Genomic DNA, 72,089 nt, shown 5'->3' on the forward strand with positions numbered 1-72,089 from the left:
ATACATTATTTAATAGTTTATAAAGATGGCTATTAAATAATGTATAAATTAATACCTTAGTTAACATGAACACCATTAGTAAATGATTACCAGACACATTAGTTAACTGTTAATTAAGGGTTAGTTAATGCTTATTAAGCTTTAACTAACCCTTAACTTAGTGACCCTATTGTAAAGTGTTATCCATGTCATAATGTAAACCTATTTATCAATAAATGCCCCAAAAACCTTTTTTTTTTTTTTCTTTTTATATCAAAGTACCATTAGCTTTACCTCCTGGAAAACAGCATATTTTTCGGGGTTACTGCATGGTGTACCAGTAGGAATACATTTTCAAAGTGGCACAAGTGGCAACATGGCACAACGGTGAAAAACAGTTTCCTTTTCCTAAAACACCACGATCCCGGTGGTTTTGGAGAATCTGAATTTGCTCAAGATTATGTGGAAAGCATTTCAGAGTGGATTGTTTCACCAAATACACCATATGCCATGTTTGTTCTGGTCTGACCTGCCCGCTTTTGGCCCACAGAAAAATAAAAGTGCGAACTGGAACCGAAAAGTTCTTCCGAGTGATGCCACAGAAGAACCATTTCTGGTTCCACAAAGAACCTTTCAAGAACCTTTTAAGAAATATAGGGTTTCAAAGAACCATATAAGGTTCTTTGGGATAGGCTATTAAAAAGTTCTTAATTCTTAGTTAGGCTATTGGATGGTGGGTGATGGTGTAAATGTGGAAAATAACCAAACCCCTCTATATTGTGCAATTGCAAATGAGGCTATAGAAGGACAGATAAAAACACAATGCAGGAGTCTAGTGCAGAAATGGTTCTTTAAAGTAGTGGTTCTCAACGTGGGGTCCGGGGACCACCACGGGTCCTTGAGGGGGTTCCAGGGGGTCCCCAGCAAATTGATAAATTGTTAAACTTCAGCATTATTTCATTTACAAGAAGTTAACACCATTAGAGAATGTAGAAGAATGACTGTTTTCTCTGTTATCTCTCTACCTACAGTACAGATAGTCATGGAATTCTGGACAAAATCATATCTGACAATAAAGATATTCTCTGATTTGGGTCCAAGAGACAAAATCAGATCATATGGGGGTCCGTGGCCCTAATGTGGACTAAATTAGCAGACCTTGATATGAAAAAGGTTGAGAACCACTGCTTTGAAGAACCTTGGTCTGAAAGGTTCTTTGCGGAACCAGAAACGCTTCTTCTATGGCATCACTCCCAAGAACCATTTTCGGCACCTCCCTGCCCTTGCTTTCTTTCTTCCTTCCTTCACATATCCTCTCTTCCTCTCTCTCTTGTCTCCCTGCCCAGGTGATTCAGACCGTCCGAGCAGCGGATCTGGACAACTTTGCTAACGGAAAGTTCTCCTTCTCTCTGCCTGCCGAGCACACGGTTAATCCCAACTTCACTCTGAAGGACAATGGAGGTAAGACACCGAACGTTCTTCGCAGGTCCTGGAGACAGTGAACTCGGACCAGGGGGTGTAATCGATCCCTTCCATGTATCTTCCATGAAACAAAGTCATTCACAGTAGCTCACTTGGCCTTCGGAGCAGCAGCGTCCCTCCTCTACCTCCTGACAAAACAAGCACTCCATACTTGAGGATTAATATGGTTTCGGTGCCAACTGCTCTCTCTTACAAACAATGCTCGACCCCAACCGCGAATACCACAGCGGCTTTCAAAAAGTAATTGCTCACAAATGACCACTTATCCACTTAAAGTAATAATGAATGACATTTTCATACAAATACAAAGTCCATTTTGCCGCTCTAAATTGATATAACACACATCCGAGGGTGTTTGTATACTGTTTGATTGACGCTGATCTGTGGGAAGTGCAGTGCAAAAACACCACAACAATGGGCGCTTTGCACCAACAACAACAAAACAACAAAATTATTAACAGCAGGATCTTGAGGATTACCACCATAAGATTGCAATCAGTAACTTACTGTATCGGTGCAATCAGTACCGTAATGTAATTACTTTCAGTCTGAGTTTTGAATTGCTTGGCCATTTGAGAGAGAGAGAGAGAGAGAGAGAGAGAGAGAGAGAGAGATTGATTTATGGACAATGGACATAGAGTCTGCAAGCTTATCTCTCCTTAACTTAAATAGACAGGGGCTAATTTTCCTCTTGACTTAGCCCTTGATATATTAAAGTATATTACCTGTGTTTTTTTTTCATCATGCTAACCCCCATATTTGCTAAAGGTTTGCGGTGGCACTTATTCAGCTTATCATAATGACTCCTTCCAATAGATGTACTAAAGCAAAAACTGCTGATTTCACCCCGGATTGCACGTGGAATTTAACACCTAGCGAGTGTCGAGTGTGACGTGAAAAACAGGTATAGGTTGTCCAGTCATGCAATTGCATCTCTCCAGTCATGCCATCCCCACATTGTCCAAATGTCTGGACAATGTGGATAGTGGCAAATATAGCAGGGATATAACAATCATCCATTAGTCTTGCACTGCCTGGTTACTAAAGGCAATGCTACACTGACAGGGACAACATATCATTCTCTCCCAACACCACTGAAGTTGATTTCTTTTCCATAGCAGGATTCCCAAATGTCATTTGAGCAATAGATGGAACACATGGGCCCATAATGTCACCATCTGAAGGTCCGCACCTTACTCCATGAGTGTCCAGGTTGTCTGTAATGCCAGCCACTTAAAAAAAGCATCTGGTCCTGATGGTTTGGACCCTTATATTTTGAAATTGTCTGCTCATTTTATAGCTGAGCCCATAACATATTTATTAAATCTAATGGTAACACTTTACAATAAGGGTCACTAAGTTAAGGGTTAACTAATGTGTCTGGTAATCATTTACTAATGGTGTTCATGTTAACTAAGGTATTAATTTATACATTATTTAATAGTCATCTTTATAAACTATTAAATAATGTATAAATTAATACCTTAGTTCAGTGATTCTCAACCTTTTTCATATCAAGGACCCTAATTAGGCCACATTAGGGCAACGGACCCCCATTTGATGAGATTTTGTCTCTCGGACCCAAATCTGAGAATATTTTTATTGTTCGATATGATTTTGTCCAGAACTCCATGACTATCTGTATTGTAGGTAGATAGATAACAGGGAAACTATGATCAAAACAGTCTTTCTTCTACATTCTCTAACTGTGTTAACTTCTTGTAAATGAAATAATGCTGAAGTTTAACAATTCATCAATTTTCTGGGGACCTCCTGGAACCCCCTCAAGGACTCCTGGTGGTCCCCGGACCCCACGTTGAGAAACACTGCCTTAGTTTAACATGAACACATTAGTAAATTACACATTAGTTAATGCTTAATAAGGGTTAGTTAATGCTTAATAAGCATTAACTAACCCTTAACTGTGTGTACCCTTATTGTAAAGTGTTACCAATCTAACTATCTAATCGAACTATCCACACGCAGGTGCCACCAGGCTCAGCCCTTGGACTTCTTTTCACATTTTACATAAATAATATAAAAATATGATAATATCTTCATTTTCATGCAGATGACACAGTCATTTATTCTTGTGCTGAAACATTAAAAAGGTCACAATGAGGACCTTCAATGTGCTTTTAATCCTGTACAAGTGCAGCTGAAGCTACATGCTGATAAGTCCAAGCTGATGGTATTTACCAGGTCAAAGAAAGAGCCCCAAACCTAACCTCATATTACTACAGTGCAGGATAGAACTGAATGAAAGTGTCAACTTATAAGTGCCTGGGTTTTTTCAATAGACAATGGTCTTACTTTTTAAGTATTTGGTGAAAAAGTTTAGACTCAAGCTGAGTTTTTACTTTAGAAATAAGTCCTGCTTTTCTTTTGAGGTGAGAAAAAGGCTTGTCTCAGCTACTTTTCTACCTGCAATAGATTATGGAGACATTTTATATTTGTATGCACCTGCGGCTTCATTGCGTCTGCTGGACACTGTGTACCATGGGGCCTTGAGGTTCGTTACAAACTACATCTTTAACTCATCATTGTACTCTTATTGTATCGGAAAGTGGGTTGGTAGTCCCTGAGTCATTGGTATATTTCTAAAGCCATACTGAAATAACTCCCATCTTATTTATGTACGTATATTGTCCAGCAGACAACAAATATTACTGGCTACACTCACAAAACTTGCTTTTACTGAATGTAAAAAAAGGCTTGTACAGAGTTTGGTTAGCATGGAACGAGCACCAGAAGGACCTGAAATTACAGGAGCTTGAATGATTTTAAAGCAATGGTTAAAGGTATGGCGGAAAGTGATGCAGTTACATTTTTAAATTGCTGCTATAACGAAACGTTGAATGTTTGTTGTTTGTAAAAAAAAATGTGATGCTGTAATGAAATGTTCGTTGTAGTGTCTGCAAGCTTGTGCAGGTTTTTGGCCAGGTTCCTCTTCAAAAAGATATTCTTAATCTCAATGAGGGAAACCTGGCTAAATAACAAATCCACAATTCATTCATAACTAACAGCAGGCTGCATGATGTCAAGCAGAGACCAAGGCTGTGGGTGGTTGTTAGGTGTTGTTAGTGTAAAGATGTGTAATCCCTACATGCTCCCAGTCTCTCTACATGAGACAAATAGCCACAGACTTTTCAAGCCAACAGAGGCGCTATCCATTTCAGCACCACATATGCCGCTGGTATATTATTATTTTTTTTTTTTTTTTTATTTGCATTTTTGACAGATTTATATACAAATAATGAAACAAGAATAACAAAGCATAATAACTAAGTAAGACATGATTAAAGAATAATAAATACATAATAGTAAATAAAATACATGATCAAAATAAAGAATAATACTAAATCATAACATTGATACATTAGTTATAATAGTAGATAATAGGATATATTACCAACTAGCTAGATTATGTGTATTTGTTCTATACTCCCATTTTCCCCATCTTTCCTCAAAAAGATGGACTTCATTCCTGATTCTCATAGTTATTTTTTCCATTGCATATATTTCATTTACCAGATCTTTCCATTTACAATTAATTAAGTCATCAACCTTAAACCAGTTCTTTGTTTTTTGCTTGATTATGGATACTCTTATTACTAAAAACAAAGCAGATCACTTTTTTTAATCTCATCTGGTATTTTCCCTAATAATAAAATTACTGGGTTTTTGATTAAACTTATGTTAAAAATGTTTGAGATTTCTCTAAAATTTCCCAAAAGCCACTGATTATTTTACATGACCAGAATATATGATTGTGTTGCCATCTCCTTGCCACATTCTCTCCAGCATCTTGGCGTTACGTTTTCTTTGGTATATTAGCTGAAATCACATACACACAGACTTTTCAATGTACTTTTTTGGCTCATTTATAAGCACATATAATTTTAAAAAACAGTTGATATTCATCAACATAGTTTGAAATATTTCAACCTAAGAAAACGTACAACAAACTTTTACATTTTTTTTTTCATTTTTTTCCTAACTATAAGATAACCTTCCGAGCCTGGTCTCCCAAAATTTTGTAAAATACGCACAATGTCTTAAAATGAAAATACATGCCCCATACACAAAAAGTGAGAGCAATATGGATACAATTATCTTCAACTTCGACGACCCAGGTTCTCCAAAGAAGTTTTCTATTTAACCGCAACCAAAACCTAACCCTAACCTTAATCAAATTGTTTTAGTTATCTAACCATAAGCAAAGTTTTATTTGCCTAAACCTAACGTTAACCTGAACCTTAATTAAAGTTGTTTAACTTGCCTAAAGCTAACCGTTAGCTAACCTTTTCACTTGATGAATAGGTGAAAATGGCATGTCTAGTTAGGTAGTAGTAGTCGCTAAAGGAAAGACTGTAGGCAGATTTTTAGTCTTGAATCTACACAAAGTATTATAATATGGCTGCTGGAGCATGTTAACCTCATTCATGATTTGCCAGTTAGGGGCAGCTTTGACAGGGCTGGGGAACTTAGGAAACACACGTGAAACATAGGAAACCTTTATGGTTACAGGAAGGACCAGCTCACCTGGATGGCACTGGGAATGATAGTTATGCATTGTAACTCTAGTTCAATCAGGAGAGACAAGTGAATGGAGTAAAGATAATTGTTTATGATAACAGATGATATAGTGAAAATTAAGACTTGACAAGAAAGTCTTTGGCGCTTAGACTCTACAGGGACATTTGCTGAGCGGCGGCAAGATAAATCCCCCCGTGGAGTCCAGACACTGGTGGTGGTGGTGGCTGATGACTCTGCTGAGACTGATAGGCTGGTGAGGCTGATGAGTGATGAAGCCGATGAATCTGCGAAGACTGGGCGGTGAGGGGGAGGTGGAGGCAGTAGTTGTTGTATGTGGATTGAAAACGCAAGTGCATTTACACTTGTGTTCAATGTGGTCACAATGCGTCCCTGACCACCTCCGGAGGCGGTTTGGCCGATCGGATCACAATCCGTCCTCAATGCGTCTTGGGTGTTTACACCTGTACTTTCATGTGGTCAAGCACTATCCGATTGTAATCCGATCACCCAAAAAGCATTTTAATGCAAGGTGTAAAGGGGGCCAGTGTCTCTGTCCCTCCTCACCTATGCACACCTTCTGTTCTGTTCTTTTAGTTTGTGTTGTTTGTTTTCCCCCCTAGGCTTTAGTTAATAAATCACTGTTTTAACTTCTACTTTGGCTATGTCTCCCTCATTGTTACTTCCTCGAGCCGGGTTGGAACATATGACTAACAATGGAGGTGTGTCGCTGTGCTATTGGATTGATGTGAACAGCTGATATCTCAATTGACGGCCCCGGGAAAAGACAGCAAGGGAATAAAGAGTGAGCATGCGTGAGTGATGTGAAAGGCAGGATGGTATGAGAAGTAAAACTACAGCCTAGGCATGCAAAAGATAGTCTTCAAGGCTGAACCTTCCATTTCTATGATCACAGGTGGAGCCCTCTAACAGGGCTGTCTGATACTTCATTTCTTTTGCATTCACCTGATATCACTGCATCCACATGCATATTGCAGTCACTAACAACATACATATATTGTATTTTTCTTTTCCTGATTCAGAATCAATTCTGTACATCCTGATATCAATAGGCTACTTGTAGCTCCCTTTCTTTTACAAATGAGTAGGTTAGGTTTTTGTTTTTATATAGATTCTGCTCATGACTCTCGTTAATGTCAATCAATAGAAACGATGGCCGCCATTAAACAGCACCAGCAAATGTCAAGGCAGATGTCTGCGTGTACTTCGGATTCAAAAACAAAAAGAAGTGACATGAACTCAATAAAGTAATGTCATCTGTAAGCTTTGCTATTCAGTATTAAACTGCTGTGGTACCATGGCAAATGAACATCTACGTGTCTAGACAACAGTAGGACAGTTTCCAGCAGCTTCCTTCTAGTTACCAATGTGTGTATTTCAGTTAAACTCACAAACAGTTGCGCATTTTCAGTGTGAATATTTTATTTTAGTAATTACAAGTTATTACAATTCACTACACACGGGAGTTTGCATTCTGTTTTTTAATATTATTTTGGGGCATTTGGGACTTTGGGACTTTATTAGACAATTCAAAGTAGAGAGAGACTGGAGTTTGTCCAAGTGAGCCACCAGGACGCCCTCACGAAAGTCTGTTTTTTAATAAAAAAGGAATGGAACTATTAAAATCAGTTTTGCCTCTATTTGTTCCCTAATTCATATTAATAATGCACACGTATCTCAATCATAAAAAGATACACTATTTAGTTTGTGTTGATTCACTACAAATTTCAGTCATATACTGTATATGATATTGTAGTGTATAATAGTGTATATCAGTGTGAGGTATAGCACCACATGGTCCTTCGCAATACAACCTTTTTTTGGCCCTCATCCCATTTAATTCAAATGGAGGGCAACAATTGGAGTACAAACACATCTGCTGGCATCATTACCACAGCAAACAGTTGCTTGTCTGTTTGTTTTTGGTGAAACAGTTAGCCATTTCCTCTTCCTCCTCCCCCTGAGATCTGCTTTAATGTCCAGGAGAAAACCTGCAGTGCTGTTGCCTTGGTTACCCAGCTGCTGGAGTTTCCCTCCGTCTTTTCATTTCCTCTCCTCATTTTGGCTTTGGTTATATCTTTCCCGAGTAAACGGGAAGAGGCGGGCCGTCCTGATTTAGTTATGAGGTGTGTGCTGGAAGTGTGAGACGCTCTCTGAACTTCAATCCTCTCTTCTGTCTTCTGTCTCATCTCGCTCGACTCCTCTCTTCCCGCTCTCCTTTGTCCTCTCCTCTGTGTCCCTTTCTCCCTTCATCGCCGTCTCATTTTATGTCTAATTCTATTTTCTTGTCTCCTCCGTCTCTCTTTGTGTTATTGCAGTGCTTTCTGTATGGGGCCTTAGTTGACCTGAGACAGATAGAGGACTGAGATGACAGAGATGACAGCAATCACAGTAATGAGACACAGAAACAGAGAGATTGGACGGGAGTCTGCAAGCCAAACACTTTAGGCTCTGTTCTTTTCCTCTGTTTCCATTGAACACAGAGAACCTGCCTACCTGCATTGCAGGTGACTTGTTTTTTTCTGGCCCCTAAACAAATTTCGTGATACTTGTGACTTGAGAATATTAAATCTTTTTAGGTAGCTACAAAGACATTGTGTTGGACATGAAATCTTTTTTAGTTTAGATAGCCATAGTGTAAGCTATCAAATTTGATGGGTAGATACAAAACTGGGCAAATTCCTTAAAGGTTAAGGCTGCAAGATTTAATGTTTGACAGTGACATTTCCCACTGAGCAATTTTACGTTGATTAGACGTTTAAAACACGTCTAAATGGCCATAGCCGTCTAGGCTAAATTAAGTTTAAATGGGGTTGAAAAGTGAAAGTTTATTAGATGTCTATACATAGACAAGCTCAGATAATTATCTTGTAGGCTAGTCTACAGGACTTCTCTGGTGCATATTTTTGGTATTTACAGATGTTTATTCATTGTAATAATGTATTTACTGCTTGGTCTAAAATAGGTCTATACATAGCCGTAATGAGCCTGGGCTATATGAGAGCTAAAGCATAGACGCAACGTTGAAATCACATCTTTTGCTCAGTGGGTTGGGTTGCAAGTGAAATCACTCTGTTTTGCGACGCCAAAGGCTTAAAATATTGGGGTTAAATATAAAATATTGGGGTTAAATATTAAATATCGGGGTTCTTATTCGATAGCGACAAAGACTGAAATATTCAGCTCCAGTTATGATGTAAAATCTCTTCGCTATTTGGTTTAATGTGAAATCCTCTAGGACCAATAGAGTTTGACTTAAAATCATTTAAGGTAGATAGTTTGAAATCTTTTGATATAGCTATGGGTTTGATGTGAAACCTTTTCAGATAGCAAGTTGGATGTAACTTCTCTCTTATTAAAGGATGTTACATTTATGTGAATTATTTATTGAAATAACACACGTTAACAGCAACTGCTTAGTGTATAGCAACACATTAAATTTGCATGGGTCTAAATCGCTAAAATGTTTCCTCAGTTCCTGAAGGGTTGGTCCAAGGAGAACCATTGCTCAATGTAAGAAACGGTTCAATGATATTAGGCGAAGAGCCAAACAGACATTGGTGGTGAATTGCAGGGACACTTTGGCTATAGGAGGGGGTCATCCATCAGCCAGTCCCTGACCTCTATAGACCAGTGATTCTCAACCTTTTTCATATCAAGGACCCCTAATTTAGTCCACATTAGAGCTACAGACCCCCATTTGATTAGATTTTGTCTCTCGGACCCAAATCTGAGAATATTTTTATTGTCAGATATGATTTTGTCCAGAATTCAATGGCTGTCTGTATTGTAGTTAGAGAGATAACAGAGAAACTATGATCAAAACAGTCTTTCTTCTACATTCTCTAATTGTGTTAACTTCTTGTAAATTAAATAATGCTGAAGTTTAACAGTTCATCAGTTTGTTGGGGACCCTCTGGAACCCCCTCAAGGACCCCTGGTGGTCCCTGGACCCCACGTTGAGAACCACTGCTGTAGACGATGCGACTGCTTTCACAATCCCCACTGAAAGCCTGGATGGTTTTGGGGAGAAATTCCGTTCAATGTTGTTCTCCAATCATTCACACCACAGCCACTTGTGTATATAGTTAGAAGCAGATGGGCAACACACACGCAAACACCCCAAATTGTACTGTGCTCCTTGATCATTGATCTCCATTGCGCCTCTCCTCCTACTTAAGGGTAAATTATACTTCTGTGTCGAAACGACACCGCTATGCTGTCGGTACATGCGTAGCCCACAGAGGCTGCTGTCGTAGATTACGTGCACCTTGATTGAATTGGTTGATTTAGCGAAGACAATGGGGGGGCTGCAAATATATTGAATTGTAGGACACCTCATCTCCAAATTATAAAGATTACCAGATGTCACCAAATTCGTGGTGAGAAATATCCCAGGACACAAGCTTCAGAGAATATAAACGCTACTTCTTCTGTTATTACTTCCGTCTTAACAAAGCACCCCACTGCCATCTAGTGTTTCGGTGGTCTATGCGCAGAATCACAGGACTCAGGACCATCTGCCATGATGGAAAGAGAGCCCTCAATGTATCAGGGAGTCAGGGTGCTTTCACATCAGGGACCCGGGCCTGGATCCGAGTACACTTGACCCCAAAGTCCAGTTTGTTTGATAAATGTGAACACCGTGTACGGCACGCGGGCACGGATCAATGAACCGTGCCCGGGTCCACTTGAAAAGGTGGTCTCGAGTACGGTTCATGTGTACTCGGGTACGGTTCGCATCAGGCGTGAAAACTACTGTACCAAAACACGGAAGTGGACTGCTATTTACAATGTGACGTAATAACTATTCGACTGTCCCGTTCAAAACATGACCGCAAGTATGACCGCGAAAGGATACAGGCCATAGCTGATAAAGTAGGAAGGCAAGCGAGAGGGTCGTTCTTGACATTGTCTCCAAAATATCAATAATAGTAGGCATAGTGCAAAGGTCGACTCCATTGTATGGGCTTGGGATCTTGCGTTTGGCGCGCTTTTCTACACTGAAGCAACAACATAAACAAATGTTGCGTAGTTGATGACGCAAGTGTACTCTTCTTCGTCTTCTTCTTTGTGTTTATTGGCGGTTCGCAAACCAACTAGGTGCATACCGCCGCCTACTGTATCGGAGTGTGTAGATACGTAAGTGTACTCGGGTATGGAACAACATTACTAATGTGAAAGCTGAGCGGCGGGGGAGTGGAGGGGGGGGGGGGGCAATCGTACTCAGGCACGGTACGAAGCAATCTAGTACCTAATATGAAAATGACATCAGTGTGGTCTCTTCTGTGCTTTGAGGATGCCAACCAGTCGGAGTACCTGGTTGTACACAAGTGTGATGGATGACGGTCAATATTATGGAAGTGGATTGATTGTCCACAGCAACAGATGGAACTGAGTAATTAGCAAATGCATTATAGGTATTATGAAATGCAATAATAGCCTGTTTTCTCTGATAATGGACCCTATTTTTAGCCCCGCGACAGCAGGGGCTCTATGGATGGTATTGTCAGTCGGTCGGTCACCACTTTATGGGTCATGTTATGCCGCTTTTCCACCGCATGGTACCGGCTCAACTCGCCTCGACTTGACTCTACTCGCTTTTGGTAGTACCACTTTGGTTTTCCACTGCAGATAGTACCCCCTCAATGTGTCCCACCCCCCCACAACTGGTCGTCATAGCGACGCCGCGACGCCGCATGAAACGCGACACACACAGCAACAATGGAGGATATGGAAGGGATGGTGTTCTTGATTCTCAGTATGTGGCTGTTAGTCACAGCAAGGAAACAGATTTTATTTCTGAAGAGGCTGAAGGCAGCAAGACAAAAGACTGCTCTCTGGCTGCTCAAAGGTGACGCAAGAGGGTAAGCTAACCTGGTAGCTAACGTTAGCATATAAGTCCCGTGTCGCACAATGATAACGATTCTCTCTGACCAATCAGTAGTCTGCAGTGTTTTCACGTCACCTTTTAGTATTGCCTCAGCATGCTTGGAACCTCGACGGAGGTGCTACCAAAAAAAGTACCAGGTACCAGGTAATATGGTACCTGGTACCTGGTACTTGCCCAATGTAAAACCAAAAAAGGCGAGTCAAGTCGAGCCGGTACCATGCGGTGGAAAAGCAGCATTAGACTGCAGACTCTCAAGCAGGAGACCCAAGTTCGATTCCCAGCAGAGATGCTTCCAAAAAATTCAACACCAAGCCGGGCTGTTAGACTCTTCTTTCATAATTTTCCGTCGTACCGATCGATTCGGACCAAAATTGCTACCATCGATTACGTCTCGCTTGCCTGGGCGCGGCTCTTCAACACAGTCTTAACAGGCCAGTGGTCCAAAATCAACCCCAAAAGCACCCAAAGCATTTTTTCAATACATTGATTGCTTGCTATGACATCCAGGTAGGATTTCCCACCCTGAGTATGATGTAACTCAAATATGGCTGCTGTCTGAATAAGGCAAATGGAATCACGTGGAGGTAGGAACCACATGAGGGTTATGTTTCCTTGCTCAGGAGCACTTTGGAAATGTTCCTAGTCTGGCATCCTTCCTTTCATTTCCATTTTTTTTTCTATTTGGCAATCTCTCCATCACCTCACCTCTCCTCCCTCCCCTCCTTCCATTCTGCTGGTTTTTCCACTCTAGTTACCTCCTACTCCCCCTCTCTCTGCTTACCCTCCTCTCCTTCTCTCCATGTCTTGCTCTTTATTTTTCTCTTTTTATTTTCTTTCTCCCTAATTGTCCTCTCCCACCCCTCTCTTCCCCTCCACCTATTCTCTCAATGCTCTTTTTCTATTGATTATTTCATTCCCTCCATCCCTCTTTCTTTACGATATCTTTCCCCTCCTTCCATCTCTCCTAACCCCTCATCTTTCCACTTCCTCATCTCCTCTCTGCCAAGCCTGCATGCCCTCAGGCAGATTGTAGTGTTGTATCACCGTGGCAGTAGGACTGTCATTAAGCCTATGTTTGCACAACCAAATATATCTCTCTTCTCCCCTCCCTTACCCACCCTGTTTTTTTCTCATCCCCCTCCATTCTCCCTTTCCTTCCTCTACTCTTGCAGCAGTTGTTTGCTGTTGCTTTTTTTTTTATTTACTCATAGTTTGGTGTTTTACCTCTCTTTCATTCTCCTCTCTCATTCCTCATTCATCCTCCTCCTGTAGTGCCTCCTCTACCTCAGTCGATGGAGAATCAATAGTATTGTTGACAGCACACCTCTCCTCTACCCTCTATCTCTCCTTTCTTCTCTCTCTCTCTCCCTCCTCTATCTCTGATAGCAGTGCATATTACATAGTCAGACATACAGAGACACATTAACAGCACATTCTACATGACTATTGCGACAATCCATGTCTCAATAGAATAGTTAACCGAACACAAAAAAAAAAAATGAGACACTGGACAAATGCCTGCATAGTCAATGGACGGAGGCAAACGGACCAAGATGGACGCAACTTTGTTCTTGGCGATGCAAACTCAGGTAGAATAAAAATTTGAATCATAATGGCTGGACTATAGAAAGATGTCAATCAAAACCACTAATCATAATGACTGGACTATAGAAAGATGTCAATCAAAACCAGTAATCATAATAACTGGACTATAGAAAGATGTCAACCAAAACCACTAATCATAATAACTGGACTATAGAAAGATGCCAATCAAAACCACTAATCATAATAACTGGACTATAGAAAGATGTCAACCAAAACCACTAATCATAATAACTGGAATATAGAAAGATGCCAACCAAAACCACTAATCATAATAACTGGACTATAGAAAGATGCCAACCAAAACCACTAATCATAATAACTGGACTATAGAAAGATGTCAACCAAAACCACTAATCATTATGGGACTATAGAAAGATGTCAACCAAAACCACTAATCATAATGGGACTATAGAAAGATGTCAACCAAAACCACTAATCATTATGGGACTATAGAAAGATGTCAACCAAAACCACTAATCATAATGACTGGACTATAGAAAGATGTCCACCAAAACCACTAATCATAATAACTGGACTATAGAAAGATGCCAATCAAAACCACTAATCATAATAACTGGACTATAGAAAGATGTCAACCAAAACCACTAATCATAATGGGACTATAGAAAGATGTCAACCAAAACCACTAATCATTATTGGACTATAGAAAGATGTCAACCACAACCACTAATCATTATGGGACTATAGAAAGATGTCAACCAAAACCACTAATCATTATGGGACTATAGAAAGATGTCAACCAAAACCACTAATCATTATGGGACTATAGAAAGATGTCAACCAAAACCACTAATCATAATGGGACTATAGAAAGATGTCAACCAAAACCACTAATCATAATGGGAATATAAACCACTAATCATAATGACTGGAATATAGAAAGATGTCAACCAAAACCACTAATCATAATGACTGGAATATAGAAAGATGTCAACCAAAACCACTAATCATAATGGCTGGGACTATTGCCCTGATAGTTTCTGTTGCTTGCATGTCGTCACATCAATTTTGCTGCTTATTTTTCAAGTCAAGCCATCAAGCTCTTGTGAGTAAAGCGAGGAGAAATGGTGGCGTTAATAAGAAATCATAGTTTTCACCTGGAATTACCTCGGTTGTTCTATTTCACAGAAAGGAAAGGCAGTCTTAAAGTTTTGTGTGTTCAGTCTACACCCTCCCTACCTTTCTCTCACTCTTTCTCTTTCCACCCCCGTATTTCTGTAGGAGAGATGCATGCCCGTGCCATTCTTTACATCCATCCCTCTCACTAATCTCTCCTTCCCCCACATGTTATCAAATTCACCTCCTCCCTGCTCTTTTCTTCTTTCTCCTCCCACTCCCTATCTCTCATCTCCTTCTCGTCTTCTTCTGGATTTCCTCATCCCTTCCTTGCTCTCCTCTCTTCGCCCGTCGCTCCTCCCTGCTCCTGCTGTTTAAAGGAGAACCTGTTCCTCTTTTTTTTTTCATTCATTCATTATGATGACGAATACACCGTTATCAAAAGTTTCTCTAGTAATGGTTTAGATACTCATTGCAAATAGTAAAAAAAGATATTGAAAATAACCAGAATTGTCCTTTAAAGTCCTTTTCTCTTTCCTTCTCTCTTTACCTCCTAATTCTCTTCTTCTTCCACCTTTGCTTCATGTGGACACGCCCCCCCCCCTTGTCCTCTTTGCAGGAGAATCATTAGAGGTGCGCTTACAGCAAGCCTTTCCGTTCTGATCATCCTTTCTATTACTCCTTCTCTCCCATCCTGCTCTCTTTTCTTCTGTCCTTTTGTGCTGGACGTCTCTCCTGTTGCAGTTTTCTGCAGGGGAATCATTAGACACAGTCAGGTGCATTTACAAAGCAAAAACCAGATATCCCTCCTCCCTTCCTCTCTCTCTCGTCTCTCCTCAGAGTCACTTCCTCCTTTTCTTGTTAAAGCTGCGTTTGAAAAGGGGCCAGATATAGCTGCTCATTATCCAGTCGCTCCTGGATTTCCCCGTTATTACTTAATTTTCCGCAGGTTTCCTCAATAATTGTGATGCAATTTGAGTTCTAGGAGTGTTTTTTTACAGTAAAATTGCGAGAATTGCATCAATAGGGGAGAATAAAACCCATATATAATTAACAACTCATCTGAATCTTCCTCCATCTCCTCCCTCTATAAAGCTCCAGTTGCTGGTTGTAGCAGAAGGCAACCCATAGTGGCCCATATTCATAAAACTCACCAGCAGGGTTAACGATGTGGTAGTAGGTAAGACCGTAGCGGTAGGCATTTCCCCAATTCATAAACAGGGTTTACCTCCTCAGTTTTACAGCCTGTGCTATTTTGACACCACCGCCTCTAATCATTTTGATCATTTCTGATTATTTGGATCATCAATTGGCAATAGAAAGTCACAAAACAGACATTTACTTTTATGGAAATGTGGCAGATTGTTATTTAACCCTCCTGTTATGTTAAAACAAGCAAATAGTAAACATGTTGTCCCCCACCAGTGATGTAGTTCCACCCTTGGGTCAGTCAGTGATTGCTGAGTGTACTTGAAATATTTTGTATGGAACAATAAAAGGACAGATTGACCATATATTTCTGTTGCCTACTCTCGTCAGAATTAGGCTTACAAGTTATATCTTGAAATGTAGTAACTGTAATTGTCCTGTTTTTACTCAATACAGTACAAAATATAAGAACTACAATACGCAATAAATACTATCCGTACATTACACAATGTACACTACAATACAATTTATAATACAATATACAATATAACATACAACACCAGAAGCATGAGTGTTATGAATAATATAAATGCTAAATGATAAGTGATATATGGTATTGCACAGTAGGTAAGAGGTAATATGATATAAGTAGTCAACACTGACAGCACAGTGGTAGTGCAGTGATGATGCAATAACAGTACAACAGTCCAACAACTGTACAATAACTACAGTGTCTTGTGGTTAGAGGTTTGCCCAAAAATTCTCCATTGACTCTCACTTCAACACATCAACCCAGTCTGATGTCTCCAAGTGTGTAGTGTGTGTAGACTATTATGTTACCTATGATAACTTTAACGGTATGACCTGCTTTACCACTGAGTCCCCATTCATTGTCAATGCCGCCCCCTAGCAGCACAAAGTCAACGTTACAGTGTGACGAACGAACGAACGGACGGAGACCGATCCGTAGTCCATAGGGACAATTAACAAAAGTCTTTTATTTGGGGTCAAATTAACCCCAGCAATTTAAACCTATACAAATAGTGATTGTAATTGAAAGTGTTACCCAATTTTACACCTCAGAACATCAGCAAGTAACACATAGCAGTTAGTCAATAATGAAAAAAAAACTTCAATAAAAAGTCAATTAGTGACCAAAATAGTCTTTCAAAGAGCTGTGACAGGACCTCATTGGCAGAAAATCTTCAGGTGAGATAAAACTCAAAGATACATGGTTTAGAGGGCTGTGTGTGTGTGTGTGTGTGTGTGTGTGTGTGTGTGTGTGTGTGTGTGTGTGTGTGTGTGTGTGTGTGTGCGTGCACGTCTTAGGGTCCTAAAGCATGGGAACATTGAAGATCAAAAATGTGCATGGGAAAGTTCCCTCAGTATCAGTCAAAACAAAGAGGAAGAATATCTGTGTAAAACTTTAATATTTTCTCTGGTTTTATAAGGCTTTTAGATTAGTTTAGATTCAACTTTATTGTCATTGCACAGAGTACAAGTACTAAGACAACGAAATGCAGTTTAGCATCTAACCAGAAGTGCAAAAAGAAGCAGTTAAAGTGCAGTGCAATGTAATGCACATATGTATAATATATAAATAGAACAAGCTGTAAGGGTAGTATGAATGTGCTAAGATATATACAGTATGAACAGTATGAACAGTATTAACAGTATCAACAGTATGAACAGTGGATATGAGTATAATATTTTATATTTGGGGTCAAAATGACCCCAAACAACATGGACCTTGAAAACATATCACCATGTTAAATTTTATGTGTCCCAGTTTTCCTCATAAAATCAGGAAAAGTCATGAAGTATCAAGCTGAAAAAAAAAAAAATTAATTATGTTTGTTTTTAGAGACGTTTAATGTTGAATGGGGTCAAATTGACCCCAAACATAAAAGGAGTGTTACATTGTTGTGATTGCAAGTTCACAAATTCCTGGAACTGATTTCCACCTTCTTCATAACATAATATTCCTTTTCATTGTTTTGCTGATGATATACAAATCTATCTGCCTATAAAAACAAAAAGTAAAGATTCAATGCAGCCTTTGCTGAACTGCTTAAAAGATATCAAAACTTGGATGGATTTAAACTTTCTCAATCTCAATGAAAATAAGACTGAGATCGTTATGTTTGGACGACCTGACCTATTGGATGACTCTGTTGGAACTCTTGGCCCTTTAGCTTCATACAACTGATCTTTTGTTAAGAATCTTGGTGTGATTTTTGACAGCTCCTTCAAATTTGATAAGCAGATTAGTTCAGTTGTCAAAATTAGCTTTTTTCAGTTAAGACTTTTAGCCAAGGTGAAGGCCTATCTCTCTCCCAAGGATTTCAAGAGAGTTATTCATGCTTTTAATACCTCTAGGTTAGACTATTATAATTCTTTGTATGTGGGTGTAGATCAGTCGTCTCTTCGTCGTCTGCAGTTAGTACAAAATGCAGCCGCTCGTCTTCTAACTGGAAAAAGAAAGCGTGATCACATAACACCAATGTTGGCCTCCCTCCACTGGCTTCCTGTCTGTTTCAGGATTGATTTTAAGATTTTATTGCTTGTTTTGTAAGGTTTTAAATGGGCTGGCGCCACCTTATCTAGCAGAACTCTTGCATCATCATACTCCAGTTAGAGCACTGAGGTCGACCAACCAGATGTTTTTGGATGTTCCGAGATCTAGGCACAAAAACAGAGGCAGCCGAGCCTTTGCGGCAGCTGCCCCTAATCTCTGGAACAGCTTACCTCTTCATATAAGAACTGCTCAGACCCTAGAAACCTTTAAGTCGCTGCTTAAGACCCACATCTTCTCGTTGGCTTTTAATTCAAGTTGAGCTTGACACCTTGACTTCATCTTCTATTGTGCCGCAATTCTTTTATTATTATTATGTTTATTGTTTTCTTTTATTCTTATATGTTATTTACTTTTATATTTGTTTATTTTGGTGTTTTAAACCTGTTCAGCACTTTGGTCAACTGTGGTTGTTTTAAATGTGCTATACAAATAAATCTTGACTTGACTTTGACTTGTCATCTTTGTACGAAATTCAATCTTTACCACAGTCAGCCGAACCCTGTCTGCCACTCGCTTCTTTCTTCTTCTCATGGTTTTCAATGGGGGAGCATGTGCTGTTGTGAGTTCCCTACAGCACTGAGAGCCTAATATGTTTTAAGTGTGAGATAAAAGCATCTCCAGTTCAAGCAAGCGTGCGGTGCTTCAAACAGGTTCTCAATAGTTTAATAGCAACTGCAGCAGTCATGAATAGTGTTCTGCTATGCACTGCTGGCTAAAACCTTTAGCTATTCATGTGCTGCGTTTTGGCATTATCCAGATAGCCTGCTAGTGGAATTTAAAAATCAATTGCATAAATGATGTGTCTATTGACCAAGTCCAGGAGACCAAGCTCCTGGGAATTATCTTAGATAGTAAATTGTCATGGACAAAACACATAAACAAGATAGTTGCTAAGATGAGAAATGGTATTTCTGTTATTAAAACATGACAAAAAAAGACAAAACTCAACTAAACAGGTGATTCAGGCTTTAATATTGTCCAATCAGAACAGAACGAATGTTGTCGCAATGCATAATTGTCTAGCTTGGTTATTTGTTAAAAACAGATTACTCTATTCATTACTTGTATTTATCAGAAATATCTCTGTTACAAAAACTCTGTTTATTTTGTATAAGAATTTATCTCTCAGTTTAAATAGACATGACTACTCTACCAGACATGCTAGAGGAGGAAATTTTTCATTACTGAAAGCAAGGACAAACACAATCAAACGAACGGTCATGTACCGAGCTATGCATGAATGGAATTTACTCCCTAGACATATCACACAAGAAAACAGTAAAATTCAATTTAAAATGTTAGTAAAACAGTATCTTTTGACTAGAGACATTGAAAAGATGTAGAAACTAGTTTGGCTAAGTTTTGAATAAAATACAAATATGAGTTTGATTGTGTTGATGTGTCTTGTGGCTGTGGAGGGTCTGAGTTTGTGGACCGGGAAACTGGAATGAAACAGACTAATTCCATGTATTTTGATTATTGTATTGAATACTAGTGTGAAATGGACCGCATTATGATTTGAAATGTGTTGGGACACTGGAGTGAAATTGATTATTTCATATATTCTGATTATTGAATTGTCAGGAGCTTGTCTTGTCTGTCTGTGTGTTCTAGTCTTTGTCCTGTTTATTTTGTAATGTTATGTGTTATGATGTAAGTGTAATGGCTGCATTGTCACCATGTAAAGTCTGTTTTGTGGACCCCAGGAAGAATAGCTGCTGCAATGCTGTAGCTAATGGGGATCCGAATAAACTAAACTAAACTAATTGGTGCTTCAGTGCAATTGTAATCACTCCAATGTTGAAATACCCTATTTTGGCCATTGGATATGGATTATTTTCAAGTAGAAGCTCAGATATGATAGCAGGTATTCAAATATATTGGTGCTCATGAGTGGAGCATTGGTGGTTTGGGCCAGGCCCGAAGGACAGTGCTGAACGGCAAGTGCCTACCAATGTCCAGTCACCATCTGTTACATAATCTTGCATCATATATTTCATCATTGGTTATAGATAATATAATCTTTCATCTCTCACCTGGTGTGTTTCCAGCCCTTCATTCATGCAGACATAGACAGGACAAAAAAAAAAGAAAAAAAGATGCAGTTTCTCTCGCAGTAGAGAATCCGTGAGTAGAGGAGAAGGTGGCAAAGGTGAAAGGCCAAAGAAAGAAAGAAACAAAGAAAGAAAGCCAAACAATAGAGAGAGAGGTGTTTTTTCTGGAGCTGTTGTTTACCTGTTTACCTCCCTCCGTAGGTGAGGAAAGAGTAATGAATTTTAACTTGTAATTCTGCATATCTATGTGTGTGTGTGTGTGTGTGTGTGTGTGCCTGGAAGCTCTGTGCATGTCAATAGGAAACATATGTAAATGAAGATATCCTTCTGTGCCGAGTCCCATGGGCAGTGCCGGAATACAGTCAGTGAAAATCTATACACACACACACAAATACACACATATACAGACATGCACACACACACACACACACACACACGCCACTGTCTGCTAGCATCCTACTTGGCGCGTTTTATCATTGGCCCCGACTGGCTCCCCGGGCCAGTCGGGATGCACACTGTGAAGATGGAGGCACTGTTTGCACATACCAATAGCTGTCTCTCCGCCAGTTTGTCTTTCTCTTCAACTGGCCCCACTCTCTCTTCTCCCTTCTTTCCCACACATTTTCACACTGGCTTAGTCTCTGTAATCAAAATCTCAATACCACTTCACTGCAAAAGATTGAATTCAATATTGAGTATTATAAAGATTTGATACTTTGAACCAAATATCTTCTGGAAGCAGAAATTTGATTTCAGCGCAACTCCACAGGGTGTATGCGTGCAGAATGGAATAGCTAAACGGACATTAAACCTGCAATAAGCGCTATCAGACCTAATAACCAATCCCTATGTGGAGATTTCATTGAGATATAATGATACAAACCAATATCCACATACGCGGGCAGTGGTGGAAGAAGTACTGAGATCTTTCACTTAAGTAAAAGTAGCAATACAACAATAAAAAGATACTCCATTGCAAGTAAAAGTCTTGCATTCAAAATCTTACTTAAGTAAAAGTACATAAGTATTGGCAGCAAAATGTACTTAGAGTATCAAAGTAAACATACTCATTATGCAAACTGTCCCTATTTAGAGAGTTATATTTTTCATAAATTATTGGAATATTAATACTGATTTATTGACATACATGTACATGTAAGCAGCATTTTAATGTTGCCAATGTGAAGCTAATCTTAACAATTTAGCTATACTTTTGGGTAGTCTAATCTATAACAATGCTATTTTATAGTTATTTTATAAAGATGATCAAATGTTTTAAATATAAAATATTGATCTGAAAAGTAACTAGTAACTATAGCTGTGAAATAAATGTAATGGAGTATAAGTACAAAGTAGCATAAAATGGAAATCCTACTGTTCTGAAATTGTACTTCAGTACAGTACTTGAGTAAATGTACTTAATTACTTTCCACCACTGCACGCGGGCCAGCTATGTTGCTGTTTTCACCTCTTTTCTAAAGCTTGTTGTCAAATTCCGCACTGGAATGAAGCTCCTCCTGACCCATTCAGTAGCTTTTCATTTTTTAAAACTACCTTGGCTCCTCCCTCGCTATTTAAAAGCGCCGCTCACCCCCTCCCATTCCTGAAAAAAATTCTCATAATGTCCGAATCGATGAAGCTTAACTAGTAAACTTGCTACTTACCTCTTCACTTGTCATTGTGGGACCTTCAGCTGGAGAAAGTTCTGGCAAAGAGAGACTGGTAGAGAGAGACTTCTCCGTAGGTACGTTTAGCTAAGCTATTAGCCTTTATGCACGGTCCTTCGCTAGGTTTGTACTTTGGGGCTTCCGTAGTCCAGTAGCTTTGCTGTGCTTTATTTACAAATGTGTTGCGGTTTCTGTCACCCTCTAGTGGTCGGAAAATTGCTTATTGCAGTTTTAAAGGCCCAATATGTAACTTTTCTGCATTAAAATGTCTAAAAACGACTAGACCTATGTTATATATTTTGTTGAGTTGTGTACTTACATTATCCCAAATGTTTTCAACAATTTTCAAACCTAGAGAAACCCTTAAATTTAATCAAGGTAACGGTCCATTTCATTTGGTCGCCTGTCAATGGCGTCATATCCCCTTTACCCCCTCTATCATCTTGTGCTCATGCGTCGGCGTTGTGGTTGTCCGCCAGAAGCTCTGTCATAAATTGACTTTTTATCCCGTTTTAAGCCACATTTTTACGATACACTTCTTAGATCTTGGTCGTTTTTAACTATATCTTTTAACCGGATGAAGGATTTTAGTCATCGGACATCTGGATCTTAAGTTCTCAGAGAAACAAGCTGAGCTAACGTTAGCGGCAGCTCGGCTCGCAGCCCCTCCGGACGTCCTCTGTCCGCCGAACAGCGTCAGAGAAACACTGATTTTTAAGCCGGTTGTAATCACCGGGTCCGTTTGTTTTGGAGAGGAGGAGGCCTCTGCGGATAATTCGGCTCCCGGTAATGAACCTCCTGAACGATGAACACTGAAGGAATCCTAACCGGGAGAAGCTGACTGCAGAGCACCGTCTGTCTGAGAGAAACCGTACGGCAATGGTGGTTGTTTAACAGTGAAGACTACAACTCCCATGATCCCACGCTACTTCATGACATCATCAAACTCCGTCTTTTGTTACTGTTTTGATTGAGAAACCCCTAGCAGCAGAAAATTACATATTGTGCGTTACTTCTTAAAAGAAGAAGTAAAAGAAATGTCCGAATAGGCAGAGCTAGCAGCAGTCGGAGTCAAACAGCTGGTGCTACAAACTGGTGCCACACTTACAGAGTTGACAAAGACATGGCATGGGCATTGAAATAAAAAATTCTGGTATAATGACAACGTGACTGCACAGACACAAAAATATCACACCTGTTTCATTCAAACACACACACACACACACACACACATATCACCTAGCTGTGGAAAGAAGCTGACTAGAACCTCGCCACTGGTGGTGTTGATGTTTCTGAAGGCTATGCTAATGAAGCTTCTGGTCACAGTTCCCTCTCTAATAGATGACACAGCGGGAGGAGTGGAGGAGAGAGGACGGGAAGAGGAGAGGAGGAGAGAAGAGAGAGATGGGGAGGAGAGGAGGAGGAGGAGAGGAGTTAAAGGATGTTGACAGAAATGGAGTTCCAGTCATAGTTATCTCGGCGTCATGCTGTGCAACCATCTACTCTCACAGTGGAACCTGAATTGAAATAGTGTGTGGATGTGTGTGTGGATGTGTGTGAGTGTGTGTGTGCTTGCATGAATAGCTTCCTGCGTGGTTCCAATACACACACACACAAACATTCGCAACATGTCAGGCTCAGTAAGCATCGCTTGTGTGATTTTGCCAGACAAGGCACTATTTTTTTGGAGAATGGATCTCGCTAGGAGGTCTGGGAACGAAACCTATGGGAGTCAAATCAAATAAACTTGAATATGAAAGGACTTTTCAATGAACTTGAAACACAGATCTCTCTCATGTTTCACAATTTTAAAGAGATAATTGTGTTAGTTATTTGACAAACTGCTCAGATAGTTTTTGGACTCAGTAGAGATGTATGCCTTCTCTGCTAATAGCCTAGCTGTTTACTTATCAACTGCTCTCTCACTCTAAAAAAAATGTTTGGTCAAAAATGATTAAATTAAAGTAACCCAGTGCAGCACCAAGACAACACTACACAATTTGTAGTTCTTATATGTACTTCTTGTGTAAAAAAATAATAATTATAATATAAAGTAATTTAAAGTAGCAAAATATGTAAACAGCTTCAGTCTCACACAACAAAAAATCATAGCTAGCTAGCTGAAAGTAGCTAGCTATGAATAAGGAAATCAAAGGACAAAAAGTAGAACATCTAAGGAGACAGAAATATACTTGTAATAGCTTGTAGCATGTACTCAGTAGGTTTACAGCTGTTGCAACTTCTCATTGCCTTGAATTTTTAAATGACTCAACTTCACTTTTAAAAACTAAGGAGGGTTTGAAGAATGTGGCTAGAATCCAAATATTAAGTAATACGGCTTACATTCATTACACCTAACATCATTGCAGTCTAATACACTTATTACAATATTTTTAGAAGCCACATATTTCTTCTTCACAGTAATGTGGGAACAACAAAATATGTTCTGTGGTTTTTATATAAAAGTCACAAAAATGGCAGTTCTCATAAATATTAAATATAATTCTTACAATTTGTAAGAAGGGTAGATGTCATTATGAACCTTAAAATTAAGCTCATTAGCTTTGGGTGGAAGAGGAAAAGGGATATAATTGGTTATTTCACAGATACAGGCCCATATTCATAAAACCCACTGGCAGGGTTCATTTTGAGCAAGTGTAACACCGAAATTCTTCCGACACACTTGTTACACTTGTTGGTTTAATAACATAAAGAACGCGATTCACTTAAAATCATTTCAGCATTTTTGAGTGGAGAGTGAAAAAAACAATTCTCCAATCGCCTCTATAGGAGCCCCGGAGCAGCAGATAACAGAGAATCACCGATTTTGGGATTATCATGTCCAGGAAGCTACACAACCCAAGCTACTACCAAAGTTCACCATCCCTTATAGTAATTTATAGTATACTCAAAAGTTTGATTTTGACCACTCCACGTCAAAGTCCACCAAATGTCCTATTGCACAAGCACCATTCTCCAGTCTCTAGCACACCAAGACCTACTTTCAACCCAGATAGCATCCGGATGCGGCCCGCTTCAGGCAATGATGTGGCACTGCTGGCCTTCTTCTGGTGCAGACAAAATGAATGTGAGCCTGAAGTGGCCCACATGTAAAATAGCAAATATGGCCCAAATACCCCAAATCACATGTGGGCCTTTTTTTTTTGGCAAAGATGCGGTGCTCTCGGCAATGTGTAATCCGGATGTGACCCTAAAGTGGCTCATGTGGTAAATGGTAAATATGGCCCAAATATCACAAAACAAATGTGGGCCACCTTTGGCAAAGATGTGGCACAATCGATAAAAGCTAATCTGGGTGTAAACCAAAAGTGGGTCACATATGATGCAGCAAATGTGGCCTGGTTATCTTAAAACATATCTGGGCCAGTTTTTGGCAAAGATATGGCACAGTAGCACTGGCTAATCTGGATGTGAACCTAAAGTGGCCCACATATGACATGGAAAATATGGCCCAAATATTGTTGAACAGTATGGGGCCACTTTAGGTAAAGATGCGGCACAATTGGTACTGGTTAATCTGGATGTGAGCCTGAAGTGGCCCACATATGATGCAGCAAATGTGGCCCGGTTATCTTAAAACATATCTGGGCCAGTTTTGACAAATATATGGCACAGTCAGCAATGTACTGTAAGTGTGGTAGGTGGACCAGACATACAAGACCATAATGCTGTATCATACAAAGCTATTCGCTGGGTTTGTTTGGTCCATGTATCAGACCCAGCAATTGGGTCATTCATATAACTCGGCATAAATTATTGTGCTTGCATACAGTATTTTGTTCAGTTTTTCCCCCCTCCTGTGTCTTTCTCACTCTTTACCCCTGCTTTCTTTAATTTATTTGTCTTTCTTCCTTTCTTTCCTCACCTTTTCTCTCTCTCCCTTCATCCATCCACCCCCTTTGCATCATCTGACCTTTCTCCTATCATCCTTCTCCATGTCTCCCTTCATCCACCTCTCTGTGTTCATTCGTTCTCTTTCCCATCATCCGTCTACGTCTCTCGCATCATCCATCGTCTATACCCTCTCCTTTCTTCTCATCACCAGACAACACTGCCAGTATTGTATCTCGCCGGCGTGGCAGCTTCAGCCAGGACAGGGACCAGGAGTTCTTCAGCCTGGTGTTGGTGGTGGCCGACGGCGGGGAGCCTCCTCTGAGCAGCACCGCCACACTGACCCTCAGGGTGTGCGTCTGTCAGAAGAACAGCAGGGGGCGCAACAGCAACAATGTCTGTCAAGCCCAGGCCTTCCTGTCTTCAGCCGGCCTCAGCACTGGAGCCTTTGTGGCCATACTGCTCTGTATTGTCATATTATTAGGTAAGTGTATGGGTGCACATAGGTGTATCAAGGCTATATGACTGTTTCACTTACCAAGGTCACATGCAATGTTCTGTGGAAGAGTCTCAAGGTTTTCATCCCAACCAAACACTACAGCAGCTGATTTGTTTCAGGGACTTTCACTTGTTTCAGTTGAGAGTTTTAGTGTCTAAATGTCTCAAAGGCTTTTCCACTCTCAACACACTCAACATAACATATCTGTGGAAAACACTGGTATATATAGGCTTTCAGGTGATGTAACACTCCCCATGTTGGAGGTCTACAGCTCTTGGCAACAACGAATGACAACACCCAATTACATTTCTAAACTTAGGATTTGCACAGTGGTTAGGTAGCTAGTGGTGGTTAGTAGTTACATATTAAGGTTTAGCATACCTATATAGCTAACAAGGCAAAAGGTAATTGATCTTTGTTTAGGTGGCTTAACTGAGCTGACTCTTCTAAAGCTTGGAGTGCTTTTGAGTTGGAGATAGGGCTAAAGGAGCTAGAGCTAAAGGGACTAAGAATAGTTGGGAATAGGGCTAAAAGGAGGGCTAAAGGAGGTAGAACTAAAGCAGCTTGGGCAAAAAGAGGTAGAGCTGAAGAGACTAGCGCTATTGGAGCTAGAACTAAAGGAGCTTGGGCTAAAGGAGCTAGGGCTAAAGGGAGCCAGGACTAAAGGTGCTAGGGCTAAAGGAGCTAGGGCTAAAGGGAGCCAGGACTAAAGGAGCTAGGGCTAAAGGAGCTAGGGCTAAAAGGAGCCAGGACTAAAGTGACTAGGGCTAAAGGAGCTAGGGCTAAAAGGAGCCAGTACTAAAATGAGCTAGAGTTAAAAGAACTAGGGCTTAAGGAGCTAGGGCTGAAGGAGAAAGGGCATTATCAGACCATAGCCTTTCTTAGCAAAGGCTCAGCCTTCATATGAATACATATAGTGTTTCATACATTACATTGTCTGTCATTTATGAGCAGGGTCATTTGGTAGGATTAGCGTTCATTTTAACAAGGTTGACAGTTAAACAGTCATTTAACCATTCATTCTACTAAAAATGTAAAGTTAAATGGATTTCATGATTTGCTCTAACATAGAAATGTCACCCGCATCATATTACCATCTGATTATTAGTGTGTCTGTGTGTTTGTGTGTGTCTGTATGTGTATGTGTGTTTTGAGAGTATGATTGCCGGCGTGTTTGTGCGTATACATTCATGCATGTGTGTGTTGGTGTGTGTGCATGCAAGTGTGTGTATGTGGGAAAAGGTAAATATTTCAGGCAGGGTCACCTCATTGCATCAGCCACATCACAGTGGTTTTGTATCTTACAATTTATTGCTACCACCACAAAACCTAAACAGATAGGTAGGTAGTGTCACAACTACACCTGGGCTTGTACTAAAGAATTCATGGCTTCATTGCTTGGCATTGTCAAACTGTGTGCAGTGTTTAGCAGGAAAAACAGCAGTTTGTTACCCAGGCAGTTGCCTCACACAGAGGAGAACTTATTCATTATTTTTTTCCCCTTTTGTCTGTTGGTGTTGCCTTGGCAGGAATATATGAGCCAGAATAAAGGTGTGAGGAAACAGGAAAGCAGTGAATAAAAAGAAACAGATACAGGAAGAGACTTAAGCAGGCAGAATGGAGAAATCCACTGCATTGTTCATTGTGGGATAGACAGCTCCATAAATACATGTACTGACATAAAATACGCTGCAATGTTGAAAGTTCTAGAAAATCTGTATTTTAGCCTAACAAATACACCATGCTCGCCAAGACAGTGTCCCTATCAGCTTACCCACACATTTTTGCTAAACTCCCATGATGTTTCCATTACTATTCCATGCGATAATTGAAATTTCCAAGAGCAATATGAATGTTTTTGAATAGGTGATTTCAATAGGCATGATTTTGTACTACTACAGCTATCAGTTGTGAATCAGGAAATATGATACATGTTATTTTTTCAACTGTAACCACAACAGCAACCAAGCTTGATATTTAACACATATTTTCCAATATATGTTGGGGTTTTTTTTTTATTTCCTTGAGCAGGCTTTAAAGATCATCCATGACCAAGGGAATGCTTTATTATAAAGGCAACTACTGCATTTGCCATTGCAACGCAATATGCTTGTGTACTGATAGCAAGCACTCTTTTAACAGACTGCTAAGAGACAAGCAAACAAGACAGATAGCCTGACAGAAAAGTGGACGGAAAATGAGAAAGAGAGAAAGCTAGAGAGAAAAGCAGACAGGCTGACAGCATCTCAGAGAGATAAAGGGAGAGCAAGAGACAGGCAGACTAGGAAAGAACATGGAGTGCCAGCACACTGTACTGGCTACGGTCAGTGAGAGACCTGTATGAGTTACAAGATCATGAGTTACAAGATCATTCTACTCTACTATTAAAATATGAAATATGAATCACTTCTCATAGCCTGGTTTAGACTGCGCAAAGTTGGGTGGGTCCTCTGCAGACTGATATCTGCATGTTCGAGCTTTTCCTATCCAGACTTGGACAACAGAATTGGTTCAATGTTTGCAATAGACCTTTTTCACAAACATGGCTGCCGTATTTCTGCAGGGTATAGATCAGTCCTCACCATGGCCAGCAATGTTAAAAAGCCAACATTCTGTCGCCCATAACTCTGTGATTACTTATTTTGTGTTTCGACATAATGTAGAACACAATACAGGTGTTGTCATAGACATATCTTTCTGTTTCTGTTGTCAGACAACTGCACAACTATAAAAAATGTGATTTGATCGAGGGTCACAAAATGCTAACAGTGCAGAAATTACCGTTAGCCTTGGTTAGCCACTTAGCATTTTGTGACCATCGATCACAGTTACGTCAGAAACAGAACAGAAACAGAACCGAAACCGAAATGGAAAAATATGTCAATGAACACCTATATTGTGTTATACACTATGTTGAAACACAAAATAGGTGATCACAGACAGAGTTATGGGTGACAGAAAGTTGGCTTTTTAACATTGCTTCCAATGGAGAGAACTGAACTATATCAGAGATGCTCTATACACACAAGATGACGCATTACAAGCTGCGCCAATGGTATGAAATGGTATACACTTCCTGTCTCCTAAGTGGGCGTGGTCGCCTCTCCCCCCCATCCCCCTTGCTAAAATTAGATATTTACACAGCTAACAGCCATATTTAGCATTACGAAAATTAGCTAGCTAGGGCGTTTGCGAACGTTAGTTGACGTTAGCTTAAAATTTTATGAACGTTATCTCACGAGATAACCAGATCTCAGATCCCAGATCTCGCGAGAGTGTGTTGCTGAGACAGAGACAGGTCTCGAACAAAGTTAATTTTCTCCTGATTTGTCTGTCTGAAAAATGCCATTTTATTGTCAGAATGTTCGGAGGATGTGTGGCTTGTGAAAAATGGGTCCAATATTTACTTCGGTGACTATGGGGCGAAAGAATTGGTCATAATCTGTGCTCACGTTCACTTCTCCCATTGGAGTGAATAGACTCAGGACCTGCCGCTAGTCTCCTAAAGGGGCGGGGCAGTGGAGAAACCCACGTGACACAGATACAGGAAATGACTCATAGTTGTCTTGTTTCTAAACCGTCTCTGACTATATCCTGTGGAAGTACGGCAGCCATGTTTGTGAAGAGGGCCTATGTTCGCAATGTGTTCATTAGTACATTTCTTGTGTTACATCAGGAGAACATATTTACACTTTTGATTGTATATTGAAAAAAACTGATTTAAATTAGAGGCAGAATCCATGTATTGTAATGCGAAGGTGGACACGCCTCGATTTACATATTCATCATCTCAAGGTATAATCTTGTAGGAGGAGGAGCTCGTCACTGTGACTCCAGGGTTATAATCAGAGGAGCATAAAAACTGACTTAAGCACCACTGCATGGTGCTTAATTCAAGGTCTGGAAGGGGCCCATAAATACTGCATTGCTTACCAATTGCTACACATACAGGTAGAATGATTTTTTATTTTTTTTAACTTGTTCCTTCAAAGATGGGTGTAGACATGGAGCAGTGAGCAGATGGGCTATGACACATTCTTTTTTTTAATCCGCTTGATAGTTTCTTGGGCAAAAAACACATAGAGTCGTTTATGTTTCCCCAGAATTACCCAAACATGGTACCTTGATTTTTTCATTTTTGTCATTTTATTGAAAAAAGAAAGTATTTTTCCCTGTTCCTCTCCCTCTTTTTATATACCCCTCTGACCCCTTTCTCACCGTTTCTCTCTCCCCCACCTCTTCCCTATCTCCCCTCTCCTCTCAATCTCCCTGTCTACCCCCCTCCCCAACTCTCTCCGTCTCTTTTCCCTCCAGCCATAGTGATGCTGTTTGCCCAGCTACGCAGCAAGAAGGCCAGCAAGGAGCCCTTGATTCTCTCTGAAGAGGACGTCAGGGAGAATGTGGTCACTTACGACGACGAGGGCGGCGGGGAGGAGGACACCGAGGCCTTCGACATCGCCGCGCTCCGCAATCCCACCGTCTCGGAGCCTCTCAGGAAGTTCCACACCTACCACGGCCACGGACGACGCCGCTACAGGGAGGAGGACGACGTCGAGGAGGACGAGGAGGAGATGGTTGCGGCGAGGAGGAGAAAAGCGAGGCAGGGGGACTACCGGAACTACAGCCCAGAGTCCGAGCCTGCGTGGTTTGTGATCGACTGCGTCCCTCGGGAGATCAGCCAGTCGGCGCCCTCGCTCCTGCTGGACGGTCACGAGATCATTCACCAGGTGATCCGACGGAAGGTGGCCGAGGCGGACTGTGACACGCGGGGCCCGCCGTACGACTCGCTTCAGACGTACGCCTACGAAGGCCGCGGGTCCTTGGCTGGGTCGGTAAGCTCTCTGGGGCTGACCGCCACCTTGCCAGAGCTAAACCATGCCGACCTAGAAGACTGGGAGCCAGAGAGCCAAACTCTGGAACGACTTATTGGAGAGCACATGGCCACCAGCCAACTTAACCCGGACTCGTAAAGCTTATCATCAAAAAGACGTTTTTTTGCTCGAGACAGACGGGTTAAATGGATTGCTTTTACTTGTGCCAAACTACGCTGAATACTTTTTAATTTGGAATCGTGCAAAAATTACTGCCACAGAATGCTGGCGGTTGCGAACTGTGACATCAAGTGAAATCAGAGGATAAGAAAAAGCCATTTATGTGTAACGGGAAAAGCACACACACACTGGCTGAAAGGCAACTGAAAAGAAACGTGAGTTTTAGCAGGTTGAGAAAAGCTTTTGCAGAAGTGAGGGACAAAAAATGCAGGCTGACACGAGACCAGCACTGTGAAATGCTAGGTCAATTTGTATTGGGTTTCCTCTTTACTTGCTTGTGAAGATGTCTTAGTGAAAAAAGGTTCAGTGAGTTCTGGCCAAATGGATTCGGGTCCTTGCTCGGTTCTCAAAATCTGTCCGATGATGCTGTTGTCTAGCTGGACTGCTAGCCATTAACGAAAACACTCACATAGCAGTTTGGGAAATGAATAACAAATGGGCTTGGACCATGATGACCCTGAGTTTGAGGCTCAAAAAAAGGAAACAATTTATGGTTTGCAAAGAAAAAAAGATTTGGACCAGAGACCAGGGAGAAATGACAGAAGCAGACAATTTTATCAGTCTCAGAAAACTAGTGGGGTTATCAAGGCCAAAGAAAGCTGTAGGCTTTTTTCCTGGAAGATGATTTATCCCTGTTATTTACTAATTCTGTAAGGCTAAGGAACCCTAAATATGTTTGCATGCTCACAGGGACTGCAGAACCCTGAAGCCTCACCTTCCCAGGTGTGGATTAGTGAAGGTTAGCTAGGGAGTCATTCCTATGTTCCCAGGGTCCTAGGTTCCCCAGTTCTACATATGTGCTCTCCCAGGGTCCTATGTTCCCAGGGTCCTATGTTCCTCAGTTCTACATATGTGCTCTCCTAGGGTCCTATGTTACCAGGGTCCTATGTTCCCAGGGTCCTATGTTGCCAGGGTCCTATGTTCCCCAGCTCTATATAGCACATAATTGGAACCTGAAAAAGATGTTCCCCAGCTCTGTATTCGCTTAATATGGTTAGTTAGGGTTAGGGTTAGGGTTAAACATGGACCTGGGAGAGCACATATGAAGAATTGGGGAACATAGGACCCTGGGAACATAGGACCCTTTGTCACGTTCCCATTATGTGCCATATAAATCTGGGGAACATAGGACCCTGGGAACATAAATACGCTCCCCTAGCTCGTCTCTAAAGGACTCCTAGGGCCAGCTTCATGAACATGCACTCAGCCTAACAGTAGACAAAACTGCCAACAATATCAGCATCCATTAAAAGGACGCTTGATCTCAATTGAAAGTTATCTCTTGATATATGGCACTAGGCTCAGTCCGCGTCTGTGAAACCGGCGCCATCGTTTAGTGTTGGCAGGTATTCACTCTGACCAGTGACAAGGCTGCAGTGGACAGCCAGTGATAGACAGTGATGCAAGGGGACACTTGGCAACGGCGCCACGACAATAATTGAGATCGTTCAAGCTCCTCGCCAACCGCGAAGCCCCGACAGTGAAAAAAACATGACATCTCTTTTTTTCCCCCTCTTTCTGTCTCTCTCCTTTTTAACCTTGCTGACAAAGAGTTCCTGTGAGTCTGCGTCGTTTCGGGAGTTTGAATTTTCGGTATGCCTTTTTCCCCACTGGGCTCGACTCGGCGGGAGCGCGGCGTGAACAGATCTTTTCCGAGCCAAAATGAACAAACAAGCGAACTGAAAGAGAATCGGGAAGACGGACGAAATGAAGCTATTTTCCCTGGTGTATATTTTTATTGATGAATAAAAACGACGATTGATGACGTTTGATGTGTGTGCTTTCATGAGTTTTGTGTCCATATGTGCAATCCTTGAAAAGTGCCCCAAAGTTTGGAGTTATTTCCTACTATTAGGCCTGTTCCTATTTTGGATTCTCATTATCTGAAAGTGTTGTCATGAGAAGTATGTGTTTACTTTACACGCCCACCTGACCCCGCGCTGTCTGGAAAAACAAAATGCAAGGTCTTTTAACTTCTTTTGACTCGTTTCTGGCTTTTGTGTTTTTTTTAGTATCTTATTTTCCGGCGCGCTCGCTGAAATAAACAAGGAAATAAATACCTCACAGAAGAGCAAGAGGGGTTTTTAATTGGGGCTACGGCAGTATTCTATGCGTAATAATTGGCTTCAAACACCTTGGAGTGCAGCTTTTACAGCCATCCTGGGATTTGTAAATCTGCTGTGGAAACGCTCTGCCTCTTGGTATACCTTCATAGCCCATCCCTGGGGGCCTAATAAGGGACATAAATAAAAGACCATTAAAGTCTTCTGTAAAGCCTTTCTAATGATTAATACAATCTGTATTATAGGGGCTGTTATTTTGAATTACCCAGCTATATTTACAAGGGGAAAGTAATCTTTTATACATATATTTTACGGTATATGAAACATGAAAAATGGCCACGTCGGCACTTAATTTGATTTTACACATCGTGTTCTTACATTTTACATTCGGATGAAAATGCTTACGTTATTTCATAGTGTATAATGTCTTAGACAAAGGGAAGATGGTGCTGGAGATGGAGGAAAAGCTTCAAAATACACATTACAAGATCATTTAGAAAAAAAAAAAAAAAAGCTCCAGCATCATGCAACAAATCATCGAAACCCTGTCCCTGCTTGTGCTGCTTATTCATTCAAGAAGTAATTAGGGAGGGTTGGTGTACTTACTGTCTTTGAAAACAACACTGACCCCAGCAGATACTCATTCTGCCTCCTGTAATAGCAGGGCTGAAAATATGAATTATTCATAGCAAATGTAATTGGGTTTCTGACTGAAGACGGTGTTTAGAGGGCTTCACAGTGTAAACTGCGAATACCGGCGCTGTAACCACCACACCGACATTTGATTTCCAGGCCACTGTTCCTTTGCCAACCACGCAGAAATAAACCCACTAACGATTTCCATGACCGTTTCTCTTTTTTTTTTCTTTAACCTTCAGGTCTGCTTTCAAGTTTTATATCGACGGGTTTTCACCATTTGAGAGTGAGGAAACTAAACTAAACTTACAAATGACTGTGGTGTGTGTGTGTGTGTCTGTATGTGTCTTAAAGGAATAGTTCACCCAAAAATGAAAATTCTGTCATCATCTACTCACCCTCATGCCAAGTGAAACACAGGTGAAATGTGTTAGTCCATATAACACACAGGGAGGTTGCCAGCACAACTTGGTAGCAGCCTTCTCCAAAACAACTGAAGTCAATGGAGACCTGTTCTTTAGAGCAGTGGTTCTCAAAGTGGGGTCCGAGGGACCCCCAGGGGTCCTTGAGGGGGTTCCAGGGGGTCCCTAGCAAAAAGGGGAATAATTTATTTTCACTATAATTCCATCCATAAGTAACACAATGACAGAATGTATGACTATTTTGGTCATGGATTTAATACACATTCTGTAATAAAACATCTAAAAGCAAAACTCTTATCAGATGGGGGACCCTGGGACAAAATCTTATCAAATGGGGGTCCGTGGTCTAATTTGTGTCAGTTTAGGGGTCCTTGACGTGAAAAATTTTGAGAACCACTGCTTTAGAGTTCCAAAACAAAAACAGCCAAACAATCACACTGTGAATAGAAAGACCTATACACCATTATTTGTTGCAAATCAATCAGCTGTAGTTAAGATTTGCACTAAATGATGGTGTAAATATACTGTAGGTCTTTTTGGAACTCTGAAGAACTGGTCCCCACTGACTTCAGTTGTTTTGGAGAAGGCTGCTATGGAGTTGTGCTGGCAACCTCCCTGTGTGTTATATGGACAAACTTCACCTGTGTTTCAACTGGTATGAGGGTGAGTAGATGATGACAGAATTTTCATTTTTGAGTGAACTATTCCTTTAAGCTGGAACTGTCATTCCACTGTGACCGGAGTAAATTGAAAACATGCAAACAGTACATGATAAAACGACAGCAAATGCTTTCCACCGTTTTCTAGCCGGTCCTCCTTAATGGAAGATAAGGAAAGCTCCAAACAACAACACAGTTGACAAACTCCTGTCGAAAAGCTTAGCTGAATCTAGTGTTATCTTAATTGGCATTCTGTAGAGTGGCGTTTAATTAGTACGCATCATTGTTATAGCGAGGATTGTACCCCATGCTCTTTTCATTTCTCACAATTCAGTTAACGCTGGTTAAATCCAGTCTGTGTTCCATTGTCAGCTCTTTGGCCTGTTTTCAAGATTTGTAAACAGATTTAATCAGCTCAGGTATTTTTTTTTTTGCTGCACAATATTTGACCAAATTAAAGGATTTATGTTATTAACTGGAAACAAAACAGTTTAAATGCCAATGTCCTCACATTTACGTGGCAAGCAAATATTGTCTCTTTCCCCACTGTCTCCGCTGTGAGCTTTGAAATCCCTCTCATTTCATTGTGTTTGCTTAGGGGATTTCATTTTCTCTTTCATATTTATTTACTTTCTGTTCCTTTTCTTTGCTTCGGGGGTCTGCGCTTCGGTGGAAATAAAATACGTTTTATCTGCTTACTCCTCTTTCTCTCCGCTGTTCCTCCCTGGGTTTTGTCTGGAGTGTCGGTGTCCAAAAAGCATTAAAGGTTCGACTTTCTCTCTTCGGCTCCCTGTTGTCTAACTGGATTAGAAGTGACTCCTACAGAGAGGAAGGCGGAATTGCGTTAGAGAGAAAGTTGCCAGTGTTTTATCCGTGTTGTGAAGACTCCAGGAAATCAAACAGTGATCAGCAAGCTTTACAGAGGACTGCTGCTGGTTTACAGAGCAGTGGTGGCGCGTGGGCGGGGCAGACCACTAGGGGTGCCATGCCACTAGGGGGTGCCAAATTTGCCCACACTTGTCTTAATTTGATTTTTACTAGGGTGACACAGCATAAATACATTTATCGCAATCTACAAAGGAAGAAAAAACAGAAATAAACCTACTATGCTTTAGGAACATTGTGCTCCTTGTTTTACTGAGACTGAGTTACAGCAACAGGTTGAATTCTACTCCCAGTCTATCTCCCGACCTGCTCCCAGTGAGTAGCTTTAAGTCTCTTTCAGTAAAGTAATAATAAATATTGCACTACGTGAGTTGATTTAAGGGACATGAGACACAACTGGGGAGGATTTACTAAATTGTTTTGAATGTAGCGTAATGTATTAACCAATCAAGGGCGATGTGTGTGTGTGTGCGTCGGGTGAAGGTAAGATGCCTTTGCCGTTTATTTTCATGACTTTTTGCCGGGCTGTGCTTTTTACATATTTGCTGTGTTGTTTTTCTTGGTTGTAAGTTGCGTATTTAGCAATTGGCAATGTGTGATGATGGTTAACGGGACATTTGGCATTGCGTAATGGTGACAGCATATGGCAATTTGGCAACAAAATACATGTCAGGAAAGAAGTGCAAATTTTCATAGATGATCTTATTTTTCTATTTTGCATGGTAACGTTGTGTGTGTGTGTTTGAGAGAGAGAGAGAGAGAGAGAGAGAATGAGAGGGAGAGAGAACTAATTGATGCTGTGGGTCATTGTATAACCCCCCCCCCCAATAACATTGAGTTGGCAACCCTACGTGAAATAGTTGATAAAACATGAAAACGTGTGGATTGGTGGCATTTATAGTTTTGGGCAGGGCGCCTGATTGGCACTGTTATAGAGTAAGGCCTTTTGTTAACAATTGATGTTAATTATTTGAACCTTGTTGAAAAACAGTTATGGGGAACTGGCAGCCCACAGACCACATACTGCCACTGTGGGCTCGAAACATTCTTTTCCCTGCTTAGTTCAATACAAAAGCATACCACTAACCATACCAGGGCTAGGGGTTTGATTCCTGCTGAAGCTTGCCATGCAAATGGGGGAAAAATAGGAAAAATCCACCTAAAACAATTATTGGTGATGTACCTTATTTCTCTCTGTCTTTAGAGTTCCAAAAATAACAAAAAATACGCATAAAATTACTCCATACAGCACGTGAAGCATAATCAAAGTCTTCGGACGCCATACAATCGCTCTGTGAGTGGAAAAAAACAAAATTCTATCCATTAATTAATGAAAATCGAGTCTTCATCCATTGTATTTTGCTTCCGCATCATCAAACCTCACAAGGCCACTGTGGCCGCGCAAGGTTTGTGGGAGTGTTATATGGACTAACAAACTTCACCAGAGTTTCAACTGACATGGGGGTGAATAGATAATGACTGAATTTTCATTTTTGGCTGAACTATTCCTTTAAGCTAAAGAAAACACTAAGGAATCGATTTAAGGTTCCAGTAAGTAAAAATGTGTTGCATGAAAACACCTAAGGGTATCTCAAACAATCACTTAAGTGTTTGCCCTCAAACTTAAGTATTCCCTTAAGTTCTGTTAAGCGTTGCAACAAAGTCCTTAGCAACCACTTTACTCAGAAAACATTAAGGTAATTCTATATGAGCCTTATCTAGCAGGCTATTTTTGGAAAAGGCACAATGGCTGAGGAACAGGAAATACCGAGACACATTATTCGTGAATAATCCCTTGGTATTCTCCCTGGTATACTTTGACGAAGAGGAAGATGACCATGATGCACCAGGGGAGACAGAAGTTGAAGATGATGCAGCATATCAGGGCCATACGGTACGGGACATGATTGCACAAGTTTGTTTGTTTTGTTTTTTTACCTAAATCTGAACATAAGACATATTCAGCTGCTAAGTAGTTTTGAATGTAGAAATCTGAGCAGGTGCAAGGGTTGTGTAGTTATATGACTCACTGTCCATATACTTACTGGTATACATACTGGTCATTTAGCAGTCAGAGGTGTTACTTCATTATATCAGTAATGTATAAATCAATTGTTACTGTTAGATGTGTGTCTATACAATACGCAATTTATATTTAAATGAGCCATTTAAGACATTAAGAAATTAAAATGCAAGCTGTTTTTGTTGATTCTTATTTTTAATAATTAGTCTACATATAAATAGGTAACACTTTACAATAAGGGTCACTAAGTTAAGGGTTAGTTAATGCTTAATAAGCATTAACTAACCCTTAATTAACAGTTAACTAATGTGTAATTTACTAATGGTGTTCATGTTAAGTAAGGTATTCATTTATACATTATTTAATAGTTTATAAAGATGACTATTAAATAATGTATAAATTAATACCTTAGTTAACATGAACACCATTAGTAAATGATTACCAGACACATTAGTTAACTGTTAATTAATTAACTTAGTGACCCTTACTGTAAAGTGTTACCTATAAATAAATATAAATCGATTAACATCAATTTCATAAAAAAAAATGAATAAATAAAAACAAATTAAAAAAACATTCCATTGGCAACATTTCAGAAGTATCAGTGAATTATTTAATTGAATTAGTGAATTATTCAATGTCTAAGTATTGGATCTTTAGCCTACTGTAAATTATTGAATCTTGCATGTGTGATCATTAAACTTGTCATTGTTCAACATTTGCCGGTTCCAGAGAAATCAGTCTCTCATTGGCCAGCCGGTTAACTTCATACTGAAGGAGGATGTTTTGTAAATTTAAGCTGTCTTTTTCCATCTCTATTTTGGAAATCTCCAGTTCTGCCTGCCGCTTCTGGAGCAGCAGTTGAAGCTCTAAGAGGTCAGTAGAAGTTTTGGAGGTTTTGGTCAGTTGAGGCTTGTGCTTCTCCATGTTCACATCCCTATAAACATCAGACAATGAAATGGAGCTATAATATAATAAGTCACGAGAGAGAAGGCCTATTCTTCTATGCGACATAGGATCTTTTCAACTATGGAGCCCATTGGTAGCATCTAAACGAGGTATGACTGGCAAGGCAAGGCAAGGCAAACTTTATTTATATAGCACATTTCATACACAAGACAAATACAATGTGCTTCACATAACACAGAAAAAATACATAAAATGACATTAAAAATGAAAGAAAGAAATTGAGCAGTCACTCTCACACTGGTGACACCTCTGGTCAGCCAGTATAACTTCTCTGAGAGTGACTCCCTCAATTTTTCCTCTCAAAAGGAAATCAAAATAGATGAGATCTTGAAGGATTCTTCGAAGGAGCCTAGAGTCTTTCCAGTGGTCTCACCCCCCCTTTTGGCAGGCTCCCAGCCCCTATAGGACTTGTAAATGTTCCTGTAGAACAATACACAGATCATCTAAACAATTACAATTATAAACTTCAAAATCCTTCAATTTTCAATACAGGTTTGAGGATCCCGTCATAGCGGATAAACTACTCACCAGAGTTCCTCTAGACTCCTGTTGGGATCCTGTTTGTGACGCCAATTGATGGGTGTATAAAGCAAACACCATAGCCTCCCACTTTTGGACGGGATTAGAGGAGAGGATAGTTCAAATTAGAGAATCGACGAGTACCCTAGACTTGCATTTTTCTTTTTCTGACATCAGCTAATTTCGATCCCAACCTGTTAGCCTAGCCTACCTGCTTCCACAGCTGCTCTGTGGGACACCATTGATGCCAATGAGGGTGGGGGAATCATTTCGCTCTCCAATATTTCTTGTGGCGGTGGTTGTCTGATAAGATCACAGAGGGAGGGATTTTTTAAAGATTCCTAGCTATATTTTGACTTGTGTCCTCATACTTAATAACTTGACCATAAATGAGAAGGGGTCCAACTTATTATACAGCAGAAGGTTATGGAGGGTTTTAAGGGCCGAAACTAAATATATAAATACATAAATAATTATATAATTAAATGTTTAAATAAATGAATAAATATATAATTATATAATAAAATGCTTAAATAAATGAATAAATAAATAATGAAGGTGAAAAGAATGAAGTTGACAGATTTATTTATTTTGCTGCAGCAAGTTACACTATGGATAAATTGAAAGTATATATAAATCAATAAATAAAATTATAAATAGATAAATAAATGTGTGAATAAATGAATAAGTAAATAAATAAATGAATATACAAATGAATAAATAAATATACAAATGTGTAAATATATAAATATATATAAATAAATAAATAAATAAATACACAAATAAATTTAACATTTATATATTTAATGTCTCATTTAATTTGTGATTTATTTATTTATGGTGACAAGCATTAAATCACAATTATTTATTCATTTATTTAAGCATTTTATGATATAATTATATATTTATTAAGCATTAAATTATATAATTATTTATTTATTCATTTATTTAAGCATTTTATGATATAATTATATATTTATTCATTTATTCAAGCATTTTATTATATAATTATGTATTTATATATTTAGTTTCGGCCCTTAAAACCCTCCATACAGGTATCTGCAGGATGTGAATATTGATGTGGCTGCAATGTGGGCCTCCATCACAGTCTGTTTTCTAGAGTCACACCAAGATTTTTGGCAGTCTGGGCAGGAGTCACCGTGGTTTTGTCTCGGTGATGGAGTGGTCTTGTAGAGGGCAGGATTTTGCCAGGGATGAAGAGCAGCTCAGTCTTGTTGAGAATGAGTTTGAGATGGTGGGCAGACGTCCAGCTGGAGATGTCAGCAAGACAAGCAGCCTGTCAGAGAACGGGAAAGAAACGTAGAGTCGAGTGTCATCAGCGTAGCAACGGTCGGAAAATTTGTAGGATGTGATGACAGAGGCAGGCAGGAGCAGAGAGAAAAGAGGATGGAGCCCAGGACTGAGCTGTAAACAAGTTTGCAGTAGAGACAGATCCATTCTCTCTGCCAATTACTGATCTCTGTACCACACTTCCCAATTACTTCCATTAGGCTCTCACTGCAGGTAGCCCATGATTAAGATCAAAGGATTTAAGCATTCATTTACACCAGCCATTCCCAAACTTAAGAATGCCGCGGCCCAGTTTGAAATCTGAAAATCCACCCAACCCTTTAATCACAACTCTGATCGACACACGAGACTAAGATGAAGTATTTCCCTATATATTTTTTATTTCATAAACAGAACATGTGAACGTGGGCATACGACAATGCAGTGCAATGAATAATCCATCCACATACACGTAACAATTTGTAAAGCAACAAATGTAAGAAATTAAGTGCAAATAGTGAATTGTATCCTGGCTGTTTGACACTGGATAATAAAACACTTAAATTTCACAATATCCAACCCAATATCAACATGAAGAAAAAACAGACGCACACTTGTAAATCCCAGCGATAGGTACTCACTTGAGTCCTTCTTTTTGTTTTCACGGATTCATTTTTCTGATTACTTTTTTTAATGCAAATATTTAATCATAATCATTTTATGGTCATTTCAAACTTAATTACAAAATTGAAAATTAAACTTTTTGTTTATTTATTGTAAATGACCTCTCGCGGTCCACCTGCAGTACCTTTGCGGCCCACACTTTGGGAATCACTGATTTACACAATTTGCACTCGCTCTGGTTAATAGCTGGTTTTGGGTATTTTAAACCATTCTTAATATTTTTACCAAAAGCAAGAGTCAAGTCAAGTTTACTTATATAGTCCTTTATCATAAGCATGTCTCAAAAGGCTTTACAAATACATACCATATCATATACTACATCATATACATGTCATATACCAAAGTACATACTATACACCATACATATACTAACTACATCATATACCATACTACATCAAACACACTCGCTCACCTTCACGCCTACGGCAATTCAGAATCTCCAGTTCACCTGGCCTGCATGTCTTTGGGCTGTGGAAGGAAAGATGCCTGGATACACAACAATTCTGTACGTGGAGAAAATAAAGACGATCTTGATCTTGAGCTGGCTGTGACAATGTCTGCTCTTGCTTCTGTCGCATTTGGATATTAGTCTCACTTTTTAATGCAGACATGTGACTCCAACATGTTATACCAACAAATTAAAGTGAGAAGGAAAAGGAAAGGGAAGACAAAAATGAAAGATTTTTTTGCCCCCTTGCCACAAAGTTGTTTTTTTTAGCACAAATAATCTTCTAGCTTTCAGTGCAACTGCTCTGTTCTGTATTACACAATGTACCATTTAAACCATGCACACGTTAAGTGTGACATGGGTGAAAATGGAATGAAAACCCCTCTGACAACCACGTGCCATTTCCATCTGCTCCAGTATGCAGAGTGCCCATTTTGTTGCAAGTGAGACCACTTCAACCCACTGTGAGCTACAAGAGTCAGAGTAAAGACTGCCTCTTTTTCTGTGTTCAACAAGAACAAGGTGTCCTATAAATAATGAACTGCATAATGGCTGGTGATTATGCCAGGGCAGAGGATGAGGCACTCCTGGCTCAACAGCAGACAGGAAGGTAATTACATCTACCAGAGGAGACATGGGATAGGGAGAGGAGTAGTGAGGCTCTGGGGGGGAATTCTGGTCAAAAACTATTACAGTAGCTCTAATGAAACAACATCCTTGGTAGTGTTGGTTGTGATTGGGGATGTTCGGTTTGCAATGGGCTACAGGCGCAAAGGTATTGTCACGGAAACAATGTGTGCTCTAGGGTAAATTTGAGTAGAAAGTTAACATAAAATCCTTGATGAAACAACAAACATTAACGCATGCTATTAGGGTGGTGGTCAACTCAACTCTCCGCTGACAGCCACAGTCGGAATGTGCTCAAAGGGAAAGGAGAAAGGATGCAGTGTAGCATGAGATTATACAAGAGCTTGTGTCTCACTTTGTGCACTGCAGTGAGCTTCAGAGAGCATCAATCTGGATTTACTGCTCCTTACAGATACTGTTTACTCACACAACAGCATTCTATTATTGTCTGTACTAAAGTATTCCCTCATATAGTTGGCTCATGTCCACAAACTCTAATATACTCTTTCTAATATACTGGATTTCCAATAATGAGAAGCCTGTAACAACACATTATGTAATAACATGACAAAATGTAATACATTTTCACTTCATTATGTAATAACACCCGCATTTTGTAATAATCTGCCACATTTTGTAATACATATCTTGAACGCAATATGTAATAAATTTCCCCACATTTTGTAAAAAAATATTACATATCACGGTGTGTGTGTGTGTGTGTCTCCTGACAGTATAACACTCAGCGCCGTGCAGTTTCTATGTCTCTATGAACCCTCAAGCACAGTTTCTATTAAGATAAGGAATACAGTGACACAATGTAGTTTTGACCAATGAAAGATACTACTAATCTACTGATCTAATCTAATCTCTTTTTAAAATTAATTTTGAGTCAGTATGATTCATGCTAGAATGCATAAAATAAACATTGTTGTTATAACATTATAACGAATTTTATGAATGAAGACATCCATTTTGGTTGGTTATTACATAATGCACCATATTATTACATTTTCATCAAAAAAAAAGTGCAACTCCCGTATTTTGTAATAACAACCGCAGTATGTAATAATTTATTACAAAATGCGGGGAAATGTATTACATATTGCATTCAGGCTGTGTATTACAAAATGCGGCAGATTATTACAAAATGCGGGTGTTATTACATAATGAAGTGAAAATGTATTACATTTTGTCGAGTTATTACATAATGCGTTGTTACACATCCTAAAAGAGATAGCTATGATATCTGACTTTTAGCTTGGATAATAGCTTGTATGTAGGCATGTATACACTTTATCCAGTTTATATTTGGTTTTGTGGCATACATAAGTGAATAGCAAGTTTCTTAAAAATCTATTTATTCTTGAATACAAGTATATATTTGTGTATTCCTGTGCAAGGTTTTTGAAAAAAAAAAACAGTAACCAACCAAATTGGTTATTTTTATGAGCAATAATGGTCTGTTCAGTATGGAAGAGGATTAGGGCCACGTGAAAATTTTTTAAAGTCAGAAATCTGAGATTAAAGTCAGAATTCTGAGTTTAATGTCAGAATTCTGAGTTTATTCTCAGAATTCTGCCTTTATAGTCAGGACAAGGAGTGTGACTTAAAAGTCAGAATTCTGAGAAAAAACTTACTGTACTTTATTCTCAGAATTCTGACTTTAAACTCAGAACTCAAATATATTTTCACATGTGGCCCTAATCCTCTTCCATAGTTCAGAATAATGGTCAGTTGAAATCTGGTTTTAGAGCTCTTCACAGCACCGCAACAGCTCTTCACACAGTGATAGGGTTTCACACCAGTGGACGCAAGGGAATGCACTGCTCCCCAATATTGACTGCTTGATGGATGTGCCACTGAAATAAAGTAGCCGGTGTCCTGAGAGATGATTGACAAGTCCTTCCCTAAAGCATAAACACAAATTCTTCCCAAATATTAAAACCCAATGGAATGTCCTCCGAGGTTCATTTCAAACATTGGAGGGACAGTAGTTGTGTAGAAATACAGGATGGTTTGCATAGCCTACAGTACTTTTATCTGCCATGGAAACATAGACGGATTATGAGACAAAGGGCCCCTGGGCACAGATACCCCCCCCCCCCACAATATCACCTGAATCTCAACTCAGGATTTACAGCTCAGAATTTATGCTCAAAGCCAACAGCACATTAGAAAAACACTTCTCTGAATATCAATTTGGAATACATTTAAGTCACCTCTAACAACTGAATGCAAGTCATGTTGCAAATTAAATAGCAGGTAGACCTCTGAAGGCTAAACAAATCATGAAATAGTCTTACGTAACACTCCCTATTCTCTAATCTAGTGAGAATGTACATGAAAGTGGAAGCCTTTTTTGAAAGATGATGATAACATATGTATGATAACATATGTATGATACTAGGCTATTAAAGACCAATTCATATTCAAAACAGTTTTTCAAATACAAAAGTGAAATGAACATAAAAAACTATTGTATGCTCTCATTGCGTATATAATATTGCTAGGCCTATTATCTTTTTTTGTTATTGTACTTATGGGAGAGGAAACTGAATAAACAATTACAAAAGGAATTACAAGGTGCAAACACATATTATTCTAGGCCTAAAAAACATATTTTAAAGTGCAAAATGCCCCAAAATCTATTGTATGGCCACACAGTAGCTGCATGGTATGAATCAGTGGGCCCTATTCTGACAGATCAGGAGTGGAAAATCATGACTTTACAGTACAAGGCCTTTTTCAACAAAAATGCACACTTTACTGCTAAAGCGCAATAGATAAACTGAGGGGAACACTCACTGTGACAGTGCCATGTTGACACCTTCAAAACAAATGTTTAGGTTATTATAGTGGGAATTTTGGGGCTTTGGTGTTGATATAAATGACTAAAGTTAGTGACAGCATCATCATGTATCAGCCTCTGGTTTAGGGGCCCCCCTGAGCTCTTGGGCCCCCGGGCCTGTGCCCGGTTGGCCCGTTCAGTAATCCACCCATGCATGGAAACATTATGACTCTGCTTTATGATGCCTAAGAGGCAGAACAGGCAAGAGGACATGCCTCCTTCAGTCAGTTCCCACCAGGAGGAGCACCATTTGTGGGGGACCCCATGCAGCTCAGGTAATGTATGGCCATTACACACCTAAATGCCAATGCCAGTGATAGTCAGTCATTTGTTTACATGTATTGGAATGTTAAAATTCTCCACTTTGTGAGTGCTTATGTTTATGTTTCTATTGCTGTTTCTGATATTTTTGTACTTGACTGCTCAAATGGGTGATTTGTTTATGTGGTTATGTGGTGTTAATGCTCTGAAGTCATTATTCTGTACACTATAAAAAAAAGGCAACTTTTTTATTTTATGACAATGTCAAGCACATTACAATTTCCTCTTTACCAATAACAATTCAAATATAGACCATTTGTCATTATTGAATAGAGAAAGAGTTAAGCATAAGGCACATGATTTGTATAACATTCAAAATACTTAGTAATAGTTTGTTTGATGCGAATCAGTATGGCAACCCAAAAAATACTTGTCATTTTCAAATCATAGCAAAAGAACAACACTTTGTTTCGGCAATGAGAGGACAGTCAAGTGCCCTGTTCATTATTTAGAGTGGAAAAAACACCTTCAGGTAGACAACAGCCTCTGTGCAAGAAGAAAATGCTGTTTCTGTTGCTGATATGGTCATACAAAACAACACCATCCATCTGAAAGAAATAAAACAGGAAAATCAGGGGTAATCCATCATGTCGTCTACATCATTCAACACTGCAGTTTGGACACACTGATCGTGTCCAGAAAAAGGAAAGCAATCCACATGAAGCAGATATAGAGAGTGGCCTTTGCTAATTTAAACATTGATCAGGGACTTTAAACTTTAAACTGACAGTTGGGCTAGTTTAACTGTCAAAATGTTTTAGGTGGCTGGAGCAAAATGAGAGAGTTACCCATCTGAAAATAAGGGACAGACTCAACCCAGTTGAATTTTATGATGGAGAATTTTTAAGAAGCTACCACTTCAGCAAGGAGTCTGTCATGGGGCTGAACAGTTATTGTACAGTTGTTGGACTGTTGTACTGTTATTGCATCATCACTGCACTACCACTGTGCCGTCAATGTTGACTACTTACAGTATATCATATTACCACTTACCTACTTTGCAATACCATATATCACTTATCATTTAACATTTATATTATTCATAACACTCACGCTCCTGGTGTTGTATGTTATATTGTATATTGTATTATAAATTGTATTGTAGTGTACATTGTGTAATGTACGGATTGTATTTATTGCGTATTGTAGTTCTTATATTTTGTACTGTACTGAGTAAAAACAGGACAATTACAGTTACTACATTTCAAGATATAACTTGTAAGCCTAATTCTGAGGAGAGTAGGCAACAGAAATATATGGTCAATATGTCCTTTCATTGTCCCATACGAAAATGCTTATACAATTTCACTCATATTTCAAGTTCACTCAGCAATCACTGACTGACCCAAGGGTGGAACTAAACATCGAACAAAAAGTTCTGAACTTTGTGTTTGGTAGATTATTTCTCTGTTGTAACAATGCTTCTTGGCAATACATTTTATACCGTTGGAAAGCCTGTTTATTTCCCTTTTAAATGGTGCCCCATTTGTAAGGAACATGCATTTGTGGGATGAGCAGCACAGCTGAGTGTGTGGGTTGCGCTCATGTAAAATTTGCCAAATCTTCTCTGCCAATGCCAAACAGCTTATTCTGCTGTTGCTATTGACTCTTGTTTTGAGCTTCCTGTACCCCCAGGTGCTGACAATCAGGTACCTGATTGGCACCTGCACTGGAACCTGAACATGTGGAGGAACGTTATGTTCAGCGATGAGTCCAGATTCTGCCTACGGAAGTTGGATCGTAGGGTCAAAGTGTGGAGAAGACGGGGAGAACGCTATGCTGATTGCTGCACCGATAGAGTAACACCTTTTGGTGGAGGCAGTGTGATGGTGTGGGGCGGCATCTCCATCACTGGAAAAACGAGGCTTGTCATCATTGGAGGCGATCTCAATGCAGAGAGATATCGAGATGAGATTCTGCAACCGGTGGCGATCCCATATCTCCACAGTCTGGGACCGAACTCCATCCTCCAAGATGACAACGCTCGCCCCCACAGAGCGGGGTTTATCAGAGACTACCTCCAGAATTTGGGAGTAGAGAGAATGGAATGGCCTGCCAACAGTCCTGACCTCAACCCAATTGAACACTTATGGGATCAGCTTGGGCGTGCTGTTTGTGCTAGAGTGACCAACACAACCACGTTGGCTGACTTGCGACAAATCCTGGTTGAGGAGTGGAATGCCATCCCATAGCAGTGTGTGACCAGGCTGGTGACCAGCATGAGGAGGAGGTGCCAGGCTGTTGTGGCTGTGTATGGTTCTTCCACACGCTAATGAGGCTCCTGACTGTTTGTTAAATGAATAAATTCTAAAATTGCCAATATGTCTTGTTTCTTCCTTGTTACTGATAGACTTCAATCATCCAATCCACCAAACAACATCAAACAAGAGTCAATAGCAACAGCAGAATAAGCTGTTTGGCATTGGCAGAGAAGATTTGGCAAATTTTACATGAGCGCAGCCCACATACTCAGCTGTGCTGCTCATCCCACAAATGCATGTTCCTTACAAAGGAGGCACCATTTAAAAGGGAAATAAACAGGCTTTCCAACGGTATAAAATGTATTGCCAAGAAGCATTGTTACAACAGAGAAATAATCTACCAAACACAAAGTTCCGAACTTTTTGTTTGATGTTTATATCACTGGTGGGGGACAACATGTTTACTATTTGCTTGTTTTGTATGAATATTGTGTGGTGGTTATATACATGTATGTGAGGCTTTGTACAAGGGTGGAACCACATTTCCTCTTGTAGGACAATAAAGTATCTATCTAACACAATTTTTTGAGAGAAAATTGTAAAGGTAGCTCATCTTCGCCAAACTCCCTATCAGTCCTACCCAATCTGAGGTCGGTGGGTCTTCAGTGAAACAGCCTCAGCAGGGAATACCTCATTCGGTATTAAAGAGCCAACTCTTTAGCCCCAATTGGCAGCCTCAATCCCCAATGGGATTTCCTTTAGCCTTGATGGGCTTTTCAGCTCAGTGGATAGGCTGAGAGGATGTTCAGTGACAGGCTCTGCAGGCTGAGTGGCTGCACAACGTCTTGTTGAAGTTGATTCTTGATGAAGTTGAATATAAAAAGGTTTTCTCAGTTTTTTCAGCTTTAGATAAGTGGAGTCTTTTCTTGAGATGAGCCAAAGAGACTTTATGGCCATCTTCTACAAAGCAGTTGTCATGAAATCCTCTATGCAGTTTGGTGCTACTTTGTTTTATCTGCTCTAAAACACTTCCCTAAAATTCTCTCCACCCATCTTATTATTTAATTAGTGTAACAGTTTTTATGGGACACATTTATACCTTGAATAATCCATCAGTACCACCTTTCTCCAGATTACCTCACTCTTTCTGTACTTTCCTAGGACAGCTATCCTGGTACACTGGTTCTTACTGCACTTTCCAACCTCCCTCTTAAAAGCAGAAGTGATTAAAAATATAACTGTCTATCCAAGGGACAAAACCTACATGAATCATAATAATTTTGCAACACTTAGAGTTCTTCATGCATTGAAATCATCAATTCAAATTATGACATGCTATGTAGAAATATTCCACATTTCCTCCCCTTTTCATTCATAAGAACAAACTATACATATGTATCAAACATCCTACCAGCTGTCTGAGAGTATGAGACCAACAATATCTGAGGAAAGCGTAGAACAGTGATTCTCAACCTTTTTCATATCAAGGACGCTAATTTAGTCCTCATTAGGACCACAGACCCCCATTTGATGAGATTTTGTCTCTCGGACCCAAATCTGAGAATATTTTTATTGCCAGATATGATTTTGTCCAGAATTCCAAGGCTATCTGTATTGTAGGTAGAGAGGTAACAGAGAAACTATGATCAAAACAGTCATTCTTCTGCATTCTCTAATTGTGTTAACTTGTGAATTAAATAATGGTGAAGTTTAACAATTCATCAATTTGCTGGGGACCCTCTGGAACCCCCTCAAGGACCCCTGGTGGTCCCCGGACCCCACGTTGAGAACCACTGGCATAGAAGACCTAACAGTCTAACATGCATTGGTACCATCATGATTAAACTATCCATAATCATTGTTTCTTAAGTTCCATTCATTATAAGTGATTCATTATGATTGACATGACCATTTGTAACATACTCATATTTCCCTTGTTTATTATTATGCAGCAAATATCTTTTCTGAAAGCAGTTTTTATGATAGCTGACCTGTCTCTGACCCCTATCTTCCTATGTCTTCCCTTGAGTTTCCCTGCTGTGTGTTACCTTACTCCGAAGATCCCCCTTATCCTGTTCTGGCTTAGTTCAGCTTCTGGGAATGATCAGCTTCTTTTTGTGGAATTTATTCCCATTCCTATACTGGGCATTGGGAGCATATATATTTGTAATGGGAATCAGGAGCATCTCTTACTGAGTAGGTTTTATTATTCTGGTAACGCTTTATTTTCCGGGTCCACAATTTCCTAATCATTTCCAAGAAAGGAACTGTGAATTTGTTAGGAAGTTTCCTGGAAAGAACCATGAAATGAACCAGATTTTTTCTCTGTGATATTGGGTGATGTTACAGAGACAAGCAGTTATACTATTAATCTGATTATTTTGTTAGGGAAAATATTTATTTTTAAAGCTGCTGATGTGGATTCCTTGAATATCAATACATTTAGAATGTTTTAGTATGACTTAGTGTGTTAAGTTTGATTTGTGTTTATTGTTTGTTTGTCTTTGTTTGTCAATTTCTAAAATAATTTATTAGAAAGAACTGCAAAATTGTAAACTATTTATTGGAAAAATAATCGGCAGAGGTCAATTATCAGAAGTCATTATTCATATAATTATATAATATAGTTATTTGTTGAATTCTTAATAAATTTGAGTTATTTTCTAATTTTCTATATAACTACTACATCATTTCATGGTTCTGTCTTGGAAACGACAGAAGAAATTGGTACCTTTGAACTCTTTCTCCATTTTCCCTATAATTAGTACATAATGTAATGGTTCTTTCCAGGAAACCTCCTAAGAAATTAACAGTTCCTTTCTAGGAAATTATTAGGAAATTGGTAGCCCAGAAAATAAAGTGTTACCAATATCCTGTCTATGCTTCTCCTGACCCTTGCAACCATTTCCCTTTGCTGATCTCATATGGCCTTTTCCATTTATAATCATAAGCTCCTGTCATTTCCTGCCTTTGGTTAGACCTGGCTACAGAAGGCCCCAACTGAGCTGCTACTCCACCCTGGTGACCACTCTTGTTATACATTGCCCTTCTGCCTCCTCTTGAACAAACTTCAGTTAGCACAAAATTGAGCCACCACAGTAGTTCTTCAATGCTCAAAAAGAACAAACATTATTTTGATGCATAAACGTTTAGCGCATTTATTTCTTGCTCATCGCTCGCTCGTCAACATATAATATTACAAAAGTAGGAAATGCTACAAACAACTAAACTAAAATAAATAGTCTAGGCCAGTGGTTCTCATCTCAACGTGGGGTCCAGGGGTTCACCAGGGGTCCTTGAGGGGGTTCCAGGGGGTCCCCAGCAAACTGATGAACTGTTAAACTTCACTATTATTTCATTTACAACAAGTTAATATAATTAGAGAATGTAGAAGAACGACTGTTTTGATCATAGTTTCTCTGTTATCTCTCTACCTACAATATAGAAAGTCATGGAATTCTGAACAAAATAATATCTAACAATAAAAATATTCTCAGATTTGGGTCCGAGAGTCAAAATCTCATCAAATGGGGGTCTGTGGCTCTAATGTGGACTAAATTAGGGTCCTTGATATGAAAAAGGTTGAGAATCCCTGGGCTAAGCCAAACAAAAACTATGAATAAAAAACAACACAAAAGTGAAACAGGAAATATTAGAGGCTTCAAGGTCATGTGGATCCCATGCTGCAAATATGCCAGAGACTTTAAATTTTGGAATGTTACACTTTTTTTCACTTTTGTTTTCACACCGAGAGACTCTGTGGATTGAGTTCAATGCTGCTGGTCTGCTGTCTGTACATCTCCAAATTACAGACATGACATGATGCACGTCAGGCTTATTAGAGATCGATTTAGATCCATTGCTATATGTTGACCAACTTTAGTTACCTGACTGACTGACTGACTGCCTGACTGCCTGACTGCCTGACCTGAATTTGCCTTGTGATGCCCTCGGCTGCACCGTGGGAAAAACAATAAATGGGATAACATGTTTACATGCCTCAGTATCCTGGATAATATCGGAGTACTCCAGGTACCTTATCTGGGTTTATATAACCGGGATACAAGCTTATCCAGGCTACTATAAACATGATATGGTGTGCTAACCCAAAGACGGGATACTTGAGTATTTTTGTATGAATGTAAATGCAGTCAATGATATCCTTATACCCCAAGAAAAATGGAAGGAAGGAAAAAGATCTAATGAAGTTTGTGGCTGTTTGGGTCAATGTTTAGTCAATGTCATGTTTAGTCAACATGTCCAGTAAGATTGCTGGACAACAGCAAAACTGTATGACATTGATCTGTGAGTCCCGAGTAGAAACAAAAATGCCAAACAAAAATGACTGAACTTCTGTGTGTGGGGATGATGCACCTTATAATATGTAGAGCACTCTAATGATATGTTGTGTGTAGGTCTATAATAATTTCGGGGTGTCTATCTACAACCTTTAAAGCAGAAATATATTTTAAAATATAATGTCGATATCTCCTTCTGGAATGAACCTCCCCATACGAAGATTTTATATTTATTTTATATATAGCCTATATTATATATATACATTTTTATATCATTTTTAATGGAAAAGTCATCTGATCTATGATTAAAACATTTGCCACAGTGGGCCTATGCAACTTTTACTAAGACAAAAGCAAGATTATCAAGGTACTCACTCAAGGTAAAGCTAATCCAGTCATGAAAATTAATAACATCAAGCAAAGGCTCACCAGCCTATTTCCCCAACAGTATCATAACATTATCTTTTCTTCATTTTCATCATGTCGCTCAGCAGCAGGCTATTTAATGCTTACTGGGATATAACACAACATGACATCACGCAATCACTCTTAAACCAAATTAATTGGTGCAAGACGGTTTACACTTTTGGGATGTGTGACTGCAGGCATAATAGCTCAGATCAACTATTTGTGGTGGAGTGGTACTTTAATAATTTATTTAGGAATTCAGCTAGCCCTACACGGTGTTTTAGTCTGTTTATTTTTTGGCAACTGAATTACTGATGAAAATAAAGACGATAACGTTGGCTAATTAGCATGGCTATACTGTATATTAAATACATTCAATGTACATTCAACAATGACACTTTGAAATGCACCTCAGGTCATTGAGGAGGCCTGTGGTGATGGAGAAACAGATGGATGCCTTGGATGATACAATAATCATGCTGTTTTATTTCCCTCGGTGCATGGTTAGAGAGAACATCTACTGTGATGTTGATAAAATACTGTTGATAAATAAAGTAATGTGTAGACAAATGAACTCAATAGTTAATTAATTCATAGTAAATTGTGATTTATTCTGTAAATAACTCTTCTACTCTCTCACTGTGCTGAACACAGGCAAATATAAAGATGTTTGATATCACCAAAGGTGATACTTTCCAAATGTAAAATTCTCAAATATTATGTGTCATCTGTTACTCAGATCATATATTCATCTATATCCACACTGGAATACCAAGGGTAAAACATATTTATGAGATAGTTCCTTCTCTTTTTTCATGAACTGATCTATATGATATTTTATCCATAATCTGTTGATTAAATTTTTCTTTACACAAAACATGCCCATTATCACAATTTCGGGGATGCTATCACGCTTGTAGTTGTGATGTTAATACTTGGGTTTTATAAAGATACTACCTGAAACAAAAACAATTTGATGGAATTTGGGATGTTGCCTCCTCAACACATGGTCTACCCTATAGGGGGCTGAGGTTTACAAATCGGACACCAGAGGTAGAAAGTAACAAAATACATTTAGTCAAGTGCTGTACTTAAGTACAATTTGGGGGTATTTGCACTTTATTTGAGTATTTCCATTTTGTGAGACTTTATACGCCAAATGTAGCTCCACTACATTTCAGAGGGAAATGTTGCAGTTTATTATTATTAAACCTTTATTTAGACAGGTAATCTCATTGAGACACGGGGTCTCATTCTCAAGAGAGACCTGGTCGGGCAACAGCAGCAGTACAACACAAAGTTACAGACAGACAGGACATTCAATACAGAGACAAGACAGATCACAAATCATAAAAGTGAGAAGTGCAAAAGTGCCAAAGTGGTAGCCAGATTTTAAGCACTATGTACAAGAGCAAACCCCCACAGACGCTCTCTCCATATTTCATAGAAGTAGTTTAAAATCCCCTAGGGGAATCAAGCTGGACAGCTTCAGTTCCTGTTGAAGGGGCAGAGTAGGAGAAGTTCTGTAGGGACTGAGGGGATGGAGAGAGTGATGAAGCCCTGGGAGCGTAGGCTATAGCAGCACTGTTTACGTGACATATAAGTGGATAAATAAATGGGCAGCAGTCCAAGAATGGATTTATAAATTAAGTTATACCAATGCAAAGCTCTGTGCATGGATAATGAAAGACCAGCTTTTACTTCACTACACTTATCTGACTGCAGTTACTAGTTACTTTGCAGAATAAGGTTTCACATGCAAAAGATACGATAAGCTCATAAAATATGATGCAGGGGAGTCATTCCTATGTTCTCCAGTTCTCGGGTTAGGGTTAGGTTAGGGTTAGGGTTTTACGGTTAGGGTTAGAGACCTTCAAAATCAAATAAAATGATGTTCCAATGTTGTTCCAATAAAAAAAACTGGATAATATTTATGAAATATTTTAACTTGAAACGGGTCAAATTTGATCTGAACACAATAGGAGGGTTAATGTGTGTTAACAGAATATTGAACTGGGGAACTTAGGACCCTGGGAACATAGGACCCTGGGAACATAGATACGCTCCCCTATGTTCCCAGGGTCCTATGTTCCCAAGGTCCTATGTTCCCAGGGTCCTATATTCCCAGGGTCCTATGTTCCCAGGGTCCTATGTTCCAAGGTCCTATGTTCCCAGGGTCCTATGTTCCCAAGGTTCTATGTTCCCAGGGTCCTATGTTCCCATGGTCCTAAGTTCCCATGGTCCTATGTTCCCAGGGTCCTATGTAACCAGGGTCCTATGTTCCCCAGTTCTATATAGCACATAATGGGAACCTGAAAAAGATGTTCCCCAGCTCTGTATTCGCTTAATATGGTTAGTTAGGGTTAGGGTTAGGTTGGTTGGTTGTAGATTTTTACCCAGAGCCCTGACCACAACTGTTTCAAAGAACAGACGGGCTTTTTATCAGAGCTATCAAGGTTTAGGGTTAGGGTTAGTGTTAAACATAGGACCCTGGGAACATAGATATGCTCCCATATTTTTCCATTATGGTATTGATACTTTTATTTAAGGAAGGATGAAGGATTTGAACACACCCCATGTGATCTGAGTTTGACAAGTCAGTAGACCTGAACCTCTTTCACTAAGGTGTGTGGCAAGAGGAGAACTAATATCCAAAGATGGAACAGTATGGCAATAATAACATGGCTTTGTTTTAACTACTAAGCTGTATGTGTCAAATAAGAACAGGCAGTGTGTCTGTAATGGTAAAGTTTTGAGTGTAGATTTTTCCCTTCACACAGACCAAATATAAATGCAGGGAGCCAGGAAAGAGACTGTTTTTTTTTTTGCTAAAACCAGAAACAAAATGTCAGAGATCTCCAGACTGTGAACGCCTTTTAAAAAATAAGGAAAAACTTGGGGAAGCAGCGAACCAACAAACAATCTTTAAAAAAATAAAATGAGCATTCCTGTTTTGAGGTTCGAAAAATATTTTAGCTGCCTTCAAAGGCAGCTGGAAATTCTTTTGCATAACCATCCCCTCGGGTTTGTGTTTTAGTTTGATGCTGGTGCGTTTGTCTACCTCTTCAGCGAGTCAAGGACATCCAACAGAGTGGTGTACACTAGGAAGAGGGAACTTCAAAGCCTGAGTGTCAGAGGAATCAATTGGGAACAGAGATGGAACTCAACCACGCTAAAAGAATGTAACTGATCTCATTAGTGAGGGAAAAGTTCTGGGTTTTTCGTCGCTTTATAAAAGCAGCAGTTTTTGTTTTGCTCCATATTTTTGATTCCACTTCTTAACTTTCTGTGTATATCTCACCAGAACTCCATTCCACTTTGACACCAAACTACCAGCGTTCAAGTGAACAGTACATACAAACAAATTCTGATCTGATAAACTCAACATGAACCGAAATTCTCAAAATTTTCATGCTGAGATAAGTATTTCCAGGACGTCCGGTGTCAGTGGGTTTAGAGAAATACATAGCAACTTTCTGGTAATTGGGGGCAATAGGAAGAAAGACCCTGGCATTTCAGTAAGGACTCGCTATTTTTATAAACGACTATAATTTCTGCCTCTGTGGAGAGGTTGGAGGAAAAGGAGATAGGAAAGAGAGCGAGGGAGAGAGGTTAAAAGAGAGAAAAAGCTTCCATTAGCATGAGCAATTTCATCCTTGACTGTATGGAACGCTCTCCAGGAGACCTTTGAAATGGCAGTTGTTCCGTCCCTGCTTATTCTGACCACACGTCGGGTCCCACCATGAAATCTGTTCAACTCTGGAATAACATAAAAATGCATTCTCTCCTCGCAGCAAGCCTCAGACATTTTGCTTTTCTCGCCATTCTCATATTGCTGTCATGGGTTTTCCTTAGGGCATTTTCACACCTGCGCTTTTAGTCCGGTTAAATCGGACTCTGGTTCATTTTCCCCCTTGGTGCGATTCGTTTGGGCAGGTGCGAACACAGTAACCGCACTCGGGTGCGGACCAAAACAACTGCACCGAGACCCTTTAGAGGAGGTGGTCTCGGTCCGGTCCCAAACGAACTCTGGAGCAGTTTGTTGTGGTGGGAACTTGATCCGACCTCGATCCAAGCCAACTACCAGGTGTACTCAATTTACTCCGCAAGTTTGAGCTAAACGGCTCCTGTAGCCAGGTATAGCAGGTATAGCAGGTATAGCCAGTACAGCATTTTCAAGACATTTCCTCGAAGTGCATTCGGCATTCTGCTGGTACAGTGTTGCCTGGTATATTGCCCAGATAATTACAACAGTTATGAGCAAATGCCAACTCTGCCATTGCTCCATGTTGCATAGCAATGTGCACTAGTCCAGAACACAGGACCGTCTTCCTGTATTTACTTTCTTGCTCCCGCCCCAGACACATCTGACCAATAAGCGGAGTGAACGTTCTCACATGGTTTGTAGTGATGCACTTTGGTTCGCTTGGATTTTTCTCCGTGTGAAAAGAAACCGAACCAAGGGGAAAACGCTCCAAGTTTACAAACTCATCAACTGAACTTAATTCAATAGTGCCACAAATGCAAGATGATGATATCTCAGAATCTGGTCAATGTGTCTAACTCAATTTCCTGTGAGATTCTGTATGCTGCAGACCCAAAGCTTTGCTCATGAATCACTAATGATATGATGAATTGGTGTCCCAGCAAATATGACAGTAATGGGACACATGGTGGCGCTGTAGTGTTCAAATTTTTTCAAAAGCGATAATTCTTGCAGAATTTTCAATCAGGTCATCGTCTTCAATGTTCTTCATCATTCCTTCCTTGTGTTTTCAGTTAATTGGTGTATATTTGTTTACGTGTGTGTGTTTGTGTGTGTGTGTGTGTGTGTGTGTGTGTGTGTGTGATTTTACACATAAGCATGTGTTTCAGTTTGTATGTATGTATGTATAGTTAGGTGATCGTATGTGTAGATTTGGATTTACATATATGGATGTTTGTATTTACTGATGCAACAATTCAGTGTGTGTGTGTGTGTGCGTGTGTGTGGTGGGGTGGGGGTGTGTATGGGGGGGTGGGGGGTAAAGGTGTGTGCATGTACCGGATGGCCTATGCACATGAATATGCATCCTCTGGCATGCATATTCACACGGATGCACACATGCCTGCTACTATTTGAAAATGCATAGCGCATTCTCTCTCTTGCATGCCCACTTTGTCATTGTAATGCCACATAATCTTTCTTCAATTAGACCATAAGGTCCCTCTTGTGCTGTGGGGGGAAAAGTAGGATAATGCCAATTAGCCGTGTCTAATTCTCCAGATTTCAACTGTAAGCAACATCCACTGGAATCCATTTAAATGTACTTACAGTCAATGTGTGAGTAAGCAACTTACATCGGTACCCTTTGAAATGTACTCGCAACGAATGTGCGTACATGCCTGTGTACACATGCATGCATATGTGTGTGTGCGTGTTCTTAGCAGGAAATCTTTATTTGGGAGGTATGATGGATGTGCGTGGAGAGGATATTGGATTGTCCAACTTCACTGATGACTGGTCCATTTCATCTTCTAATTCAGGCTTCATCCATCCTTATCTCCCCTCCCCTCCTCCTCCTCAGTTCACCCCTTTCTCTACTTCTCCTTGGTTTCCTCCCTCATTATATATTCCACGACTCAACCCCAGTCCCTCTTTTCTCGCCTCCATCCATACCCAGTGGCCTTGCCAAGGGCTGTCTTTCAGGGTTTAAGCCCTGAATGTTTTGAGATTAGCCCAGACTATTTTTTAATCAGGAAATATATATGTCAAGTTTTATATTGTTTACAATTTCTGTCACCTCTCATAATACACGCTCCATTATGAGCACTGTCTGCAGAGATCTGCCCTGCACAAGAGTGTGGGGTAAACTTGATTTAGTGGTTCGATTATTTTACACGAGTCAGCTTTAAAATCGGGCTTTGGGTGAATCAAGGTAAAGCCAGCGCACAAATCAAACTCACCTGTTTACGCTTGGTATATCTATCATATTTCCTCTAATAGTGGCCGGTAGTCAATTAAAAGCCGGGTCTCCGATAATGGCCGGGGCCGTGGTCGACACGAACAAATAAAGGCCGGCCCCAAATACAGGCCGGGGAAAAAAACAAAGGAAAAAAGAACGGTGGATACCGGTAAACTCCTGGTGCCTGTTATATAATGTAACTGTAGTTTGTAGTAACATACAAGTGCCACAAGATGGCAGTATGCCACAAGACGGCTCAGCCAGTGGAAGTCTCTGGAGCATTCCGTCGTCGATTACCGCAATTATCGGTAATGCATTGCAGTAACAAAAAAACGGCTACCTAACGTACCCCAACAGAAGCAGATCAGAAAACAAGGAGGCTTCGTACTAAAATGTGAGCAAATATACTTATCAAACAGAGGGAATTAGAAATAAAGGCCTGTCTCTAATATAAGCCTGCTTCCAATAAAGGCCTGGTACCCTCTGCAGTTGAGGTAAATATAGGCCCGGGCAAATATTAGAGGAAATACGGTATGTGCGTGTGCGGAACACATTATGGATTGTTTTAATTGGTCATTCCTGGGTCGAAGTCAGGTGAGGCAAGGTAGCGCCCGAAAACACAATGTCAGGAAAAGACGACGCAGGATATGTGGATCTTAACTTTTTAAGAAGAAGAAGAAAGGAAGGATATGTGATAGGTTTGGTTAAATGAGTGATTAATTACCCAAATATGGAAAGACAGGCAAAGTCAGGCAGCTGTGAGCCGACTACCACTAGAGGCCAGATGGACACTGGAGTGCTTGCCCGGACTGAAACTTGACTTGGCTGATAGCTTCATGGTTGATGCCTCCAAGCTACAGCTAAAAACTTCATATTTCCAAAAGCAAAATGGCTTTTCAAGTCCAGTCTTGTCAGGATCATCCTCCCATTCAGCTCTATTTGTGGGCTGCTGAACATTTAATGCATAGAAACTGTTTACCTTAACATGAAACGTCTATATTATTTTCAAATTGAGACAATGTTTCCCTTAATTCTCTTTTTAATTAATTTCAGTCAGGTTTCCGGTCCCTGAAACCACTTTAGCTAGGGTAGTGAATGACTTATTAATTGCTGCCGACTCTGATTTGCCATCTGTATTAGTATAGCTTGATCTCACTGCAGCTTTCAACGCTGTTGTTTCATTCTGCCCTGTCTCTACACTATACAGAATGGACGATTAAAGCATTTCCAGCTGCTTACACTATTTATTAAATCCGTCACAGCTTTACATAAATGGCATGACGAACATCCTAGCCAGCTACTCCTCACAAGTGTCTCACTCGAAATGGTCTGTGTGGAAACAAACACCACATAACAATAATATTGTTACATCCTTTTCCTTTTCCTTTGAAGTGTGATCCCTTATTCAACAGTATAACCTCCATAACATCACATAACTGTATACAATGTCACTTCCTTTGTATCCTCTGTTAACAATAAACAATATTATCAACTAAAAGTTTGTTCCTTATCAATGTTGAAAATAAAATCTTCTCCCAGTGACATTTCAAAACAATACTGTAAAAAATACCAAAGATTTCTCTTTTTCAGTGTCCCTGTTTCACATCTTTTACCACAGTTCAGCCTGCATAGTCCTTCAGGTACCCTGTACTCACAGCTCCTCGCCCAGATTTGGTAGTTACACTCTGTTGTGTGTCACTCACGACGTCAGGGGTTGCGACAGTCTCTGGTGTTGTGTGAGTTTCAACAGTCACTGTTCTGTTTGACACACTGGGTACTGTGCCCTGGTCCCGTCTAAGGTGACGTCGATTCCTCCGAAGAACACCTCCAGTGTCCAGCTGTACCGCGTAGGACCTGTGGTCCACAGGATTCACCACTGTAGCCTTTCTCCAGACCATGTGGTGTTCAAAAGGTTGTATTCTAACACGGTCTCCCCATTTCAGTATGTCCATGTCCTTGGCTGTCCTGTTGAAGTATTTGGCTTGTCTCATTTGCCTGTCAATCTGTTCTTGTGTTGTATGTTTCACCTCTGGCTGCAGAAGACTATCCCCCGTTGGTAGTAGGGTTCTGGTTCTCCTACTCAGCAACCTCTGAGCTGGGCTTGTCTTTAGTCCCTGAGTTGGTGTGTTGCGGTGTATGGTTCCTCTCCTGCTGCCTTGGCTTTCAGCATCAGTTGTTTTGCCATTTTCACAGCCGACTCTGCCATCCCGTTGCTTTGTGGGTATCTGGGAGATTAAGTTCTGTGTTGGAACTCCCACAGCTGACAGAAACGCTGGAACTCTTGGGAAGTGTACTGTGGCCCATTATCTGAAATAACTATATCTGGGATACCTTGACGGGCAAAGTGAGCCTTCAGCTTCCTTATCACAGTACTTGACTTTGTATCTGGTAAGTAGTCGATTTCCCAAAAGTTGGAATAGTAATCGACTGTAATGAGGTAGTCTTTGTTGTCATAAGTAAGCAAATCTGTACCAACCTTGGCCCACGGTCTATTTGGTACCTCGTGTGGATGTAATGTCTCTTTTTGTTGTTTTGTATCAACTGATCTGCAAATGTCACATTTTTCTATGAATGTCTTAATATGTTTGTTCATTCCCTGCCAGTGGACACATTCTCTCGCACGCCGGAGGCATCCCTCCACCCCCAGGTGAGTGGAGTGAATATGGCGGGTGATCTCACGTCAGAGTGTGTCTGGGATAACAGCTCTCTCTCCTCTGAAGATGATTCCATCCTGAACGCTCAATTCCTCTTGGAACAAGTAGTAGTGCATGATATCCATCGGTGTGTCTTTCTTATTTTGTGGCCATCCCTTTTGAATGGTCTTAATTAGTGTATGTAGTATTTTGTCTTCTCGGGTAGCAGAGCGGATTGTGCTTAGTCTCTCTTCTGAGATAGGTAGGTAGTCCACCATGTTGACCGTCTCGATCTCAGCTTCCACTGACCCTGTAGTTGAGCTCTCTGTCAAGTATGCTCTGCTCAAGGTATCTGCCAGCAACATGTCACGTCCAGGGAGATAGGTCACATCTATGTCATATCTCTGAAGCCTGAGCAACATTCTTTGGAGTCTCTTTGGCGCGCTCAACAGTGGCTTCTTGACAATGTTCTCTAAAAGCTTATGGTCACTCTGTACACTTTCTGGCCATAAGTATATTGATGGAATTTTTCCATGCCAAAGACAAATGCCAAACTTTCTTTTTCGATTTGGGCATAGCCCCTTTCCGTCTGTGTCAGTGCTCTGCTCCCAAATGCTACAGGTTCCCCTTTTTGTGTCAGTGCTGCTCCTAGTCCCGTGTCTGATGCGTCGCACTGCAATGTCAGTTCCTCTTTTGGGTTGTAGTACTTCAGTACTGGTGCTTTGGCTATATTGTCCTTAAGTCTGCAAAATGCTTCCTCATGCATTTCCGTTCAATCCCACATATTTTCTCTGTGTGTGAGCTGTCTCAGTATCTTGCAGTCGTCCGATAAGTGTTGGTAGAATTTAGAGAGATAATTCACCATGCCAACAAGTCTCTGTACGCCTTTCATGTCCGTTGGTCTCGGCATGTCTCTCACTGCTCGAACCTTATCGGGGTCGATTTTCAGTCCATCGGCTGTCAGCAGGTGTCCGATGTATGGCACTTCCTGTCGTCTCAGTCTGAACTTGTCCGCATTCAGTTTGATGTTCTTTTCCCTGCATCTGTTTAGGAACTGTCTCACTTTCTCATCGTGGTCTTTGTTGGCCATCTCTTGTGTATCACCCTCTCCTGTGATCAATACATCATTGGCTATGATGTAGATGCCCGGCAGCCCCTCCAGTGCTTGTGTCAACTTCTGCTGGAAAATCTCAGGAGCTGGGCTGATTCCCATAGGCATCCTGAGCCACCGAAACCTGCCAAACGGTGTAGAGAATGTAGTCAGATAGCTCCTATAGTTTGACGTGCCAAAATCCATGTTTGACATCGCAGACTGTAAACACCTTTGCTCTAGAGAGGTTTGGGAGGATGTTGTCGATGGTGGGAAGGGGGAAATGACTGCGCTTCAGTGCCTTGTGCAGTGGTCTTGGGTCAATACATATCCTTGGCTTCCCATTAGGTTTCTGCAACATGACCAGACTACTGATCCACTCCGTGCTTTTCTCCACAGGTGTGATGATCTCTGTCCTAACCCTAACCCTCCTTTGGGAAGTTTCACTGGCTCCACCCTCTCATCTATCTCGATCCTGTACTCTCCTTATGTTCCATGATTAATTCACACTGAGATGGTTCCTCTTCAGTTATGATACTGTCGATAGCTAGTATGTTCTCATACTGTACTTTGATCAGCTTCATGGTTTCACTCGCTCTCCTGCCAAGCAGTGGTAGTCTACAATCCTTTTTCACCACCACAAATTCCAGCCGGCATAGTTTCTGGTTACTCGGATTTCTCACCTTCACCTTGCATTTGCCAAGTGGATACAGCTTGGTCTTGTTGTACATTACCAGCACTTTCTTAGTGCGTTCCATCCGAGTGTCTGGATTCACTACATTTATGGGGATGATATTACAGGTAGCTCCACAATCTATTTGAAACTTCACTAGCTCTTTGCCTACCAGCATCCCTGCAAAAAGCTGTCTGTTCTTGGCTTTGTCATCTCTGGCCTCATTACCAGTCTCTGTCCGTGTCACTGTAGTAGTGACACTCATGATATCCTCATAATCATCACTGTCCTGTTCAGTCACACTGTGCACCTGTTTTCCTCTTTTCCATTTCTCTGGTTTGGATTTACATCTGACTGCAAAGTGATTTTCTTTACCGCATTTTTTGCAGCGCTTTCCAAAGGCTGGACATTTGCTCTTGTTCCTTTCATGTGTATTCCCACAGAACATGCATGACTCTAATTCTTACTAAAACTAGGAAGTTTGACCATATTACACCCACCTAAGCCTCCTTGTACTAGTTGCCGATACAGCCAATTTTAACCCTGTTCTAACCCTAACCCTCTTCTTTTAAACATACAAATCCATAAAGGTTCTAGCATGATCGTATTTATCCCACATTATTAGGCCTTACACACCAAGGCATACCTTGCACTCACTTGATTAGAGTCAGACTCTGTCAGTATCTTCAAAATAAAGATTAAAGACTCATCTCTTTTGTTATTTCGGTCAACCCTAATCCGTTTGGCTGGCGCAACATACATACCCTGCATTGTGCCCCTTGTACTTATTTGCTTCTTAAAATAAGTTATGCTTAAAGTTAAGTTTCCATACCTAACAAACAAACCAAAGTAGCTTTCTATTAGATTGTAATAATATGAGTTAGTGAAATATATAATCTTTGATTAAATATAACATTAACATATGAATATATCATTGAATTTGGATAGGATTTGATCCTTTTTTTTGTAAGCAAAGAGCAGATGAGAAGTGATGAGTACTGTATATCACCATTAAAGTTTAATACTGATAACTGTGTCTCTCTGTTTATCTTTTGCACAACCAGTACTGAACAAGAGGCCTGAGGAGAGAGACAGACAGCGCACTACAGTATAACACTGTAGGCCTGTACAGACTGCTGTTCAAAATGTTTACTATGCTGCTTCATTTACACATATGTATATTCATGTCACCAGATTAATGGATTTCGCTGTTCATGCCCCCGGACCCCCTTACTATGGTTGTGTAACTTCCTCTGGGCTGAGCCTCAAATGTTCTGAAGTCCTAACAATGCCCCTGTCCATACCTAACTCTTCTACTCTTTCCCTTTCTCTGTATTTCCCTCCCTCTGTTCCTCCTTCTCTATCACAGTAGAATTGAGTCTGTGTATTTATATCTGTTTGTTGTTAATGTATGTACTGTAGCTCCAACTGACGCCATTAGATGAAGAACCACGTATGTCCATGCTGAAATGAACAGTCAATACACTTGCAATTTTGTTGTCCCCCACCAGTGATGTAGTTCCACTCTTGGGTCAGTCAGTGATTGCTGAGTGTACTTGAAATATGAGTGAATTTGTATAAGCATTTTGGTATGGGACAATGAAAGGACAGATTGACCATATATTTCTCTTGCCTACTCTCCTCAGAATTAGGCTTACAAGTTATATCTTGAAATGTATTAACTGTAATTTACTGTTTTTACTCAATACAGTACAAAATATAAGAACTACAATACGCAATAAATACAATCCGTACATTACACAATGTACACTACAATACAATTTATAATACAATATACAATATAACATAGAACACCAGGAGCGTGAGTGTTATGAATAATATAAATGCTAAATGATAAGTGATATATGGTATTGCACAGTAGGTAAGTGGTAATATGATATAAATAGTCAACACTGACAGCACAGTGGTAGTGCAGTGATGAGTGCAATAACAGTACAACAGTCCAACCACTGTACAATAACTACAGTGTCTTGTGGTTAGAGGTTTGCCCAAAAATTCTCCTTTGACTCTCACTTCAACACATCAACCCAGTCTGATGTCTCAAAGTGTGTAGCGTGTGTAGACTGTTATATTACCCATGATAACTTTAACTGTATTGCTTTACCACTGAGTCCTCATTCATTGTCTCCCACATTGTATGATAACTTTAACTGTATTGCTTTACCACTGAGTCCCCATTCATTGTCAATGCCGCCCCCTAGCGGCACAAAGTCAACGTTACAGTGTGACTAACGAACTAACGAACTAACTAACTAACTAACGGACGGAGACCGATCCATAGTCCCCCCTTTGGTTGGGGACAAATATACAACCTGACCGCTTCAATCACTAACATGTTGCCTATATGAATCTAAAGTTAGATGTGTATTTTTCAATTTCAAATGAATTCCTATTACTACAAAAATGAACTCATTTCAAACCAAGTCCATTCAAGCCTTATCTCCATCCTCCCTCCTCTCACCCTTGACATCCCTTCTCCCCTTTTCTCCATTAAAAATGAAGATGAGGTTTTGTCCATACAGTCTTATTAACTCTTACGCATGAGTGCATTGGAATGGAACGTGATAATTAACTTGAAGAGCCATGTCCCCAGATACAAATTAATTTGTAACTGTCCAGAAAGAATGAATAATTTAATTCCATGGATGATCCTTGCCTGATTGGTTAATGAGACACATCCTGGTCCTCTGATTGGCTAAAGCGGTTCCAGTGACATCACTGTTATTAAAAGACTGTGGTAATGAGCAGTCACATGATGTGCTGGGCTGGAATGGTTTTCTATCAGGTTGGTTCCTTTGAAGGTCGATAAGACTGTCTTGAAATTAAAATGGAAAATGCATTCTCATGATTTTTTCGTTTTTTATTAGAAATATTCATTTGTATTTCTGAACATAAGACCAAAATGTTTCTGGCTGCCTTCATTGAGTGCTTCCATATGCTATAAAACAGAGACTGCTTCAGGTCATGTCATGCTGATTGAAACCGATGACTATTTCAACTCTGAGTGGGGACCCAAAATATAAGAATATGGGCCTGTTTCTGGCGGGTCTCCTCATACTATAATAATCTTATCTTTTAATGAGCCTGCTTCCCAGAGTGAGTTAAATTGATTTGCATCCGAGGCTAAAAAGTTGAAGCTTTATACCAAAGGATACCAAAGGGGCAAGAGAGGCAAAAGATCTTACAATGAGTCCGGTCCAGTTTCTCTGGACAGAGTGCATACTCACACTTTTGGATTTCGCTCATTAGTCACTTCTCGCGTAGAGAAGATTTCACACCAGTAACCATACCCAACATAGAACAGAATTTAATTTGGTCAAAAAATTTATATCTACAAAATCTCAATTAGTAGGAATGGAACTCTTCTCTGTCGTAGCCCCACTTTCTATAAAATAACAATTGGATGATGAAAAGCAAAGCCAAATCCTAAATGAGCACCTTATTTAAGCTACAACTTCACAGAAGTATACAGTATTTAGACACATTTTGCTGAACACACATCTGTGAAGTGATCAATGATTGTGTAATAAAACCGGAAATCCTTCCTCTTTTGATCATCACCAATGAAGTCTATACATTTAGTCTACTAATAATGCTCTGAAAATAGCTTGGCCTTGAATCACTGGTACATTTCAGTAACTAACAGGGAATTGCATAATCACATCTTATGGTAACAATGAAATATGTCACTATTCTATGGCAAATATGCACAGAATTACCATTACCATTATGAACTATCTGAAATTAATGGAATACTTTTAGAGTTGATGAAAGTGCAGCTGAATTGATAAATTAACCGTTAAATATATGTATAATTTAATGAAAGCACAGATGATTTGATTAGAGCAGTCTTGATGTGATAAAAGCAGGATTGCAATTTGATTCAACTGGGCCTAATTTGATATGACCACATTATAATCGTGCAACAAGTGCTCTTACCATTCATCTCTCCACGTGTGCATGCAACAAAATCAATCAAAAGCCACTTCTACCAACAATCATCAAAGCTGTCTACTACCTGTGCACGGTTGCATAAAAAAACATGAAGTTTTAAAAAAAATTTGTATCTCTTAATCTATCAATGTGAGTGAAACAAAGCGAACTGCTCACAGTGGGCCAAGGTTGTGTTTTTGTTGTTGTTTGAGGCAATCCTACAACTCAAGTGTTGTACCCTCCCAGTAATTGCAGTAATATTACATACAGAAAACTAGAAATAACCGCCTCGTGGTTGTATGCCTCCCCCAGTAAACTTTGTTTTATCATTGCAAGGACAGTCTTTATTTATTGAACATATATAATTAATGTGATTATTAGGTCAACTTAAAGGATTTTGGTGTCTGCAAAAGTAAGTGACAGCACTTGATGTCACAGTGAAGTTGACCTTTGAACTTTTGGATATAAAATGTCATCATTTCATCATTTTATCATATTAGACATTTGTGTGAAATTTTGTCATGATTAGCGTATGAATTCTTGAGTTATGGACAAAAACGTCTTTTGTGAGGTCACAGTGACCTTGACCTTTGACCACCAAATTCTAATCAGTTCATCCTTGAGTCCAAGTGGACGTTTGTGCCAGATGTAATGAAATTCCCTATAGGCGTTCCTGAGACATCGCGTTCATGAGAATGGGACGGACATGAGGTCACAGTGACCTTGACCTTTGACCTTTGACCACCAAAATCGAATCAGTTCATCCTTGAGTCCGAGTGGACGTTTGTGCCAAATTTGAAGAAATTCCCTCAAGGCGTTCCTGAGATATCGCGTTCACAAGAATGTTGGTGTTGCTATCCACAGGCTTTTATTGGACTCTAGATAATGACCACAAGGACCTTGATAAAGCATATCTGTAGCTTGTTGCATCTCGGTGAGTTTTTATATTAGTGCTGGGAAGTCCAAGTCTTTTTGGTGATTCGTTCATTTTGAGTCAGTACATCTAAATGAATCGAACTTACGTGTTTTTTGGGTTTTCAAGCTTTTTCATAGACTGAGCTATCTGTTCTTAAGGGCATTTTCACACCTGATAGTCCGCTTCCTTGGTTCCCACCTGATGCGAGAATGATACATTGTTTCGTTTTTCAGTTGGTTCGGTTCGCTTTCACAAAGCCAAAAATCAAACGGTCCAGACAGGGTTGCCAACCCTCCCGGATTGGCCAGGAGCCTCCGGTAATTAGCCTCAGTCTCCCGGGATGGAAAAAATAAATTCCCAGAGATTTTTTGACGGCTGAAATTATAAGAATGTGCGTGTGCGTTGGGTATGTTGTACGTCGGGTGCGTCATGTGCGTCCACTGCGTCAGATGAAGGTTATTTTCATGACTTTTTGATGGGCTGTGCTTTTTACATATTTACTGTGTTGTTTTTCTTGGCTGTAGGTTACGTATTTAGCAACTGGAAATGTGGAATGACGGTTAACAGGACATGCACGTTGCACATTTGCACACTTCTGCCTACTATATCGTATATCATGGACACTCTAGAGGATTACCCATATGAACAGCTGTCAAGAATAAAATAAAAATAAATAATTTAATAATACGGACATTTCGAGAAAGACGCTGCACTCAGACAATCTTATCACAGAAGAAGGCTGGCTCTGATGAGATCCTACCACGACTTGTTGGCATTTGCCATACTGGACGAGTGACGTAAGTTGGTCCAGTCCAAACTATAGAGCTGACGATTGCAATCATGCAAAAATCCCAAAAAGTTGATCCATGCAAACGCTACTTTCACCAGTCACCAAAACAGGATGTGAAGATGTTGTTTTTAACCAATAAAATTCAGATTAAGTGGTTCGCTTCCTGAGATTGGTTTCGAATGGTGTTCTCACCAGAAATGAACCGCTCCACAGTTCACTTGGAAGCGGCCTGAGACCAGCCCTTCGAGGCGGACCAGAGAGGGGTTATTTGGTCCGCACCAGGGTTCGATTAGGGTGTTCACACCACCCCAAACGATCCGAACCAAGGGGGTAAGCGCTCCGGGGTTCGATTCAAACGGGCTAAACAAGGCTGATGTGAAAGCACCCTCGGACTTCAGACTAGTTCAGACTTCAGACTTGTATCAAACACTCAAGATGCTGCTCGTCTCAGACAGCTTGCAGATAGTGATTTGAAAGGGAAACTTAAAAACCCGAAAGAACGGCTCGCTCTACAATGTACTACTTCCCCAAAGAGTGGGTTTGAAAGTGCGATGTCTTTGTTCGTTAAGATACATGCCGATCATTCAATCGTTTAATGAGCTTTGATGGAAACTTGGTATGTTTCGAGCTCAAGAATGATTTGTTCAAAATGATTTGTTCATTCTTTTAAACACAGCACTATTTTATATTGCTATGCCTTGACAGAAATTTCAATAGGCTATCCACTGTACTACTTGGGTAGTGCTCCCATATCTGTGCTCTTGTCCACAGCTAGTGAATGAGTGACAAATTCCTTGGCTTTTACTTTGAGCTGCACTTGTAAATCGGGGGCAAGCTCATCAGCGTGACTAGCAATGGTGTCTCTGGTGAGGCTTTCCTGATTTGTCAATTTTCTCGGGTATAATGAAACTTGCCTTCAAAGCTCCCTCACTTTGAGTTTTAGCCCGATGGAACATGTTTTGCTGAAGGTTGATGCTGAATGTTCCTTTTCAGTTCTGTCACTTTCTGCAGCCCTTGCTCCATATCCATGGCACCATATCGCTGCTGCAAATTATATTCTTTGAAAACTGACATCGACCCCTGGCAAATGAGGCAAATTGGCCTGTCTTTAAGCTCGCTGAAGAAATACTCAGTTTCCCACCTCTCTTGAAATTGTCTGCACTCTGCAGCGGGCCGTATGTGGCCCACGGGCCTTGAGTTTGACACATATGCTTTAAGGTGTGTCTTTGAAACTGTGTGTCTACCAGGATAGTAAAAAACAAAATGCGTGCCATGGAGTGCTGCTCACTGGGATAGCTCGCCATCAGATCAAAGCATCAAAACAAAAACAAAAAAACAATCTGCACAGAGCAGTACAGAATAATTAGAATCATTTATATTTTTCTCTCCATATATATATATGTAGGCCTACTCACTGTACAGTGTAGGCTTCTGTATGTCTGAGTTTGACAGATTGCGAAAACAAAAAGTGAAGGCAGTAAGATGTTTTCATGCCACAATAAGCTGTTTAAAATGGGAGCAAGTCAGGCATCGAAACCAGGTTTCTCATCATCGGTTATTTTAACTCAGTTATCACATTTACATGCGTTAAACCAAAACCAGGTCGCATGACTAACCGGGTTAGTCATGTAAACACTGTCAGTGACAAATAGAGATCAATGGGAGATATGAAAAAGGGAGAAACAAAACAGGAGGCGGTCCTTGGCCTGAATGAGAACACTGGGCTGTGTTACCTGGCCAGATGGCAGGCTGCCCTGGCTGCTGACTTCAGAGTGTACAAAGCTGTCCGACAAGAAACAGGACAAAAAAACTGCTCTCTGCTCTCTCAGTGGCTGCTTACATTCAGGGTAAGTGTGAGTCAGTGATTCTCAACCTTTTTCATATCAAGGACCCCTAATTTAGTCCACATTAGAGCCACGGACCCCCATTTGATGAGATTTTGTCTCTCGGACCCAAATCTGAGAATATTTTTATTGTTAGATTTGATTTTGTCCAGAATTCCATGACTGTCTGTATTGTAGGTAGAGAGATAACGGTGAAACTATGATCAAAATAGTCATTCTTCTACATTCGCTATTTGTGTTAACTTCTTGCAATAAATGAAATAATGCTGAAGTTTAACAATTCATCAATTTGCCTGGGGACCCCCTGGAACCCCCTCAAGGACCCCCGGTGGTCCCCGGACCCCACATTGAGAAACACTGCTCTAATTCATCTGATTAGAGATTTGAGTCATTTCCACCATATAATGCCCCCCCCCACCCCACCCCCAAAATCCCCTTTAAGATGTATTAATGGAACTGTCCTCTGGCACTTTTCAAGCGGCAGCTGCTTTTGTAGGCACCATACAGCCGGCTCTGAATGAACCTACACTAAATATCACTGGAGGCTGGGCAACAAAACTGGGTTCAAAGGTTAACGCTGTCCCATCCAGACTAGTGAATTATGAATAGGGCGCAGAAGCAAGTGGAAGGAGCTCTACATAAAAGATGCATCACACCATACCGCATTGTTTTGTGTCTGTGTGGGCATGAAGTTATTCTAAGGGGAAAAGGGAGGGGATTAGAGAGAGAAAAAAAAAATAAGAGAGAGGGATGCAGGGGGGGAAGGAAGGGAGGGGTTGTGGCGGTGCGTCTGAGGGAGCGAGGGATCAAGTGAGGATAGATGAGTGGGAGAGAGGAGAGGGAAAAAGACCGAAAGTAAGTCTTAAGGTAGTAGGGGGGGGGTTAGAGGGAGGCAAGAGGGTGACGGCGAGTGTAAAAACACACTGAGAACACGGCGTGGCAAATCGGAGGTGGAGAGGGAGGAAGAGAATGAATTACGAAGGGAGCGGGAGGAGATACGCTTAACGTGAGCGAGGGAGAATGAATGAGCGTGAGATTTGGTGTGAAGGTACATTCAGACGGCGGTTGTGGGGATTGGAGGCAGAGAAAGAGGAAGAATGCAAACAAGGACAAGGAATTACGGAGTGAAAGCATTTTGGGAGGCGGAGGGATTGCGTGGGGTTAGACGAAACAGATGCAGGGATGAGGGAAGGATGTGGGAAATGGGAGGGATTGAGATTGAGATTAAGTGTGAAGGTGCATTGTAGGGTTTTGATATGTATTTTTGAAGGCCAATACCGACATTTCTGGTCTGAAGCTGTGCATAACTGATATTTTATAATATTCTGTATATTTAAATTTGACAAGTGTTCAGTATTTCTTCCAGAATGTTATTCTTAGCAGGGTGGAAAATCTCTGAAACAGCATTCAGACCATCATGGGACACTAAAACTGTTTTTATTGAAAGACCCATATCATCCTGATATATAATAATAATAATAAACTTTATTTGTATAG

At 40.2% G+C, this 72,089-nt stretch overlaps 1 protein-coding gene across 1 annotated transcript; it reads left to right on the forward strand.

The window, feature by feature from the left end:
- Positions 1 to 1,325: 1,325 nt before the first annotated feature.
- On the forward strand, positions 1,326 to 31,362 carry LOC139654107 (cadherin-18-like; the record flags this gene model as incomplete). The annotated part of the gene is made up of 3 exons (XM_071531146.1): positions 1,326 to 1,440; positions 26,108 to 26,377; positions 30,707 to 31,362. Coding segments are annotated over 3 exons (1,041 nt in total), but the record flags the coding sequence as incomplete, so codon positions are not given.
- Positions 31,363 to 72,089: the final 40,727 nt, after the last annotated feature.

This window comes from Centroberyx affinis, unplaced genomic scaffold, assembly GCF_046629955.1.
Source record: "Centroberyx affinis isolate AG114_WGS23_722 - 3 ecotype Tasmania unplaced genomic scaffold, CSIRO-AGI_Caff_v1 ptg002043l_1, whole genome shotgun sequence".
Lineage (NCBI taxonomy): Eukaryota > Metazoa > Chordata > Actinopteri > Beryciformes > Berycidae > Centroberyx > Centroberyx affinis.